Source organism: Canis aureus, chromosome 37 (genome assembly GCF_053574225.1).
Source record: "Canis aureus isolate CA01 chromosome 37, VMU_Caureus_v.1.0, whole genome shotgun sequence".
In the NCBI taxonomy this organism is placed as follows: Eukaryota; Metazoa; Chordata; class Mammalia; order Carnivora; family Canidae; genus Canis; species Canis aureus.
In genome coordinates this window covers 17,474,319-17,546,407 of record NC_135647.1, presented here as the reverse complement: position 1 = coordinate 17,546,407, position 72,089 = coordinate 17,474,319, and the positions used below count along the sequence as shown (strand labels likewise).

The 72,089-nt window shown below is 35.4% G+C and overlaps 1 long non-coding RNA gene across 8 annotated transcripts; it reads left to right on the top strand.

Moving 5' to 3' along the window:
* The first annotated feature begins 34,411 nt into the window (after positions 1 to 34,411).
* LOC144306589 (uncharacterized) lies at positions 34,412 to 70,076 on the top strand. Of its 8 annotated transcripts, XR_013373674.1 has the most exons (9): positions 34,421 to 34,496; positions 37,934 to 38,111; positions 39,255 to 39,313; positions 41,448 to 41,600; positions 42,406 to 42,560; positions 47,632 to 47,772; positions 50,148 to 50,308; positions 64,109 to 64,194; positions 64,303 to 64,580. It is a non-coding gene; the product is annotated as an uncharacterized LOC144306589 (long non-coding RNA). The 8 variants fall into 8 exon arrangements; XR_013373671.1 differs by lacking the exons at positions 39,255 to 39,313; positions 64,303 to 64,580 and adding an exon at positions 69,581 to 70,076; XR_013373672.1 differs by lacking the exons at positions 39,255 to 39,313; positions 64,303 to 64,580 and adding an exon at positions 67,303 to 67,413.
* Positions 70,077 to 72,089: the final 2,013 nt, after the last annotated feature.

Here is a 72,089-nt window from a genome sequence, read left to right as displayed (position 1 = left end):
TTTTTGATTCTTTTTTTTTCTTTCCTTTTTTTTTTTTTTTTTTTTATGATAGGCACACAGTAAGAGAGAGAGAGAGAGGCAGAGACACAGGCAGAGGGAGAAGCAGGCTCCATGCACCGGGAGCCCGACGTGGGATTCGATCCCCGGTCTCCAGGATCGCGCCTTGGGCCAAAGGCAGGGGCCAAACCGCTGCGCCACCCAGGGATCCCCAGTTTTTGATTCTATAACTTCTATTGGCACATTTGATTTCAGTCACTTATAATATCTTAATCCATATGCTTTGCCTGGAAAATATATCTACACTTACCCTATGATTTTTATCCACCATATCAAAATGTTCTACTTCTGCATTTGGCCAAGCTATATAGTTTATTCTTTTAACTGTAATAATCACAATGAATGTTTTAATGATCAATCAGTTCTACCACTATAGGCATATTCCTTATGCCTACATTTTATTATTGCATATTTCCTATTATCCAAATCTTCTCTTTAAAAATGTCTCTTGAATATATGATTCCCTCAAGTTTTCTATTGTAACATTTTTCTGTTCCGATGTAGGCATAATGAATGTTGAATTAAGGTTATAATTAAATTATTTTTAAATATCAATATGTTAATTGTATAGCTAGTAGTATATTTTTTTGTTCATTAAATAGTCTAGTATAGTATAGTAATAGTATAGTATTTAGACATTTTGTTTGAACTTCTTTGTAAGGATGAAGAACAATATTATTTGGCTAAGGACAACAACAAATTCTGCTGATTACTTAGATAACCTGAGTGATAATACATACTTAATTCTGAAATTGGGATTCAGAACTTATTTGTAACAAGGATGCTTTCTGTCAGAGAGATTTGATTGCTGTCATGAAAACAGAAAACAAGCATATTATAAAGATGTAATGTCTTTTTAAGGACCTGAGTGTTGTCGTATTTTCGACTAGAAAATCATTGGGTCACCCAACAAGTAAGAGAAATAAGAGACAGTTAAAATAAGAAAAAAAGAAAGCAAGAGCCAGGAAGTCAGGTTATAAATAGTTGAACCACAACTATTTAAAATGAGAGAATAATCTCTTTGAAAAAAAAAAATCTGAAAACTCTTTGAAAGGGGAACAGTGACCTACTCATGTTTTTATGTCAAGGACTAAGCCCAGTGTTTGGCACATAGTTGGTCCTCAATAAATAAAGGAAATTCAGAGGAGAAAGGATTTCAAAGCTTGATATAAGATACATAATATGCACTTGAGTTTATCTGTTTAATTAAGTATTTATACTTTGAGGTGTCTGTTTAGTTAGGTGCTTCCATTTGGACAGATGTCAGTTATTTTTTTTCTTCTAACTTTTTAAGAAAACACTTTTTAGCCCAAGAAACTTCATTCACCTACTGAGCTTAGCTATGCACTACCAGAAATTGTCTACCGCAAAATTTAATGCAAACACGGAGTCAAGTATATCAATGTACTAAACTGAGTCATTAAATTGTAGACATTGGATATTTTTTACTGACAAGAATGGTACTTTCAGCCTAATATGCAATTAAATGATTCTGAGGCAGGAAAATATGTAGGTGTGTAAAACTCAACTTATTTTGTCATACCTACTGCTTGTTGAGAAAGATCATGTGAAGAAATTTTCATTGGAATTCTCTTCAATGTAGAAGAGAGAGGCATAGCTTTGGAATTAATGAGACCTGGGTTTGAACACAGGAGCTACCAAACATGTGACCTCATTAAAATTCATTGATTCTCTGAAATTGAGTTTTCTCATTCATAAGTTGAGGTAATAGTATTTTCTATTATGGCATATGACATGGACTAAATGGGAATATTTATGCAAGAGTTATATCTGGTCCACTACATATTTAAACAAACGTATATGAAAATGAACCTTTTCTAAGATAAATGAATGTTTCAAACTCAGGATAGTCTCTCTACCTCATTAAATTTCCAAGTTCTCTTAAAATGAAGACAAGAAAGCAGTCAGGTACTAGGATGCACTTGAGAAAGAGGTCTAAGTCATGACACACACACACACACATAACTAGATTTAGCCTCATATTATAAATGCTAAATTATTGTGCCAGGAGAAAAGAGATGAAGAGTGATGGGAAATGATTTCTTCCCATATAATGAATTCTCTATGACTGAAAATTATCAAGAAGCAATGAAAATTGCATTTTCCAAATACTGGTAAGAGATATTCTACTGTGTTTGGATAGATTACATTTTATATCTCTCCTAAAATCTAAGGTTCTATGATTGTACAAAAACTTACAAGCTCAGTTTAGAAATTCAAGGCTTTTCAGTTTTGCAAAACTTACTTCAAAGAAAATGAGCAGATTTCTATAAAAGGCTCAGATGATTTCTTAGAAATCAAATAGCTCTTGCACAAGAAGTGTTTGATGACTTAAGTATAAATGAATCAGAAACATATGGATTAAATTTCTCATGAAATACAAAGAGGAAAGCAGTATTTGGCAAAATCTTCTTTTGGGCTTCTTGAATCAAAAATCTTTGGAAAATTGTTCAAGATGTTTAAATGACCCCAAAAAGCAGTTGGATTTACTCTGGCCTGCTATAAGCAATTTGAAGCCTTTAATTTCCTCTTTCTATTGTCTCTGGACAAAGTTCAATTCAATTTTCTACCAGCTGTTGACTGTCTCTGTTTAGTACAATGACTTTTTACGGTTGTTGTTTTGTTAAGTATGTTTGCTTATTTTACACATTTTTAGGGAAAAACATGTCTTAAGAGTTTTGACTGTTAAATATTTCAAAATATTTGTCATTACTATTTAAACCTTACCCCAAAATGTCTTCCTTTGCCAAATCATTTGACTTAAGGGTGAAATTCATAAGATCAAATTGGATTAGAGAGTTGACAAAATAGAAGGGCCTGCAAGCAAATCTCTAAGGGAAGTGCAATATTTGATGCAAATAACATTGGCTTGAGTATTTAATAGAGAAAATGGGAATTTAAAAATAAAAATGCCATTGGGAAATATCATGTTAAATCAGAAGTGATGTTTCCATTAAAATATACCACGAATAGTAGTATGAGATACTGAATTTGAAGTTCTTGTAAACTGTCAAAACTTTCATTCATATAGTAGATGGTTTACTTGATTTCACTCATTTATTTATAAGTTTTAGAAATTTAGAATTTTTCTTGTAAACTCAAACTGGCATAAACTATTAAAGACACTGTTTTCAACTTTCTATTCAAAAATTGTACTCAGCTCAAAAGCAAATTCTCAATGAAAATTTCCTATAGGCCAAAGCTTATGATTTACTTATTTTAATAACATTTGAATGTTAAATGGACATTTAAACATATTTTGGATGGCTCAACTTAATGCTAGTTTAGGTATGGTTACTTGCAGGTTTTTAAAGATGCTAATAAGTGTAACAGGATTTGACTATTTTAAACAGTAGACTAGCAAAATCATGTATTCTGTAGTTGAGGCCATGAGGGTTTGGTGTAGACAGTACAAGACAGTACAGATTATGCTGCTGGTTGAAGCAAGGCTGGGGAGAGACAGCTTGTGCTCATTTGGTTGGAGCAGATTGTGAATACCAAAAGAATTCTCTAGATTGATACAAAAAGGAGTCATTGGATTACTTACTGAATTTAAAGAGTGTGAGCAAACATATATTGTCCAAAATAAGATATTAGAGGATCTCTGTCCATGAAGATTTTCTTGCACATAGATAACAATCAGGCATTTGCTTCACTTGTTTCCTTCCATCCTTCAAGCAAACAAACATAAAACTGCTATCTCAAACTCAATAATTCTTGTAGGATCCTCTTACCCATCCCATTATAAACTATTGTAGTCTTGAAAAAAAGAATGTCTCATTCTTTAGCAAATGCATTTGTGAAATCCATCATTTTGCATTGGGGACATAATAAAAGAATATTTCAAAGTACTGTATTAACTATGCTGTCTTAGTGTAATTTAACAAGAAGTAGCTCAAATGACTCAATCAGTGGGAAAAAATGCTGCATATAGGCTTAACTTCATCAGAAAAGTGCACATACATAACCTTTTTACCAACTTGTGATCTGCTTACTGTCTAATAGATTTAAGAAAAAAAATAATGCCTATTCAATTTTTTAATTTTAATTTTATTTTTAAAAATATTTTATTTATTTATTCATGAGACACACAGAGAGAGAGAGAGAGAGAGAGAGAGGCAGAGATATAGGTAGAGGGAGAAGCAGGCTCCATGCAGGGAGCCCAACGCAGGACTCGATTCCCAGGACTCCAGGATCATGCCCTGGGCCGAAAGCAGACACTTAACCACTGAGCCACCCAGGCATCCCGATGCCTACTCAATTTTATAGCTAAATAGATTAATCTGGATAAAGATGATTTTAATATGTAGCAATGCTGGCACATGCAAAAAAAATTAGATTGAAATAAACAAATGATTCAGTTAGATTATACATTCCTCAAGCCTTCGTTAAGTTCCTAAAACAGTCTTTTATACTTAAATAAGAGTTTAATAAAGAGTCTTTGATAGAAGAAAAGGAATTCTGTCATCTTTGCAATTATTTAATTATTTAGTTAAAATTTAGTCGAATATCAGGGGATGAAGGGATGGAATGGTGGTGGAAACACTAGACTGCCAAGGCAAGTTACCAGTAAATATTTATGAAGATCTGCCGGGACCCCCACACACCATCCATCTAATCATCTACTTACTCATTAACTACTTAGCTCACAGAATTATAGGCTAGGTACTGTGGTAGGTATATAGACATTGAAACAAAGAGAATAAAACTTACTCTCTTGAGTTTATCGTTAAGTAAAAGAGGGTAGACATGTTAACTGTAGTATTGAACTGCTATGGTAGATATTTAGGAAAAGTACAATAGGGACAGAGAGGAGGAAGTAATCTAATTCTACCAGGAGTAGGGATGGGTGATCAGTTAAAGGTCTCAGAGTTTCACATCTTAAAAGAGGAGCAGTTGTCTCCCAAGAGGATGGAGAAGAAAGCATTTCAGTCAACGACAGGGCTTGGACAAAGGGACAGAAGCAAGATACAACTTAGTTTGAAAAACTCCACATATTTCAGCATAGCTGGAATCCCAGGGCAGTCATAAATTTTATCTACCTCACAATGATACTGACGGACTCCTGTGTGGGTCACGTTTTTTCTGCTTGATCTTTCTGTCTTCCTCTTCTGCTCTTTGCCTTTGGGAAGAACATTTCTGGGATCCTTTGGTATTTAGCTTCTGATCTATTTAGCCAATGGGTGCTAGTGAAGGATTGGAGAAGAGGGAAAGGAGAGAAGCCAAGCTTTCTCTCCCTTTCTTGCTTCCAGTGTGTGATATCATTCTGACCACACCAGTGTCTCCTCTGGAGCCCCAGTTGCCACAAGACCACACCTCTCTTCAAGGTCACAGATGATTCTGGAGAAGCTCTGATCTCTGACAAAACCACAACTCCATCATACCTGGGCCTAAGAGTAATTGCTTCTTGCTGCCGTTGCCAATCTCTGCGTTGCCTCACGATCCCCTCTTAGTCCCTCAGCTCTCTCATCATTATAAATCCCAACATAAAATTCCCTCTGATTTTAAGAAAAGGAATGATTTCTGATTTATTGAATGAGCTTTGATTATTTCAGTTACTAGTGGCCATCCATATCAGAAATCAAAATGTTCCCATTTCATGCTATGGTATACAAGCAACTTTCTTCTGTAGATGTTGAAGAGTAAATTAAAGTATCAACTATATTAAATCTCTCATAATAGAAAAATATGTATAAAGAAGGCACTCCCCCAAGATTCTTAGACTTTAGTCAGTCATGTCCATGAAGACTCAGTTCAGTGAAAAATAAAAGTAAACATCTGAATTTTGGGTATTTTTATTTTACACTGCCATAAGGAAAGTGAATAGAACAAGTTAAGTTGTAGACCTGGCTGACAATACTCATGATCAAAAGTGTTTGCCAATAACTCAGGCGCATAGACCAGTTTACTCTGTGTTAGCTTAGTGTCAATACTTTAACACCTATTTCATTCTGTTCAGCCAGTGCTGGTCCAAGTTGGCATCTCATCTAATATCCCATTGATATTCCCTCTCAGAGAACAAATGCCAAGGTTGGATGGATGTGATTTAAATGGTATGAAGGACATAAATTAAATAATTATATTTTACTAGAGGATGGAGGGTTTTAAAAATCTCTGAAGTCTTATGAATTGCTGTCCACTATCTTCTGGAGCTTCCTTTCTTTTCTCTTCTTTCTCTTCTCTTCTCTTCTCTTCTCTTCTCTTCTCTTCTCTTCTCTTCTCTTCTCTTCTTTCTTTTCTTTTCTTTTCTTTTTTTCTTTCCTTTTCTTCTTTTTTTCTTTTCTTTTCTTTTCTTTTCTTTTCTTTTCTTTTTTTCTTTTCTTTCTCTTTCTTTCTTTCTTTCTTTCTTTCTTTCTTTCTTTCTTTCTTTCTTTCTTTCCTTTTCTTTTTATTTCTTTCTTTTTCTTTCCATTTGAAGTTTGATTTGCTGATAATAAACTCTGTAAGGTATTATTTATATTCTCAGGAAGGAATTTTGAATTAAATTTATTTAAGCATATCTAACATTTCTCATCCAATGTAGAACCATAATGGTTGTCATTGGTTCTAGCAAATATTTATCATCTACTGTCATTAAGGTACTGAGGGGGTAGAGTTTCTGAAGGGAAAATTCCTAGCACCCCCTGACTTTGAAGGCATTATGAAGTAAAACAGAGTATGGCACATGTACTCCAAAAATAAACATTATTACTGATAAAGGTTAAGGTAGTGAACATAATTAAGTTTGAAAGCCAAATGGACCAGATATGCGAAATTCAGTATCTGATGGATATTTCCACCCAGTTACGGTAACAGTGCCCAGGGCTGGCTTCCTCTCTGTTCCCACCCCTCTGCAGGGGCAGGAGCTGCTTCCAGAAGGGCAAGGTAAAATGTTTATTCTCTGTGGCAGTCGGAACCCCACGAGGAAATTTTGGGAGTCAGTCCACATTCCCCAGGACAAACTAAGTAAAGGAAAACATAAAAGTCAGGATTTACAGCCAATTGAGTTCACTCTACTTACAAAGAGTCCTTAGAAATGGGGGAGAAACATTCACCTCGAAATGTGGCAGATAAGGATTTCCAATGTAGCTTTACATTTCAGAAAAAAAAAAAGTCAAAGCTAGATAGTATATACTACATGTTAACCACTGTTCTAGGAGACTTTTACTTACATTAACCTGATAACTCTCAAAAGCACCCTATGAGGTAAATACTCCTCTTAATCCCATTTTACAGATTTGGAAACTGAGGAACATATTAGGTGATGTTTTTAAGATAATATGTCAATGGAAGAGCTGAGATTCAAAATCAAGCAATCTGGCTTTCCAGTCTAAGAACTTTGATCCTACACATTGCATTCATTCTATAATAACTAGTTACTCCTGAAAGAATTTAGAAGAAGTAGAATTACTTCTGAGTGGGTTTTCTTCATGAAAAAGGGGAAGATCCTTCCAGGCACCAAAGAATGATTAGGGTGCTTCCAAGTGAGGTAAGATAATTTCCGTGAGGGGGAAACAACTTTCAAAAATGTCTGGCAATGGAAAAGCCTAGATTCAGAAGGCAGTGAATAAGTCAATCTGATTTAAGCTTAAATTATGAATATTAAGTTAGTGGAAAATTAAGTTTAAGAGTTTTAGTGGGGCCAGATTCTATATGAATCAGGAGTTGGGTTTATTTCTTAAGATATGTGTTTTCAAAAAGAGTTCCTAGTGGAGACATGCCAATGACCTAGGAACGTTATTCTGGTAGAAGATGAGAACACTCAGACAGGGAAGCAGAAAATGGCAGAACTGAACACAATCATCAGAATCAGCAGTCTGAAATCTTAACCCTCACATTATCAAATCGATGACCAGGAAGAAGAGATTATGGAGAACATCAGAATATTAATTTGATGGGGATAATAGGTGGAATTTTTCTGGAATTGAAGAAAGACCTCTATTCTTAGATGGTAAGAGCATTTCGAGTACTGAATAGGTCATACAAAAATAAGTGCACCACTTGCCATTTGGCATTAAAGTAATAAAATATTGGGAGACAATAGTAAAAGTTATTAAAGAGGCAAGAAAGATTATATTCAAACAGAATAATGAGACATTCGGGAGACTCCTCAAAAGAAAGAAATAGATGCCAGAAAACAATATAATAATATCTTAAGTTACTAAAGGAAAGATAAGTATCAGTCTGTAAAGATCAGTCAAGGTAACCTGAAAGGTTAAGTATAACATAAAGACATATTCAGATATAGTAAGACCAAGAGATTTAGCAGAAGAATTTCTGTAGAATGTTTGTCTTTTAATAAGAATTAAATAATAAGCATGGAGTTCTAGACAAAAAAGACCAGAACTGAGAAATTGACATTTTAACAAATTAAAAGTTAAACATTTTCATATAACCATTGATGTTAAAAAGACAATATTAAAATTTTGATTATTACTACTAATTGGATATGTGCTAAGTGGGAATTATTTTTTTTGTATACTTTTTAAATTGGCGTTCGATTTGCCAACATATAGTATAACACCCAGTGCTCATCCTGGCCAGTGCCCCCCTCAGTGCCGGTCACCCAGTCACCCCATTCCCCTGCCCACCTCTCCTTCTTCGTTTCCCAGAGTTAGGAGTCTCTCATGGTCTGTCCTCTTCACTGATATTTCCCACTCATTTCTCTCCTTTTCCCTATTATCCCTTTCACTATTTCTTATATTCCCCAAATGAATGAAACCATATGATGTTTGTCCTTCTCTGATTGACTTACTCCATTCAGCATAAGACCCTCCAGTTCCATCCACGTCGAAGCAAATGGTGGGTATTCATCGCTTCTAATGGCTGAGTAATAATCCATTGTATACATAGACCACATCTCCTTTATCCATCATCTTTCAATGGACACCGAGGCTCCTTCCACAGTTTGGCTATTGTGGACATTGCTGCTATAAACATCAGGGTGCAGGTGTCCCGGCGTTTCACTGCATCTGTATCTTTGGGGTAAATCCCCAGCAGTGCAATTGCTGGGTCATAGAGTAACTCTATTTTTAACTCTGAGGAACCTCCACACAGTTTTCCAGACTGGCTGCACCAGTTCACATTCCCACCAACAGTGCAAGAGGGTTCTCCTTTCTCTGCATCCTCTCCAACATTTGTTGTTTCCTGTCTTGTTAATTTTCCCCATTCTCACTGGTGTGAGGTGGTATCTCATTGTGGCTTTGATTTGTATTTTCCTGATGGCCAGTGATGTGGAGCAGTTTCTGATGTGCTTATTGGCTATGTCTATGTCTTCTTTGATGAAATGTCTGTTCATGTCTTTTGCCCATTTCCTGATTGGATTGCTTGTTTCTTTGGTGTTGAGTTTCATAAGTTCTTTATAGATCTTGGAAACTAGCCCTTTATCTGATATGTCATTTGCAAATATCTTCTCCCATTCTGTAGGTTGTCTTTTAGTTTAGTTGACTGTTTCTTTTGCTTGGCAGAAGCTTTTTATCTTGATTAAGTCCCAACAGTTCATTTGTCCTTTTGTTTCCCTTGCCCTCATAGATGTGTCTTGCAAGAAGTTACTGTAGCCAAGTTCAAAAAGAGTGTTGCATGTGTTCTCCTCTAGGATTTTGATGGATTCTTGTCTCACATCTAAATGGGAATTCAAACAGACTTAAGTTCCATATCACATACTATAAGACAACAGAAATGCAAAATAATTTTCAAATTTGTCTAAAACATTTTACCTACAACTGTATGTCAAACATTTAGTACTAACAATTAAATTAATAGAAAAATAGATTCCGAACCATGGAAATAAAGAAGAAATTTAACAATTTACCAATCAGAAAAAAGTCAATATAAAAGCAAATATACCGTAATCACAATAAATTAAAAAGAGCTAAATTCACTATTTAAAAGGGTTAATATTAGCTTGAATTTTATAAAGTATCTAAAATCCAATGCTGTGCCCTTAAAAGAAACACACTTAAAACAAAACTGCATAAAATATTTGAAATCAAAGAAATCGAAGAAATTATAAAGGCAGATGCTAATAAAAGGTTAGGTACTAAAGCAGTTGTTAATATCTGACCAAAGGACTTTAAGGTGAAATGAATACGGATAAAGAAATAAAATATTAAACAGGTAGAAATATTATGAATTTATACGTATCTAAAAATGTAGCATCAAAAGGAATAGAGCAAAATCTATCTGAATTAAAAGCAACAAATAGAAGAATTACAAAGTCCTTAGTAAGAATAAAAATGTAATTAGATGTAGTTTTTCAAGTGTTTGTTGAACATTATAGCCATTTGCTCAGCTATTAAAGAGCTACCTGTAGCCTGTCGTCAATGCTCACTTGGATTATATTATAGGATATTAAACTACAATTCTGATCAGCTTGCAGAGCTGGACATTGTGGTAGTTTGTCTTTTTTTTAAAGATTTTATTTATTTATTCATGAGACAGAAAGAGAGAGAGAGAGAGAGAGGCAGAGACACAGGCAGAAGGAGAAGCAGGCTCCATGCAGGGAGCCCAATGTGGGACTCAATCCCGGGTCTCCAGGATCACGCCCTGGGCCGAAGGCAGATGCTCAACCACTGAGCCATCCAGGCATCTCTGTGACAGTTTGTCTTATCCAAAATGAAGTTGCTACACTATCTTACAACCCATGAACTGTTTTTGGGAGTTTGATGTTAAAATTCCCCGTTTAGAAAAGAGGAGTCTGTGTTTCTTCCCTGTAAGGATAAAAATGTGACTGTGCTATGTGATTCCTAAGGTTAGGTCATAAACAACAATATGACTTTGGCCTGGTTCTCTTGAGATTCTTGCTCTGAGGCCCCAGTAACCATGTTTGGAAGCCCAGGTCATAGGTAGATGCCAAATGGAAGTATTCTTGCTGACAGCCCCAACTGAGGTCCCAGACTGTGAGTGAGAAGCTTTTGCTTAAATGGCCCTAGTCCCATTCATTGTCAGACTGCAAATATGTGAGAGAACCATATCGCCTTTTGAGCCTAATCGACTCCCCAAACAAAATACGTCATAAAATTATTGTTAGTGTTTCACCTACTGATTTTGGGAGTTGTTTGTTACACAGTAATAGCTAACTGGAATATTGTGGTGGCCAGTCTTGTCTTGAAATTCAGTGTTTCCTCTTTTGGCTACAATTCTGATGGGTGGCTCCTTGTTGCCTTGTATAAAAAGTGTCCGGGTGTCTCAGACACTTTGCATCAGATCTTGGCTGCAGGTTCCCATATAACAGTCAAAATTACTTTGTAATACTAATCCCCTTCATCTTACTATTCTTTATTTTAGCCCTCATGCCATTAATAATACTTTGAGATTAAGCCATTGGGTAAGTGGTTCCCTGCTGATAAAAATGTCAAGGTATGATCAAATAATTTGCTTTGTATTAAATTATAGGTGAACACATCAGAAACTTCATAAGTACTTGCAAATTTTGTTTGTTGTTTTTTACAGTTTTATTAAAATATACTTGCAATACAACACTGTATAAGCTTAAGGTGCACAGAACAATGACCTAATATACATATATTACAAAACAATCACCTCAAGTTTAGTTAACACTCATCACTCATCACAGTATTTGTAATTGACATTGAACGATTATAATAATAATCCTGAAAATCTGCATAAGGTGTTGGTAATCATAAGGTTAAAAATTGCTCCTTCCTACAAAAGTTTAACCAAGATCCAGGAATATGGCTTTGGGAAGGTTTTCACAATATGTAGACATATGATGGAAAATTGACCTAGGTTTTGTTAAGTGGAAACCAGAGAAAGGAGAAGTACTGTCCATCTTTTCAGCTTTCTCTCCCAAGTGTTAATTGTGAATAATTCATCACTGTTGGCACCAGGAGAGAATAAGGTAATTAAATCCTCAAAGGAGAGCTATGAGTCTTCTCCCCCAGTTACAAGTCAGTATCAAATGGTAAAAGTGAATATAAAATGTAATGAAATGAAGGAAAACAATACGATCTGTGGGTTTACAGTAATTTGTAGGCGACAATTTTACTCTGTTTTGTGCCCAAATGGAAAGACTGTACTCTTTCCCCTTTTTCTTTCTTTTAGGCTTTCTGCCTGTGGGTGTTACATATTTTTCCCTACTTCAACTAACCATGTCTGAGCAGGACAGCTGACCTTCAGAAGTAAATACGATTAAAGCTGAACAAATCAGGTAATTACAATAAAAACATGGCTTGACAAGCAACCTCTGGACAGAATTACAGTGCTGTATACACACTACACATTCAATTAAAGTGATTGGAAATGAGGAAACTAATGCCTTTACCTAAGATTTTTCAGGTGCCGACACACTACATTCTGCCCTGGATTAGAGAAGAGATTAGGAGAAAAGAAAATTCTCCACTGATTTTATGCAGGATCACCGTCCCTTAAATGTGGAGTGGCATTCTTCTAAGAGCCTACCTAGATGTGTCTTTTAATTTCAAAGGAACTTTTATTGTGCCTTATTCTAAATTCTTTATTCATATTTAACGCTACGTTGTAATGATCTATAATCACATAAGATTTCTTATCATGCATATATGACTTTGCCTTATTATATAGATTTTCTGTGATGTTTGTATAGATATAATCACACATTCTGCTATTTGAACAATGGCAAATATTTAGGGAACTGGTTTAACATTAGAATCAAATCTGCATGCATGCACCAGGAAAAAATCTAACTCATCTTTATTTTTATAAAAACATTGTACATAATAATAAAACAATATCTTATTTAATAAACCAATTGAAGTCAACCTTATAATTTTGCTGTGCCATGCTTAGCATTTTAGTTTTATTACTTTTTTCCCTCTTCCCCATAAAAGTTTCCAATGGAAAATATATATTTTATTGAAATTTTGTTTTGATGATTTGAGGTTGTATCAACAGAAGAAAATAAATTCACACCATTTGGAACCTCCTTGATTCCAAACCAATATTTTGTTGTTGTGTTGAAAATTTTTTTTTTCTTTGTCTGGCTGATTCTGTCTATAGCTTTGCATTATTTAAAGTCACTGTAAACTCAAATATCCATATTATGTAAAAATGCAGTCGTACAGTACAAATACAATCATAGAGACATTCCTTTCAAGAATGTGTTGATCAGAGTGACGTCATGGTGATGAACCATGAAACTTTCCATGATGGACAAATGTGATCTTTTATTATATCCCCCTACATACAAATAAGGGCATTAGTCAAATTTATAAATGAACCATCTCAAGATTCGCCATAGATGACCATTGTTCATTACTATACAATCCCACTTGTTGGAAAATTGGAGCAATACTGATTAAGCCGAAACCTTTTTTTTTTTTTTAATTTTCAGAATTGACACCAAAGTCTGAAATCCTAGGCTATGTCATTTGACAGTAGTCTCTTCTCATAATTGATTTTTCAAGATAAATTTGCCAACACTTTTTATTTATATTCAATTTGCTTCACAAAATATCTCTTCTCTCACCTATTTGACTGTTTGTGGCTCATAAGTCAAGTCCGTATGAACTTTTCTTTCAAAGTTGCCACATTCCCAGTAGGACATAGATAATCAGGCTTTGGGGCTCATATCTGCTTTTTCTCTGTATTGATTCTCTTACTCTGAGCAAGTCATAACACGTCCCTGGCTCAAGAGTCCCCATTGCTTCACATGCAGGTAACATTTCCTGCAAACTATCTTACAGTTTTATTCTATTAATTGAATGAGGCAACGTATGTGAAACCACTTTGTAAAATGCTGTAAAACAGTGTGGGGTCATGATTGTGCTGCTGTGCACATTTAATAAATGCCCCTGATTAGGAAGGAGTACTTTATGAAGAGGGTATATATGTTAATGTTTAATCTGAACTTTAAATCTACTCCTCAGGGGCTGTTAACAAAAATTCTTCCACTAACTAGTGATGTGACCTTAGATAAGTCCTTTCCCTTCTCGGTTGTATCTATAAATTGAAGCTGTAAAAAATTCAATTATACTCCATAAGTCCCCACAAAAACTAAATGATACAAATGCCTGTATACATTTTTACATATCAGTACACAATCATACAGGATATTTCAAAATTACATTTTCTAACATTTTATCATGAAAAATTTTAAACATAGAACCAAGGCCACATACATACTACCTATTTAATATTTTATTATGCTTCCTTTGTCATATACGTACCTATTCATCAACCTACCAAGACTTCATTTTAATAAAAATACAGAATTTTAGAACTGAAAGAACCTAAAATAGCTCTTAATCCAGCCCCTTCCTTTTATGGAAGCTGAAACAGAACATAGGAGAAAGTAACCTGCAAAGTATAAGCTGCTCATGGTTGAAAACTATTTTTTGGAAGTGATTTTGTTATTTTTATTAGATGTTCAAGCTTCAGCCACATGACCAAAAATCATTTTAAGTAAAAACAAGCAGGAAGGGGTTTTGTTCATATTTGTCTACACTGTGTATTGGATTTTCTATGTAGAGAGCTGTATCGGAAAGATCAAAACTCATTTCCACGTCCCACCGAGGAATTTCTAGAAGTGCTTCTACCTTCCCGTGACAATCTAGTTCTCCTCAGCCTTCCCATCACTCAGTTAAGCATTAGCATGTGAAAAATTGCATCTGTCAGAAATGTAAAAATAATTATGCCCACCTTGGTCTTTTCTATTTAATAATTTGGGCCATGGATTGGTAACCTTTGTTTTGCCTACTGTGCAGTCATAAATTACTTTTATAGATCAAGAGAATTTGAACTTTCAAAAGTGCTGTTTTAGCTTAAAATGTTATGATTTAGATATTCTATTTATATAAGAGGAAACTACTGACAACTATGGTAAGCAATTTTTTTTTATTATTATTCCTTGTTCAAATTGTTGCCTTAGCTGGGTTTCTTAGCTCAAAATAGTCATATATCTACAGAAGAGCATTTGACTACATATGTAAGCACCAGGCATTTAAATAGTCACAAAAGAAAGAATCCAGGACTTTGAAGGTAAAGTAAATGACCTACAATCTGATTAAATTACCACTTTGATCACTTAATGTACGTGCATTTCAGGAGACCCATTTGGAATCTTTAAATCACATTCAACTCATATTATGATATTTGGGAAGTTAAATGCTTAAATTGCTTTCCATTAAGTTAGAAAAGGCTAATGCATTTTTAAGTATCAATTTTAAGGTGACATGGAATAAACATTCTAGATTACTGTTGTTTTTTCCAGGTTATTGGCCCACAAAGAAATAGAAAGTCCACATAAATGTGTTTAGTTTATTTACTATTCAATAACTTTAAATATGACAGGGTTTAGATATAGTTTTTTAGCCATTGTGGGCTGTAATATTTAATAACTGGTTCAGTACTATACAGTACAGTTTCTTTATAAACTGACTTCATATGATAGACAGTCATTCTTACCCATGTGCTTTGGTGTTCCACATAAAATGTCTAAAGAATAAAGGGTTTATTTGAAAATGTGTTGCTTTTATTTTCTTATATGATAAGTGTAGTACAGTAATTTGTCAGGACATTTTTTTTTATTCTTCCAAATAACAAAAATAATCATTCTCATAAGTTCCCAAATATTCCCACAAAGTAGATAATTGCTGTGCATTATTGGGTTCATTTTGCTATTGGGGAAATCAAGGCATTAGCATAGATCACATATTACTGGACCATAGGCCAAACATTACCCATGAAATGCGTGGAAAATCATTTGAGCAAGCCGGTCTTCCAACATCTCGAGTATTGTTCTATTATGTTTCAACACATCCATCATTCATCTTTTAGAAGCACCATTCAAGAAAAGCAGCATGATCTTTGATGACAAGAGCAAATCTGGTTTTCTTCTTAGCCTATAGCATTGTGCTTATATTTAAAAAAATAAGTTAATAAAGGAAGTGATAAATGATTGCTGAATCACCAAATGTGAGACAATAAATGAGTAACAAAAAAGAAAAAAAAAACACACATAAGCACAAAAAGGCAATCTAAGTGTGTCAATATTCAAAGCACTCAGACATGGATTGGGCATGAATGCATTGTTTTGAATTTGCAACAGTTTATTTTTTCTACTCTTTCCTATTGTATTTGCAGGAATGGTGACCATACTTGAAAGAGAAAAGATAATGCTTTCTCTCTTTTATCTCATACCCTCTGGTCCTATTTATAAGAAATCCTCCACTGTGGCCATAGCAAGGACTGAAAGGAAATGGGAGTTGGAAAAAGAAATCATGGCATTCTGGCAGAGTAAGAACAGAACTCCATTTTTAGTACTGCTCCCTGAAAGCTAGAAAACCTGTGTTACCTGAGACACCACATCCTTCAACAGGGTGAATGATGAAAAATGACGTGGAGAAAGAAGTTTCTGAGAACAGTGCCTTGAGTTGATTATCTATCAGACCCCCCATCACCCCAAAATAATGCAAGGAGATTTCTGAGACTGGAGCAGCACTTCAAGAAAGAAAACTCACTAGCTTCCATTGCACATCAATTTCCCTGTTTGTTGCTACAGATTGGTTTTCTTCTAACTTTGACATGGAAGATGTCTGGGCATTGGCCAATAGCCACATCCTTGACTAAGATCTTGCAACACAATTTCCTTGGGAAATAATATTTGTTCATGTAGAACTGGCTTACTCTGCTTGGTTCAGTGCAATGGAAACAAAAACATTATTGTTAATTAATCTGTTTGCAATTCTGTTCTGATCCACAGCTCCAAGAAATACATCTCAGAAACCTTTGAATCTAGTAGCTATTAATCAGTCTTAGGCTTTCCTGTTTATCCTAATTCAAAGCACTCATTTCACAGAATATTTTATGCCTTCCTTCTACACACCACTGATCATCAGGCTTTCAGTTGTCATGCAAGTTTGTTTGCCTTTTCAATGTGTTGTGGAACATCACCTTTGGAAGTTTGACACAATGCTGTTTATTTGTCTACTGGTGGGGTGCCTTGGTCTCCTGCAGGGTTCGGTGGTATATGTGATGTCATCGACAGAGAGCATGCAGAGGTGTCCTATCAGATGGAAGAGGGGAGATCTAGGCCTGGACTGAGAAAATCTGAAAGCAAAATAGATGAGTTAACCTTCCCTCACACAGCCTTTATCTGGGGCAGTCAGCATGAAATTAAGTTATGACCTATATAGCTTGACTGTACTGTATCTCGGGATGCAAACTTTGATCAAATATTTTTCTTCTGTGTAATGAAGACTAGCTTTTGCAATGAATTTTACCTACCTTTAAGAAGGTAGGGCAGTTTTTCCTACCTTTGAAAAAATACTTCTACTAGCAATGTCACATTTATTTATGTACAACATGCAATTAGGATGTTTGAAAGGGATAAGAGAATTCTCATTTATGCCTTCTCTTCTCCCTCTTCCCTCACTAAATTCAGCTGCTAACAAACAGTTGCTTTTTTTTTTTAATTTTTTTTTTTTTTTTTTATTTATGATAGTCACAGAGAGAGAGAGAGGCAGAGACATAGTCAGAGGGAGAAGCAGGCTCCATGCACCGGGAGCCTGATGTGGGATTCGATCCCGGGTCTCCAGGATCGCGCCCTGGGCCAAAGGCAGGCGCCAAACCGCTGCGCCACCCAGGGATCCCCAAACAGTTGCTTTTTATGTGATTGGTTTTAGTCTTCATGAGGAGAAAAGAGAACACCCTGCTTTCATTAAGTGGCCATAATAATTTAGAACATTGAAAATGCTGTTTCAGTGAGATTTGCGTTGCAGGAGTAGATAGTCACGATGAAGTTAGAACTCTCCCATGAGAAAAAAAGAGGGTATCTCTTGGAGGGGTTGACTTGCTCAGTGCAGGGATGTACCCTCCCCCCCAGAACCCTGCTCTCCATAAAACTGTAGTGTATTTTTTTTCTTGTTTGCTTGCTTGCTTGTTTTATAGTTTGGGAGGGATCCCAGAGTCCAACTATTCTTCTCACATGGTACAGGTGGCTAATTGAATTCTGGAAAGCAGGATTGTTCGAGATCTCACAGGTCCTGCATGCCCCTTATTCCACCACCTCTTGATTCTTATAAAACTCTAAGTTGTACTGTGAGTGTAGGACAGATGATTTATCTGAATGTTTGACCAATATAACCCTTTTCCTAATGTATACAAGTCATCTAGTAACTAAGCACAGCCAGAGAAGGGACAGCTTCCAACCAATGGAACAAAGGCTCTTTGCCTAGGAACTCCGTAGTAATAACCTCCACTGTCTCTAATATTCTTGTGGCTAATGTGCTATATCGAATAATTCTGGTGAGACTAGTTCTAAATGTCCAAGAGATACCCTGGGCCCTGAAACAGAAAAGCAACAGGAATATGCAAGATACTGGTGGATTCGATGTTTATCTCATCAAGATCTCAGAAATTGGTGCAGTTCCCAGAAGAGTTCTCTTATGATAGGAATGACTCTCCAAACTTTAGGCCCTGACTGCTCTCTTTTAAAATACCTAGAATTTTTTTTTTTTTACCCTTTCCTGCCTTTCTAAGCATGTATCCAACAGGACAAATAGTCTTTATATTCTCACTGCTTAGGGAAACCCCAATACATACTCCAGTGTCTATCTTTTACAGGTGGCCACTTCTGCTCAGGAAGACTTTTATAAGGATTTATTTTTATGATTGATATTCAAAACTTTACATTTTGTTTTGTATTTGTCTTAAATATAGTGATTAACATGATATTTCGAAGTGCTCTTGATTCCAATTCCTGAGGCTTGCCTTGATGGTTCAGAATCTAGGAGTGTGAATTTGCATCACCTTCTACAACCCCTATTTCTTCTTGTTAACTTTTGATTTGATGGGAAAGATGAGGCAAGTTTGCAGCTTCTAAGTGATTTTTAAGTTTTAAAAATAGGCTACACTCAACTCAGGCTACTGAGCTTTTCAGAGGCTGATTGTAAAAATACCTATCTGGGCAAATAAGGTGAAAACAGAAACTTTTGTTCGGGTTAAGTCAGGTGAAAGAAGCTTGCCATAGATGCTAAGTTCCCTCCTTTTGCCTCCTTCCTGCACATTTCTCTGTCAGTCCCCAAACTGTCAATCCCACACAGTAATTTTGCTAGAATAATCCAGCCCTTTCCAAAGTGTCTTGCACCAAATACATTAATACAGTCCTGAAGAAAGAGGCTTCCTGGTCAACTAAGGAATAAGGAGGTCAGTGAAGGAATGAACAAGAACAAAGAGATAGCCTGATAAACCACTGAATGTCAACAAAAATCAGCGGGCTTATTTACTTCTGGTTTCCTCTCTGGCTTTGGCCAATTTTTCTTTACTGTGACTCTTCTTAGGGTAAGTATGGGGAGACAGATAATCCATATAAATTTTTTTCAAATTTAATTGGACATAGAACTTTTTTTTTCAAGATACATTGTACAGATGCAGTGCTGTGCTGGTTATTTTTGCGAAAACTTTAACCAACCCCTGCGTCACCCAGCATCTTATTTTGATTCCTCTACTAATACCTTACAGGTGTGTATTTGATTTCCCTTTTTTTTTCTCTTAAAGATTTTATTTATTTATTCATGAGAAACACAGAAAGAGAAGCAGAGACATCAGCAGAGGGAGAAGCAGGCACCCTGCAGGGAGCTGATGTGGGACTTGATCCTAGGACCCCGGGATCACGCCCTGAGCCAAAGACAGATGCTCAACCACTGAGCCACCCAGGTGCCCATATTTGATTTTCTTCTCTTTTTGTTCAGTAGCTTCTCTTAAGGGTAAGTGATGACTTGGCTCTCATTTTTACATACCTCTGGAATGATATATAGTGATTGCTGTCTGAGAATTCTAAATGGTATCAAAGAACAAGGTATGCCCACAGTTGACAACCTCTTAAGCCTGATTTACACAAGCACAGTATAGTGGATTACCAATATGGAGCTAAATCATTCATCCCATCCCTTTCCCTAAACCAAGATATGCAATTGATAGTGTTTCATTCTATTAAGAGACCATCACAATGTATTCACATGCATGCGCATAATTCACTTTTGTAGATCACTGGACTACTACTCATAATACCCCACTGGATAATCGTGCTAAAATCCATGATTGAAAAGCCTGGCTTATTTGTTAAGTGTTGATAAATTTAAAAAAATGCTATGCTCCTTTTAAACGAACTAGAGAAAAATTAGAGTTGACTTTCTTTTGCTTAATACTCAAGAAAATCAATCTTACTATCAAATTTGATACTATCTTATCAAATGCAAGGTCCTTTTGACCCGGTATTTCTCACTACATGGAAATCCGCTGGCCAGTGCTTACCTTGGGGGAGTAGCTGTCTCTACCATTTCTTTGCTTAAAATAAGCATGTATGTATAAGTACCTCATTTAAATGTATTTAAAGGAAACAAACTAACATGTTGCATTAATGGGAGGAGTTGGAGTTCTATCGCTAAGGAAGGGTGATAGGACCCAAGATGATAATGCTTATAAATCTTCACTTTATTGCAGGTTTAGGATACACTGGAGCTGCCAGGTTACACAAGGACGTGCATTAGAGCCAAAGACTGCCCCACAGCCAGGGGCAGGAAAAATCACCCAAACCTCCCATTGTCTTCCCCCTGTGACAGCGTTAGCAGAGGAGTGCGTTCCCTCTGGGATCACCAACCGCTGACCTGTGCATGGGATGTCTTGGAACCAAAAGGAAATTTTGGCCAGAGATTCTAATATCCTGCTCATCACACATACATCTTCTTTTTTTTTTTTTTTTTTTTTTTTGCATAATCAGGCCCAACAGCTGAACTCTCTGGGGATCTCACCGAGCCCAGCTGCAAATCATCAATCTTACTGTTATCAATAAACACTGCTGACAAGCTCACACAAACCACCCCTTGGACCCAGGCTTCCAAAGTGACACTATGAGTTAGTACTTTTCTTTCCTGAAGGGGAAGCGCCATGCCGGGACATGGGCAAAATAACTCAAGCCGAGTCTAGACCTGTTAGAATTAACCCTACAGAGAACACTTTTTGAAAACTTCTCATTTACAGAGATATTCTGGTGTGGTACCATATGATTTGATATTCCTGTTGTTGTTGTTGTTGTTGTTGTTGTTGTTGTTGTTTTTCATTTTCTTAATGAATTGGTTTTTAAAAACCACCTTATTTAGCACTTGCAGTATACCAATCACTGTTCTTAGGACTTTCCAAATATTGTCTCATTTCACATTCTCAGGTCACAAACCTAAATGATACGGCAGTGAAATGAAAGAATGAAGATTTTTTTTTCAACATTATATTATCAATATTTCAAACATACAACCAAGTTGAAAGCTAATACACTTATATGTGCCACATGGTTTCTAACCAGTAACGGTTTACTGGAGCCATTCATCATGTACATAACAGTCTATCTCCCCACTGAACCATCACATTTTGATGCATTTCAAACTAAATTGTGGAAAGCATCCTCTTCAATATTCAACATATATTAAGTAAAGTTCAATATTTGTATACCATTTTAATGTTTTGATATAAATTTCCTACAGTAAAATAAGGAAATCTTAGGTATATAGTCACTGACTTCTCACAACGTCCTGAATAAGGCTCTGTAAGCCAAATCCTATCAATGAATACACTGAATCAGCCCCTGTCCCTTCATTTCAATTCTGTCCTCATCCCCTCAGTGGCAAGTGCCGTTCTGACTTTTGACAGCCACAGATCATTTTTGTCTACTTCATAACTTTATAGGAAAGGAATATACAACATGTGCTATTTATGTAAAGCTTCTTTTGTTCAGCATGTTTTTGAGACTAATAAATGTTTTACAGATTAATAAATTGCTTCTTTTTGTTGATAAGTGATATTTCATTGTATGAATATACAGAGGTCTATATTCGTTATTCTGCTGATGGACACCTATCTCTGTTCTAGTTTTTGTCTACGAGAAGTAAAGCTGCAATGGGCATTTTTTTACAAGTTGCTTTGCAAAGAATAATAGAATTTCTCTTGAGTCAATGAAATGGCCATGTCGCACAATGGTAGATTTGTGTTTAACATTCTAACTTCCAAACACTTTAGCAACATAACTGTACCATTTTACATTCTCACCATCCCGCGTGTTAGAATCCTTTTTCCTTCAAATCCTCACCAACTCTGGATATTACTAATAATTTTAGTTTTAGCTCTGCTAGTGGCTTTGGAGAGGTATCTCATTGTGCTTTTCACTCTGATTTTCCTGATAAATAAGGAGTTCTCTCTTTTTCATATACTTAATGTTCATGTATTTGTTCAAGTATCTTGGGATTTTTTTATTGGGTCATTTGCTTTTAAAAAAATATTTTATTATTTATTTTACAGAAAGAGCATAAGCTGAGGGAGCAGCAGGCACAGGGAGAGAGAAGCAGACTGCCCAGTGAGCAGGGAGCCCAATGACTTGGGGATCCCAGGATCAAGACCTGGGCTGAAAGCAGATGCTTAACCGACTGAGCCACCCAGGTGCCTGGGTCATTTGCTTTTATTATTGAGTTGTTCAAGTTCTTCATATATCTTAGATGCCAGGCCTTTGTTAAAAATGTAATATGAAAATATTTCCTTCTGAGCCTCGGTGTCCATCGAAAGATGAGTGGATAAAGAAGATGTGGTTTATGTATACAATGGAATATTACTCAGCTATTAGAAATGACAAATACCCACCATTTGCTTCAACGTGGATGGAACTGGAGGGTATTATTCTGAGTGAAGTAAGTCAGTCGGAGAAGGACAAACATTATATGTTCTCATTCATTTGGGGAATATAAATAATAGTGTATGGGAATATAAGGGAAGGGAGAAGAAATGTGTGGGAAATATCAGAAAGGGAGACAGAACGTAAAGACTGCTAACTCTGGGAAACGAACTAGGGGTGGTAGAAGGGGAGGAGGGCGGGGGGTGGGAGTGAATGGGTGACGGGCACTGGGGGTTATTCTGTATGTTAGTAAATTGAACACCAATAAAAAATTAAAAAAAAAATAAATAAAGACTTTGTTTACAGACCCCCCCCCCCAAAAAAAAAAGAAAATATTTCCTTCTGGTTGCTGATTTATCTATTTTTCAACAATATCTTTGATGAGCAGAAGTTTTAATTTTAATATAGTCTAATTTGTTAAATATTTAATCTTATGTTTTGCTTTCTGTAATTTGTCAAAGAAACATTTGGTTATCCCTAGGTCATGAAGATATTCTTCAGTGTTTTTCTTTTAAACTTTATGATTTCAGCTTTTATGTTTAAGTTGATGATCCACCTCATTTGAATATTTATGTATTGTGTGAAGTCGGAGTTGCTAATTTTAAAATATGGATTTTAGTAATCCAGCATGGCTTTTGGAAAAAATTCTGTTTATCCATTAAATTGTTGTGATATCCTCATTGAAAATCAAATGACTGCACATTTTTTGATCTATTTCTGGGCTTCTCATTCTCATTTGTTAATTTAGTTTTTGCTACATAGGCCATTTCCACACCATCTTGTGTAGCAGTTTTATAGAAAATCTTGAAATCAGATAATATAATTCCTCTAACTTTGTTCTTCATTTTCAAGATTCTCTGGCTACTCCAGGTCTTCTGAATTTCCATATTAACTTTAAAATTAATTTATCAATTTCTAGAAAAATCTTTCTAAAAATTAAAAAAGTACATATATGTGATAAGGATTTCATTCAATCTATATAGATCAAGTAGTGTAAAATCGATATTTTAGTAATACTGATAATTTTAGTTCATGAACATAGAATGTGTCTTCATTTATTTTGGCTTTTATAATTTGTTCTCTGCAATATTTTATAGTTTTCATTAAGAATCCTTGCATGTGCCTTGTTTCAGTTATTCCTAAATATTTTATGAATTTGACTTCATTGTGAATATACTTTTTATATTTTCATTTTCTAAATATTTGCTGCTGGTATATATCAATATAGTATATATTTACTTACTGACCTTATGGTCTATGATATATTAATTCCTTGATTAACTTTTAAAGCTAATTTATAGATTCTTTAGAATTTTTCTACATAAACAATCATGTCATCAACAAATCGACTTTTATTTCTTCTGCTATCATCTTTATGCCTTTAGCTTATTATTTACAATGGCTAGGATATTTAATTAAATGTTGGATGAAAATTATTATTATACTTTCCTTATTCCCAAGTTTACAGGAAATTTGTTTAATAATTCACTAGTAGGTTAAATATCACCAGAGGTTTTTTTATATAAGTTTTTTGTCAAATTAAAGAAATTACCTTTTATTTCTATTTTATGGAGAATTTCAAACACGGATGGTCATAAGTTGACATTTGTTAAATTTTTATACTGATAATATGATGAACCGTGTTGATTACTTTTATTTATTTATTTATTTACTTTTGGGATTACTTTCAAAGGTTAATTCTACCTAACATTTCTGAAATCAACTCCATTTGATCATGATGTACTATCATAGATGGATTCTATTTGATGACATTTCATTAGGGGACAAGTTTCTGAGGGTCATTGGCTACAATTTTGTTTTCTTGTAATGTCTTTTTCAAGTTTTGGTATTAGGCTTATTCCTTTTTCACAAAAACGTTTGGGAAATAATTGATCATTTTCAGTTGTTTGAAAGGGTTTGTTTAAGACTCATACTCTTTTAATGTTTAATAGAATTCACCAGTGAGAGAATCAGGTTCTCTGCAGTGTGTGATGCATGTGGAAGTGTGTGTGTGCCTGTGTCTGTGGAGATTTCATAAAGTTTTTCAAAATATTGCTTTATAATTATTTAATATTATTTATGTCATAAATACTACTTTATTTACAATTGCTTATTTATAATTTTTTTATAAAATATAATATCTTAGGATATATAATGAGAAACTCCTCTTTTATATCTAATGTTGATCAGCTGTGCCTTCTCCTTTTTATTTCTCAAACAATTTGCTAGGTAGTTATAACTTTTGTTGATTTTTTTTTTTTAAAGCACCACTTTTGTCTTTCTTAGTTTCGTCCTTGTTTGATTTTCTATTTTATTGACTTCTACTCTTATCTATATAACTTAGAATTTACTTTGCTCTTCTTTTTCCAGCTACTTAAAATTAAATTTAGGTCACGAATTTGTAGCTTTTTTTTTCTTATCTATTATATGAATTTCAACCTATAAATCTTCTAAACATTACTTTAACCACATCCCATAAATGTTGATATGCCATATTTTCAGTGCTATTTAATTAAAAATGGTTCTGATTTATTTTTTGTCTTTAACCATGGATTATTGAGAATTTTGCCATTTAATATCCAAATATTTAGAGTTTTATAGGTGTCTTGTTATTGGCTTTTGGTATTTCACTGTTAGAAAATAAACTTTTTGTGATTTCAATTGTTTTAATTATGTCTAGGTTTGTTTTATGATCTAGCCTGTGATCTATCTCCATGAATATATTATGGGCATTTGAAAAGTCAAAGTTGTTGCTCTAGATCAGATTACTTATGTTTTATCTTTTTAGATTTTATTTTATTATATAGAAAAATAATAAAGATAATGTCTTTGTTTATTTTTCTTTAACCTGACTATTCTATCAACTGCTGAGAAAGAAGTGTTAAAAATCTTCAGCTCTGATTGTGAAATTGTTTACATCTCTTTTTAATTGAGTCTGTTTTTGCTTCAAGTATTTTGAACTCAGTGTTAGGCATTGAAGATTTGACACTTTTATTATTATATCTCATTTTATCTTTTATAACACTTTTACTTCAAGTTGCTATTAACTGATAATAATACTAATAATGACAGTAACAGTTTTCTTTTTTTACCATTTGCTTGGTCTAACATTTCCATCCATACACTTTCAACCTGTCTGTTTTTCTTTATCAGTGGAATTTTTGTAGATGGTATGTTGTTGGAACATACTTTCTACCTATTATAATAATTTCCACCTTTTAATTAAAGAATTTTTACATTAATACTTAATATATTTTGAATTTAAGGTTAGATTTTTCTGTATGTCCCCTCTGTTTTTGTTCTTCTGTTTCTCTTTTCTTCTGACTTCTTTTAGATTTTTTGAATACTCTCTCTCTCTCTCTTTTTTTTTTTTTCTTTTTTCTTTTTTTGAGATAGAGAGTGAGCATATGCTTGGGGGAAGGAGCAGAGGGAGAGACTGAATCTCAAGCAGGCTCCGTATTCAGTGCAGAGCCTATCATGGGGCTCGATCTCACGATCCTGAGATCATGACCTGAACTGAAATCAAAAGTTGAAAGCTTAATCAACTGAGTCGCCAGAAGCTCCTATTTGAATACTTTTAGAAATCCATTTTATATTATCTAATAGATATTGGGATATGACTCAGTATTATTTTTATCATGGCTAACACAGGCATTGCAATATACAACTTAACTTCTCATGCTTTTTTTAGAGTTAGCAGTGTGCTACTTCACACAGGCTGTAGTAAACCTGCAGCTGTACAGGTGCATCAAGCCACTCCTTGCCCCTTTATTTATGCTATAGTTGTCTTAAGTACTATACTTACAATCATTATGGACTCTGAGATACAATTATATCCACTATTTACATAAATTGAGAAGTAAATGTGTTTTAAATTGAACCAGATACATCATCTGACATTGGCTTTTCCTTCATGTAGATTTGAGTTTCAGGCTGGTATGATTTCTCTTCAGCATAAAGAACTTACTTTAGCATTTCTTAGGGTGCACGTTTCTTAGCATCTAATTATCTTAGTTTTTTTTATGTGCAAATGTCTTTAACTCATTGTCACTTTTGAAGGATAATTTCACTTGGTATAAAATTCTGGTTTTATTTCTCTTTTATTCCTCATGCTTTAAGATGTTGTACTACTGTCTTTTGGCCTCTATATTTTAAATTAGTAGTTGATAATATTTTGAACTACTGTTTATTTGTATGTAATGCCTTGCTATTTTCTATTTCCAAGATTTTAGTTTTAGTTTCTCAATATTTAATTTGTGATGTGCTTAGTGGTGGTTTTCAATATTTATCTTGAAATTTGCTGAGATTCTTGAATCTGTAAATCTAGGTTTTTCTTCATGTTGGGCAAATTCTCTTTCTAATTGCATTATCTGAGCATATTAGGATTTATATTCACTGATGAATCTTTCTCTTAAGAATTGGTTTTGCTTGGGGTGCCTGGGTGGCTCAGATGGTTAAGCATCTGCCTTCAGCTCAGGTCATGACCCCTGGGTCCTGGATCAAGCCCCACATCATCGGGCTTCCTGCTCAACGGAGAGTCTGCTTCTCCCTCTTTCTCAATGTATGTGTTCTCTCTCTCTCTCAAACAAATAAAATCTCTAAAAAGAGAGAGAGAGAAAAAAAAGGATTTCCTCTTCTTAGATAATTTTAAACTGTATCCTATCGTACCCTAGGCATTGTAATATACTGTATACATTTTAAATTTTTTATATTTCTCCAAAGGCTGCTTGCTTGTTTTTTATTTTTGTTTGTTTGTTTGTTTTAAACAAGCATTTTACTTATTTGGATTCAAACTGCAAAATCTCTTTTTTTTTCCCCTTTCTTTTTTGGTATGCCCTATGTTGGACTGACTGTGTCTGATAGTTCAAAGCTGTCAAAATGGAAAACTCAGCCTATGTTTCTTCCTTCTTCCATATGTTGACTCTCATCCAGAATCTGTACCCCTCCCCCACCTTTTTCACTATCCCATGCTTTTAGGTAGTTGGTTTTTCCTTTTTTCATATTTTTTCCTTGGGTTTATTATTATAATCTGTATTAAGGCCTTTTCATTAGGTGCATATTTGGATATACTGTAAAAAAAAAATTTCTGATCATAGATTTTTGACTTCAGAAGTATCTGAATTCAAATCTCATCCCTGCATTGTAGTTGAGTGCCCTGAGTAAGGAAGCTACTGAATGTTCCAGTTTTCTCATCTGCAAAATGAGAATATTCTTGTTTATTCCAATATTTGTGGTGAACATAAAATAATGTGCCTAAAGAAAGGCATGTAAACTTATGTCTGCTATATAATGGGTCCTCAACAATCAGTAGTTTTATCATCGTTACTATAGCTGATGGCTCTTTTGAAATAACTCTCCATTCTAAGTGTTGTCCTTGAAGCATTATTTCTTTTAATCAGTCCTGATCCTGTTTCAGAGTTGTATACTGTAAATACTGCAGACCTTCCACTTTCATTGCATTGGTATCTGTCTTCAACTAGAACTTCTCTCTTAGAATTTGACAAACGATAGTTTTCCACCTGGTTGGTTTTAATGAATATTCCAATGAACATAGATATATGTCTCTCCCACCCTCCATTCTCCTTTATTTTATTACTTTTGGGAGAAGAACATTAGGAGACATGAAGGAATATCTTTGAAGTGTGGAGGATAGACACAATAGAGGTTCTGGTGTCAGGACAATTGACTATCATATCTTTAAAATGTACTCTTTTGCGATAATGTTCATTTCTTCTGAAAAAGCTTCAGTCCTATGTATGTAATTTATTCCCTATTTTTCCCAATAGGAGAGTCATTATACTGAGACACATAGTGGGGCACACATTTAATTCATTTTCTAAGAGCAAAAAGTATCCATTTTTGTGCTTAAAAATAGAAGTAGTTTGTCTTTCTGCACTGTATAACATAGTATTACAGTTGAAAAGATGTTAAGAATAATGATTAACTTATTCATTTGCTCATTTAAGAAGAATGTATATCAAAATATATTTTGTAAAATTCTTTACCAAGAGATACTTTGTAATATTTATTGAACACTTAGATAGACTGTTTCAGTCACTGGGGATACAATTATTTATAATGTAGTAATAAAAAGAAAAAAAAACAAAAGCTATAATTACAGCCTTTCAATATGCATCTTGCATAATGTTTGGCTTGCTCTATCTACATATTTATATATCTATGTATCTATCTGCCCACGATTTTCTATGTCTACATACCCCATGTTTCTCATACTCAAAACCCTTGAGGTAAGTAATTTTTTATCCAAATTTTAATAATGAGAAAACTGACATAAAGAAGCTCATAAACTAGATGAAGCTCACACAACTAGAAGTGGCAGTACTGAGATTTAAACCTCAAAAATCTATAATTCTGATAAATTTGATAAATTGAAGTTTATGATTTTATGTCATAAAACTGAGATATATATTTTAAATCTTTGATGTTAATTACCCTAGAAGCCTTTTCATGTGAGTTTTTCATAGGGGTTTTCTATGTTATGCTGCTGAGAAATGAAAATTGCTTCCTAATGTGCAAAAAAAAAAAAAAAAAAAGAAGAAGAAGAAGAAAAAGAAGAAATAGACAAAGCATCCTGGAATGTTCTTAAACAAAATGGTAGAGTCTCTCATATTCTCTTTTTATGCTAACCATACTATATGGTATTTATGTGATTATATTTCAGGAAAATGAACATCATAACACATAATAGGGTTCATAATAATGAAATCTCTTATAATAGATTTTGTTCTGTGTGTGTGTGTGTGTGTGTGTGTGTGAGAGAGAGAGAGAGAGAAGTGAGGCAAGAAAGAAGGAACAAGCCTTGAAAATTCCTCTAAACATAAATAAAATTTCTAAATTTGCTTTCTGATATTCCTATGATATTATGTTATAGTAATGCATATAGGTTCTTTTGTATTTTGACCATAAGTCATATGCTGAGAATACATTAGTACCTAGCATGGATCTAGATTCCATTTTTCTAAAACTAAGAAAGTTTCTATTAAAAACAGGCACTGGGAATAAGATCTATATATTTTAAGTAGTTGATTCTTAATCTTACTTAACTATAACCAAGAAAAAGAACTGGTGTAGTGATAAATATAGGGAATGCCAGATACTTATGAAATCTCTTCTCCTACACAATATATCTGATTTTACTTTAACTAAAGGAAGATATCTAAATCTTTAAAAAAATTTTCCCCACTTGACATTTCCTTTTCAATCTGAAACAGGAACATGATTGAAGCAATATTATAATTTGGAACGGATTTCTGTAACACTTTGTTCCTATGCAAAGAACATAAAACTGGCTCAATGTTTTCCAAGGTAAATACGTTTTAAATCTAGCAAAGCTCATGGGAACACAAATTATAATTGAAATTTGTCTAGGTCTAGTTGATTTTTCCAACTATATTAAATAAAGTGATTTTAAAAACCAGTTTCCTCTCTGCTCTTTAAAATAATAATTCAAAAACAAAATGAGAACTGATCTTAGAAACTTTAAGGGAAAGTGAGTTTCCAGTTTTCCACAATTAATAAAAGTTAACGAAGAGTAGCCATTTAGAGTTTCTAGAATCTGTTCCTGATCTTATAAGCCTAAAAATAGGGTAGGACTTGAGTAATATGAACCAAAATCACCTTCAGTTCTAAAATGCAATTATAATAGAAAATCGTAAACTTTTCTGACATTTTAAATTCCCTTCTCCATGAATTTATGTATCCTGTATGAAACATGTCCATGGGTGGAGGAGGTCATACTAAGTATTTCAAAGAATTTCCACAGGTATTGATGACAAGATATTGGTAGATATTGAGAGGTAGCTAAGACCTTTCACTCTGAAAGAATTCCTGAGATGGATCTAGGAAAGTGGAATATTTAATAATATGATGAATATATCTATAAGCATTATATTTTCCCTAACCATCATTACACTTTTCCACAGGAGAAACCTGTGCTTTGGAAGATAGTTGGGAGCACTCAATGGGTATCTGAGCTTTGGGGTACACATTCCTTGCAATTTAGGCAATAAAGTTTGCACGTTCTTAGAGGAGCTATCAAGTTAGGTGTCTCACTTTTCCAAAAAGGCAATTTTAACTACTGGTGAAGATTTTCTCCATTGATTTTTAAATAGCTATATAACAACTCCATAATAATAATTTTTTGTGGTTTGCTCCAGTTATTATATTACTTTACTGTGTGTCTCATCTGTAAGTTCACCCTTCAGTACTGGCTCTATGTTAGTATATTAGACTATAGCATCCTACGTAAAACTTGGTCAGAAGAGGGCACAGTAGGGACATAGGAGGAAGAGGATTTCTCCCCCACCCCGGGGAAAAGTGAGCTTTGTTCTAGTGAGCTTTGTTCTGCTGCTACAGGACATGTGGGTGTGACATCAAGTAGTGCACTGCCCCGTCTATACACCCAGAGGGGCAGTCACTCAGGGATTTCATAACCTTGGCCTGGGCTTGGAAATGGCCTTGCTTTTAATCCCTCACCCCCCCAGTACAGACACCTGGTGTTCCTGGTGCTCTGCTTGAGCGGTAGGCTGACTCCCATGAGAAACCTCCCACAAACCTTGACTTGCCACACCCCTGAGAGTTGTAGCAGCTTGTGCTCAGCTGCAATCCACAAATTGGTGTTTTATATCTCCTAGAATGGATGTCGAGTACTCTTGGTATCACATTCTCAACAGCACCCCAACTATGTTGGCATGCCTTCCCACAAGCTCAGCTTGCTTACATCCTATTTTCTTCCAGCTTTTAAATGACTGTGGATCAGCTCTGGCCTGGGAATACCAGTAAACTTCTCTACCAGCCATTGGACAGAAATCACACTTTCCCCAGTAAGACCTAAACCTCAGCCTAGGGAGGCAGCTCCACTTTCAACTTTGCCATCCGTGGGTACTCTTTCTCATCCCTAGAAGCCCTTTAGAGTTCTCTTCATATCTTTGTCGTAACTCTTCTTAATTCAATAATTCTTCATTTAACTTCCTCATTTCAAATTACTGAGTGATCTCTCTATCTCTTGATTAGGCCCTGACTAATAATGTTCTAAAAAAGATCTCTAGCTCCTATTCCTTAGAGGGGCACCATATTGTAGTGGAAATATCTCCTACATTGCCATTCACAACTCATACATTGGATCTATCACTTACCAGGAGAACCACCACTCATGGCCTCTCATGAACCTCTAGTACCCTCATTCTTACAATCTACAAAGGAGAGAAGACTGAACAATTTCATGCATGTACATGTCAGTGCAGTAATTATTATATGGTATGTGCTAAATGAATGATAGATAATATATTAGCTAAAGTTGAAAGAAATAAAATTCTAATGAGGTCTTTATACCATAAAGTTTGCTGTTGAGTCATATCTATAAGCATTATATTTTCCCTAACCATCATAGCTACTATGGATATGGGATTTCTTTTAAATTACAAACTCACTACAATTTATTAAGGCATTTTACAGATGCCAACAGAGACTAAATTGAAAAGCAAATGAGGGTAGCCCCAGTGGTGCAGCGGTTTAGTGCCACCTGCAGCCCAGGGCATGATCCTGGAGACCCTGGATTGAGTCCCACATCAGGCTCCCTGCATGGAGCTTGCTTCTCTCCCTCTGCCTGTGTCTCTGCCTCTCTCTCACTCTCTCTCTGCATCTCTATGAATAAATAAATAAAATCTTAAAAAAAAAAGCAAATGATTCTTAAATTTTCTTTTAACCATGGTAAGGATACTTATAGTAAAAACAGAATAATATCAACAGATAGTATCATTTAAAAAATAGATGATTCTGGGAATTTTATGCTTTCCTTTGAATGAAGCCTGAAAATAATTTTTGGGCAATATTGAATGAAAATGACTATTACAGGGATCCCTGGGTGGTTCAGCAGTTGAGTGTCTGCCTTTGGCCCAGGGTGTGATCCTAGAGTCCTGGGATCAAGTCCCACATCGGGCTCCCTGCGTGGAGCCTGCTTCTCCCTCTGCTTATGTCTCTACCTCTCTCTTGCTCTGTCATGAATAAATAAATAAAATCTTTAAATAAAAGAAAAAAATGATGATTGCAAACAAAAATATCCTACAAACATAACTGACCAAACCTTGAAGAAGTCTCACAACTATTTATTGAAATATCTGAAATAAGACTGTTGCTTTTCTGAATCCAATTCAATTTGTTTTTAGACAGACTTGACATAGAGTGGTTATGAAATAGTGTTCCCTATTAAGGATAATTATAATGGGGCAGCCTGGGTGGCTCAGCGGTTTAGCGCTGCCTTCAGCCCAAGGTGTGATCCCGGAGTCCCGGGATTGAGTCCCACGTCGGGCTCCCTGCATGGAGCCTGTTTCTCCCTCTGCCTGTGTCTCTGTCTCTCTGTGTCTCTCATGAATAAATAAATAAAATACTTTAAAAAAATGATTATAATGTAAACTTCCACTTGGATCCTCCCATTTTTAAGAAGATTTTATGTATTTATTTGAGTGAGAGAGAGAAAGCATGAGCGAGGTTAGGGACAGAGGGACAAGCCAACTCCAGACTGAGCTTGGAGCCCAATGTGGGGCTTGATTACAGGACCCTGAGATCATTACCTGAGCCAAAGTCAAACACTTAACCAACTGAGCCACCCAGGATCCCTTTAGATCCTCTTTTTGAATAAATGACATTATTGTTTTAAACAATAAGTTATAGCTGAATTCATATCTAGATAAAGATACTAAAATATCAAGGTCCAAGAAAATGAAGATTCTACTTTAAAAAAAAAAAAAACGTTTTATTGGGTATAACTAAAAGTGACTTCATATAATTCAGAAATGTGGATTATGAAACATATGACCAAATTAAATTTGGATAATTAGCCAGCTACCTAGTTGAAATATACTTGTTTATTCTACTGCCAACATTTCTGGCTCTAGGATCTATTGATTCTGAATATAGTGGTGGTTTTGTTCAATATTATTCTATATTTTCTGATTTTCTTACTCTATCTCCCAACTATGCTGCCCTGAATGACTATACTAAATATAAAAAGAGGTATTATAGAACTTAAAATTTTAGTGTAATAATTTTTCTATGCAAAGAAGCAGAGAAATGAAATGGTAAAAATAAAAACTACTGACTAGTTAAAAAACTTCCAATTCATTAATACATGTTTAATGTGAGAACATTTTATCCAATGAAAGATTTTAAATAAGACTGAGAAAAATACCAGGAAAAAATTAAAGAAGTAAACCTGCATGGACAAGAAGACAGACTGGGTGATTCTCCTTTGATTGATATCCCTGAAAGTAAAATTATGTAAATAAAGGAAAAGAACTTTGGGATGAAGGCCAACTACTCTTCATAGTCATTAAATCAACATAGTGAGTACTATGTGAGTGGCAGTTTGAAATAGTAAAAAGAACAGAGACTTTACAATAAGAAATGTCTGGGTTCATCCTCTTACTTGCTGAATCTTGTTGTTTTCCATCTGTGCAATGGGGGTAATACAAGCAATGTAAGTTTTCTGAAGGTTAAATGAAATAACATGTTCAAATTCTCTACTACTTCTTCTGCCCATGGCTCATATGCAAGACATTGTAACTACTAAATAAAAAAGAATAGTCAACAGTGTCCATCGAAAGATGAATGGATAAAGAAGATGTGGTTTATGTATATTACTCATAATGGAATATGAGTATTCCATTCCATATATTACTCCATAATGGAATATTACTCAGCCATTAGAAACGACAAATACCCACCATTTGCTTCAACATGGATGGAACTGGAGGGTATTATGCTGAGTGAAGTAAGTCAATTCGAGGACAAACATTATATGTTCTCATTCATTTGGGAAATATAAATAATAGTGAAAGGGAAAATAAGGGAAGGGAAAAGAAATGTGTGGGAAATATCAGAAAGGGAGACAGAACATAAAGACTCCTAACTCTGGGAAATGAACTAGGGGTGGTGGAAGGGGAGGAGGGTGGGGGGTGGGGGTGAGTGGGTGACGGGCACTGAGGGGGGCACTTGACGGGATGAGCACTAGGTGTTATTCTGTATGTTGGTAAATTGAACACCAATAAAAAATAAATTTATTAAAAAAAGAATAGTCAATAAATATAGAGTAGAATACCAAATCTAATACATTTTACGGGTTTCCAGATCAGAAGAAAAAAATAAAAGGCAGAATTACTATGATTAGAAACATTTGTCTCTACAACAAACATATCTGAATTTACTTTTTAAGTTGTCAAGTGCTAGAAAATGTTAGCTCTCATTATGAAGATATTTTATTGTCTTGTAGAATGTCCCCGTCAGAAGTCACCTGAAAATCCAAGTAAAATGGTGAAATACCCATTACTTTCATCTATCTGTGGCTTTAAAAAATAATGGAACTGCATGAGTATGACATGAGTCACAGTTCTCTCACAGAGAGGACTAGATTTGTTTAGAAATAAGTAAATAAATATGTCATGACTATCATTTCTTTTCTTTGAGTAGTTTTGGAATCATTTGAATTTTGACAGGTACATAATATGGTAGAGACAGAAGAAATCAAATGATGTTAATAACTCCTCTTCCCCAAATCCTAAAGCTCTTTCCAGCATTTGCTTGATAAGACTCCAAAATTATGCCTCAAATAGGGAATCTATGGCTTACAAAAAAAAAACCTAGATTCATTCATTCATTCATTCATTCATTCATTTCAATAAACATTTATTAACTCTCCACCTTGTACTATAGATTGGAGATACATCGCTGGTAAAAGTCAAGCCCTTACCAAATAGAGCTTGCATTCCGGAGCTGGGGGTAAGGGGAGAAGATGGAGAGTGGGACAGAAAGTCCAGGATAAAACTCTCTCAAGCTTATGAACACTAATAGGAGAAGATATTGAGCAGCATTTTTCACTTGATCAGAAGCAACTGAATGAAATAAAATCTCTTTAAACCTCTAAGAACAGAGAAAACACTGGTGCATCTTCATTCCATCGCTTACCCTTATTAAGTCCAAGGCATGTATTTAGAGTTGAAAACCTCTTTACTATACAGTCTTTCTAACCTTTCAGCCCAGCTCAGTCAGGCTTTTTCTTTTTCTTTCTAAGATTTTATTTATTTATTCATGAGACATAGGCAGAAGGAGAAAAAGGCTCCCAGCTGTGAACCTGATGTAGGACTCGATCCCAGGACCCTGGGATCATGACCTGAGCCAAAGTCAGATGCTCAACCACTGAGCCACCCGGATGCCACAGATGGACTTCTTTTTAATAAATATATTACAGGATTGCTAGCACATGTATTCTCTTATTGTCTTCCAATAATGTGGTAAAATAAGAAAGAAATGCCTTATAATAATATGTATTGTTCAACAGGGGTGATATGGGATTGGCACCAAGGAGTTCTTTTGTTAATCATTAAATGCCTCTTCCTACACTACAACATCTGGAAAAGGGTAGAAACTCTGAAGCAGCTTCATGGAAGGATACATCTCAATGAATGTGCTCCAGGAATACTTGCATATTTTTCACTGTTAAGAAGATAAGATCCCTGCTAGCAGAAAATTTCAATGTGTTAATACTACAAAATTCATATAGGTGTATCTTTCATATTCCAAGGATTTGAAATATTTAAAAATATTAGTCAGTAAAAATATATTGTTATATGAAATATTGGGAAGAGTGGTATTCTCAAAAGATTTGGTTGATCACAAAACCAGGGTATTTACTACCTTTTCTTGATTTTTCTATCCTGAAATAAAATCTTTACTGGGATATTTATCTGAAACTGAAGTCATTTGATGAAAATTTCCTTTTATGGTCAAAATAGCACAAAAGATGATTATGCAGAGTTGTATGGATGTAAGAGAGAGAATCTGAGGGCGACAGCTATATGTAAGCTAAAGATATTCTAGTCTATGAATATTAATTAACAAGGCTCATCATTTTTTAGAGTGATGGGAGTTTAGTTTGGAGAGACAAAAAAATGTAAAAAATTCAGGATGTAAAGTGTATCATAAATATGAATATCTACATAAAATCATATGCACATGAGTGTAAAAGGGATCTTTAAACGAAATAATAGATTTTTTATATTTTTGTAGATATTATAGAGCCTTGACTATTAAAAACCAAAATTTTCATTTTTATGACAAAATTATTGTAGCTGTCCCAACTAGACTGCCCTCTAAATAATAAAGACTCAAATAAAACACAGAAAAGTAATTTTGTAGATAAAACACTAACATTTTTAGCCTTTATACCTTGAAATATTATCAAATGATGTGTTATTTTGAGAGCAACTTTGTCTATCTTTGGGTTAAAGCTAACACTATTCCTAGATCATCAAAGTTTACATGAAGCCATTGTCACAATGAATGGGATCATTTTTACTGTATTCACTATTCAAACGGTGACATATCATTCACAAGATTAGATAACCCTAGCCACATTGTATTCAGTTTCATGATTAAGTAGAATATTATAATTTGGCATCACTTGCAAATTACATGTTTAGATTCATTCAAAATAGTGAAGCATATAATTAAAGCTGCATGTTCTTTTTTGTAAGATTTTCCTCACTTATATGATGCAAACTTCGCTCGAGATGTGTTAGTACCAGTTAGATGGATTGTGCAATGACACATGGACATGTCTCTACCTGAGGCATTTTAGTCACAAGCCACATTCTTCTATATTCATAATCTCTAGGACATTTTTTGAAATAAGATATTCTTCCTCTGCCTTACATTATACATATATCTCAAGATTCTACTAGTGTTCCTGGTAACTAGATTGGTGTTTCAAATATTTTTGATTTGGAAAAAAACAGACCAGTGTGTGTTGAAGTCATAAAATAAATGTAATTCTAGCAAATCTTATGTTTTTCCTGACTCACAAAAAACTGAAAATATGTCCTTTTAGGAAAATAAAATACCAAGGTGCAGCCTAACAAGATAAAAGTTAAGACAATTCCGTATTAATATTTGTTTTGTAGTTATTGGTGAAAGTTAGTGACAAATGTATATAGTTATTATTTTTCTTAATGTAAGAAAGTCTAAGACTGCAGTCACAAATGAACCCTGTGGTCTCAGTAGAACAGAACAGCGAGCATTGATATCTTGTTCTTATTGTAATAGATGTAGGTCCAACAATCAGCAACCATCTCCCCCTTAATCAGTGAGTCAGGTTTGTCACCCCTTCCACCATGTGACTCAGCCATCACTAGTTCTTTTTCTTCTGACTTTCAGAATTGCAGACAAGACTATAGGGAGATCATATTCCATACATGACAGTTATCTTCAGAAGTGGTTTATATCATTTATAACCACGTTCCATTGGCCTGAACTAGTGCCGTGGTCCCATTCTCAATACAAGGTCAGCTGAGAAACAAGTTTCCTATGGCCTCAGGAAGAAGAAATGGGATTGGTGAGCATCTGATTTGTCCCTGCCAAAGTGCATATCTATTTTAAAATTCAAAAAGTTGTAATCTATTGCACCCATTTAGTCTATCACAGAGTTGAGTTCGGGTTATTAATGCTTCAAGAAAAATTCAATACAAATAGGAAAATCTACATACAAATGTGTGTGTGTTTCTTTTTCTTTCTTTCTTTTTTTTTTGTGTGTGTGTGTGTTTCTTTTTCTTTTTCTTTCTTTCTTTCTTTTTTTTTTTTGTGTGTGTGTGTGTGTGTGTTTCTAATGGCATTGGACTACAGGTAGACCTAGTCTATTCTTTTAAAATAACCACAAATGATTACCTGTATCAGTCTATCATTTCTTCTATCTTTTCAAATTACAAACACTAATTAGAAACATTCTTGAACATATTTTTTCATGCAGATTTTCAAAACTATTTTTAGGTTTATCATCTTGGTCTAATGATATGCACATATTAAAATTTTGAAGATATTGCTTATTTTCTTTACAAGTAAGTTACATCAATTAACATCCTCCCAACAAGTTACATTGATTAACGCCCACCAACATCCTCAAAATAGTCTAGATAACACTTTGTTTTATCAAATGGCTTCCTTAATAGATACAATTATGTATTTATATTTTACATTTGGATTGGCATTATAAAATTATGACCAATTTTAGCATTTCTCATGTGTACATTAACTATTGATCTCTTCTTAAAAATTATTCCTACGTGGTTTGCTTATTTTTGAATATTTATTATTTTGTCTACTGAGTACATGTGTATTCTCTTTCATCCTATACACATGCACATATGCATGTATTTATAACTGAATAATTTTATTCAATAGTTGATTTATTAATTTGTAAATAACCTTTATTAAAGATTATTGTTAGCCATCTTTTTGTCCTATGTGTAATAATTTCTCTTATTTTATTATTTTAAGTATGATTTTGTTTATGGCTTCTTGACCTACAATAATGTTTAATTTTCTGAGAATTTATCAGTGTTTTCACTATATATAATTAGAATATTGTTACCTGATTAAAAAAAACAAACAACGTCCTTGCCCCAAGGTTTTTCTTTCAGTAACATGTAGCCTTGAAGTATTTTCATGATTTAATGTATTTTTTTTTAAATTGACTATGGAGACATCAACACTGTATTATAGGATAAGGGAATTCTGGAGGCATCTTCTCACAATTTTAAGGTAACTTTTATTTTATTAAAAATATACCCACCTGCGTCTGTCTTGACTTTCTATTCTCCCTGCGGAGCTGTTCATTTACCATCACTAAACTGTTTTGGTTTTTATAAGTCTGCCATACATTTAATACCTGGTAAATGAGTCTCTGCTCACTAATATTACTGTTTGGGGTCTTGTTCACTGTTCTTTAAAATTTGTTATGAAAGAAAAACACTAAGGACAATTTTACTTACAATATCAATGTGTATATTAAACTGGGAATATCATATTTGGAATCAAAAACTGTTAAATTACATATTTTGTGTTGAATTGTTAGATGTAATTTTAAAAAAGACCATATTTTATGCAATCTGAATGTAAACTTTATAAAAGTATGTATGCAAATTTTATTGTATATTCTGCTTCAATATCTTACAAATATTTCCATCCAAAAATAAATTTATTTTTAAAGTCCAACTTCTAGGAGTGCCTTGGGTTGCTCAGTCAGTTAAGTGTCCAACTCTTGGTTTCAGCTTGTATAGTGATTGCAGGGTTGTGGGATGCAGCCCTGTGGCAGGCTCTGTACTCAGTACAGAATCTTCTTGAGATTCTTTCATCATCCTCCCTCCTCCTCTGCTCCTCCCCCTGCTTGTGGGCACTGTCTTTCTCTCTCCCTCTAAAATAAATAAATAAATAAATAAATTAATTAATTAATTAAATTAAAAAAAATAAAAAATAAAGTCCAACTTCTATTTCTTCAAAGTGATCACATCTTTTATGATCTTTCTAATAACTACTTGGGTTTTTATTATTTTTCCTAGCAAATATATTACAAGTGATTTCGTCCATTTTCTTTCTTTTGGGATAACATATAAAATCCTTTTTCCTTAAGAAAGATCATTGTTTTCCTTTTCAGGATATGTTTGTACTGTTCTATGTTATAGCTTTAGCTTAGTATTTCATGAACAAACTCATCATTTATTGGCTTTTATTAAAGATTTGTCAGCAAGCCATGTTTCTTCTGGCTAGCTCTCTTTGATAAAGGTACTATTGAATACAAAGACAACTTATTCCTATTCATCAGGAAGCTTCCTTATTTCCTTTAGATCTCCAGGTCCTCTTTATAGAAAGTCTCCTTCCTATTTCCATCTGCTTTCCCTTCTCTACCTCTTTTATTCATTTTCATTCTAGCAAGGGAATTATGGGCTCAGTATTTAATGCTACAAAGTTATTTCTTCACTTTCATTAGGATATTTTTCTCCAAAAATAAGGAAAAGAAAGAATGTCATAGATTATTTTTCTCCTTCCTTTCCATAGAGGAAAGGTGGAGAGAAAAAAACATAATAATTGTTATAATAAATATGGAAATACTCTCAAATGTAAATGTAAGGATACAAAAATAGGAAGTCTTTATGACAATAAGATTTAGCTTCATGAGAATTCTTTACTGTGGTTAGGGTTATAATCCTTGGTATCTCAGGTTCTGAACGTTAAGACAAAGAGTACATGACAACTTTTCAATGAGAAGCTGAGTGGAATTGAAATTGCTGAGATTAATATTGCTAGGAACATAAAAACCAAGTTTTTGTAGTTGTATCTCTACTGAAGATGCTGTATATATGTCTTGCTCCAGCTACTGTGAAGGTTGACAGATAATAACTCACAGCTATTCCATTCTCTAGAGAATCTCCCTGGACTGTTACACTGGGAGTCTGTGTTACCCTACAATTCTTTTGAAGGCGATGAGCTGATCCTGGTTGGGAACTGACAAGCTTGGCTATTATAAGAGTCCCATAACACTCTTGCCTGAAATTTGAACTAATACTGTGATATTTAGTTTCAGAGCTTCCCATGGGATAAACCTCAAACTTGTCTCCAGCTAGGGCTATATTCTTGCTAGACTGCTTTCCCTGCCTAGTCTTGATACCTTGAATCTACTTTTCCTGAGATCCATCTCTGATTAAACACAAGGGAATCTATGAAAGACAGTTACTTTTAAGGCCTTCGATGGACCCATACCTTCATTAGTTATGTCTTCCTACGTTTACTTTAAGTTTGGCCTATTGTCTAGCTTTGGCTGATATAAACCATAATGCAAAGAGAAGTTTGAAAAGCCTTCATGCAATGGAATGTGTCTTCTTTGAATGCTTCTTTTTAGAACCCAGTTGCCCTCTGCAAGAAGCCCAAACCACATGGAGAAGTCAAGCGGAAGAGAAATGAGTCATCTTCAAAAGCTTCCCAGAGCTTGCGGTAGCCAGCTAGTACCAACTGCCACCAGGTGCAGGAGCCACCTTGGATTTCAAGTTATCAGGTGACATCACAGGAACAAAAAATCCACCCATCTAATCACAGAAACCCCAGAGGAAGATGAAAAATATTAAAATAGTCACTGTTCTGTGTATGGTATAAGAAAGTGGTCCAGTTTCATTCCTCTGCATGTGACTGTCCAATTTTCCCAACACCATTTGTTGAAAACACTGTCTTTTTCCAGTGGATATTCTTTATTTCTTTTCCTAATATTAGTTGACCATAGAGTTGAGGGTCCATTTCTGGGTTCTCTGTTCTGTTCCATTGATCTATTTGTCTGTTTTTATGCCAGTCCCATATTGTCTCTGATGATTACCGCTTTGTAATACAGTTTAAAGTCCAACATTGTGATGTTTATAGCTTTGGCTTTCTTTTTCAACATTATTTTTACTATTTCAGGTCTTTTCTGGTCCCATACACATTTAAGATTGTTTGTTCCAGCTCTATGAAAAATGCTAATGGGGGATCCCTGGGTGGCGCAGCGGTTTGGCGCCTGCCTTTGGCCCAGGGCACGATCCTGGAGACCCAGGATCGAGTCCCACGTCGGGCTCCCGGTTCATGGAGCCTACTTCTCCCTCTGCCTGTGTCTCTGCCTCTCTCTCTCTCTCTGTGACTATCATAAATAAATAAAATAAAATAAAAAAAAAAGAAAAATGCTAATGGTATTTTGATAGGGATTGCATTGAATGTGTAGATTGATTTGGGTAGCATAGATATTTTGACAATATTTGTTCTTCCAACCCATGAGCATGGAATGTGTTTTTTTGTGTCATCCTCAACTTCTTTCATAAGTGTTCTATATTTTTCAGAGTACAGATCAATAAAGATCTAGTCAGTAAATGGGCAGAAGACATGAACAGACATTTTTCCAATGAAGACATACAAATGGCCAACAGACACATGAAAAAATGCTCATCATCACTTGGTACCAGGAAAATACAAGTCAAAACCACAATGATATAAGGTACCACCTCACACTAGTGGAGGTAGTATGGTAAAAATGGTGAAAATTAACAACTTAGGAAGCAACAGATGTTGATGAGGATGCAGAGAAACAGGAAACCTCTTATACTGTAGGTGGGAATGCATACTGGTGCAGCCACTCTGGAAAACAGTATGGAGGTTCCTCATAAAGTTAAAAATAGAGCTACCCTATGACCCAGCAATTGCACCAGTAGGCATTTATCCAAAGGATATAAACACAGTGATTCAAAGTGGCCTATGCACCCCCATGTTTATAGTAGCTGTTGTCCACAATAGCCAAAATATATGGAGAATGTCCAGATGTCCACTGACATGAAGACATGCCATAATTATGAATACATGCTATTATGAATGAAGACATGCTATGTATTATTTATATATATATGTGGAATATATATATATATATAAAGCATATATATTATATATGTGGGATATTACTCAACCATCAAAAAAAGAATGAAATCTTGCAATTTGTAATGACGTGGATGGAACTAGAGGATATTATGCTAAGCAAAATAAATCAGTCAGAGAAAGACAAATACCATGATTTTACTCATGTGGAATTTGAGAAACAAAACAGATGAACATGGGGAAGGGAAAGAAAAATAAAATAGGAAAACAGAGAGGGATACAAATCATAAGTGACTCCCAACTAAAGAAACAAACTGAAGGTTGCTGGAGAGGAGTGGGTGGGGGATTGGGTAACTGGTAGATGGCCATTAAGGAAGGCACTTGAAATAATGAGCACTCTGTGTTGTATGTAACCAATGAATCACTAAATTCTACCTCTGAGACTAATAATGCAGTATATGTTAATAAAATTGAATTCAAATAACAATCTAAAAAACAAAGAAATAAAATAAAATATCAACTGTTATGAGCCACTAAGCTTAAGAGTAACTTGTTACATAGTAATAAGCAACTGAAAAAGGAACCAACTTAAAAAAATCACCAAATTTGAACAAATGGGTTCATAGTGTAATATTTTCATTATGCTGTAGTAGAACCTGTTCAATTACTCCCACTTTATCCTGTAATAAATCCTCCTACTCACCAAAATCCATGTATATTCATTTCTCTTCTACACAGGGCTGGCTAGATGTCCTGATTTCTTTTTATCACTATTGCTTGCCAGTCATTTCAGTGAGTCATCGCAGGTTATGACACTTTTCACATTTAATTTCTAAAACTTGCAATTACTTTATTTATACTACAAAGCATCTTGGCCTGACTCTTAAAAGTGAGCACTAAGGTATATACTCATTTCAATGTAAAGTGGTTATCTAATGCCAATGTCTCACGGAGGGTGAGTACTAATGATTGTAGTTAGGGCGTGGTCAGCTTCACTTCTAAAATGGCACTTACTGGTCACATCTTTGTGTTTGGTTAAACAACAAAAACTTGGCACTTGGAACAATCTATATTTTTATTAGACTCTTACATTTCTTTTCTGGATTATAGAGTCATTATTATTCCTAAACATTTTTAAGATAGTAAGTCAGTCATACGTATATGTTCTTTTTCTTAATGAACTATTCAATACTAAAAAAAAAAAAAAAATCATCCCTGTTACATTAAGAATTCTAATAGATTTATGAACATTTTAATATACAAATACATGCATCACTCTATAGCTATTTATATTTCATAAACACACATGTGTGTATGTATGTGCATATAGAATGGTATACAATTAAATACATAAATATTAAGAGATGGATAAACATTTTTTGCTACTTCATACAACTATTTCTTTCCCACTATATCCAAATATATCTAATATGTTACCTGGTATTCGGGGAGTGAATATAGCTTGTAGAGCTCCAATAACATTAATAATCTACACATCTAAACACTGAACAACAAAGTGCTTAGGAACAGAGACTCACTATGAAATCCTTTCTTAACCAGAAGTTGACTAGTAAACAAGTCTTTAGACATGTTTCTTTCCCTCTGACAAAGCTTCTGTTACATTATCTTGTCAACTTGTATGAAGTTCAGATGGATCAATACTCCATAGGTCACTTCTAAGGAACACCTGGCCCTCCAGGAGGTGACATGTTAATTAACATAGATAGCATTCTTTTTCTTAATGTACAAATGCTTAAATTTTAGTGTCTTTTGGATTCTTTAGTCTCTGTTTTAATACTTTTGTGAACCTGAGGTTCAAACCAGCCAAGAAACCTAGGAAAATGTAATAATTTTGGAAATGTTGATATGACATTTTGGCTAAAGAAAAAATGCAAATTTTCCCTTTGATCTCACTTGACCTTTTTCCATTCCTAGCTCACCATATAAGTATGGTGTGTGTTTCTGAGTGTTAAAGTAGATATTCTGTAACTTGGTTCGGTTTTAGAAAATACAGCAAAAGGCCTTATCCAGTAGTAGACTTGCACCTTGATGATTTCTTAAGCCAGAATGTCAGGATTTGGCCAGTTTACAGATCTTCAGGGCTGAAGCAGTCCAGAATCAGTAAGCACAACTCATTGTGACAAAAAGTGCCTTTAGTGTAACCAGAAAGCGTTTGCCTCCCCGATTAGCAGCACCAGACAGAAAAAGGTCCTGACCTTCAATAAATTATTGCTTAAAATATTTTACTGCAGGTATGATTGATAGAGATTTTGTAAATAATGCACACATCGGGGGGTCCTCGTCCACTTACTTTCACATGCATTTGCAATCATTTTTTTTTTGTAAGTCAGAGCTAATTTTATTCCAAAAAAAATTGTGAACACTATTTCCAAGAGGGAAACACTTAATGCTAAGCATTTAAGTGAACACTTATTTACTTTTACAGACGTAATTTACTTTTGATTTGGAAGTTTTCACATTCCTCTCCCAACATAAGCAACAAATGTTAGAGATATAGAAATTAGAAAAAAAAATGTTAGCCATCCATTTTTTCTTCAGCATAAAGGATATTGGTCCTTTGTGTTAATTTGTTCCTGTACTTATACTTTGTTACTTTGGGAAAGTTATCTAGATGTTATGATTACATGTTGGGTCCTTGTCCTATTTTTTTAAGATTCTTTTTAGAAGTCCAAAGCTAATCTTATTCCAAATAAAATGTGCAATTTATTGTTTTTAAAGAGGAAAGTAACTTTCATACACATACATAGTTACGTGTAATATGTCCATTGCTTACATAGCAAAGAGAAAACTTGTGAATAAGTATATATATAATAGGGAATTATAAGCCTTTTATCTATATATGTGTAAGTGTATTTTTGACTATTTTCCATTTTTATGCATAGTTATATACATGTAGAAATATATCTCAATCTGTAATCTAAACACAGTGATATATACACAGATATACATCTTTACAATATCAAAAGATGCAATGGTAGATGTTAAACAAAATATAATTTTTATTCTCTTCACAAATATGTAATCACAAGGAAATATTTTAAATATATTAAATTTTAATTAAAAAGCTATTTTTCTTCTTAAGATAGGAATGCTTGACTCCATATTAAAGTTCAACATCATTTTTGCCACTTTGAAACTTTAAAAAAGCTCTTCTCTACACTTAAAAATGGCAATTTCATTCACTTTTATTATGGCTTATGAAGATCAAAATTCATGTGATATAAGTAGGAATTCTGTGATGTGACATCTTATATTTTAGGAAGTCAACCTAGAAACAAAATACTTGGTTTTTTGGATTGAGATAAAACAGTGTTTAAGTTCCTTGACTTTCTCAATTAATTTAGAGCCATTGTGGCTCAACCGAATTTAAACCTATTTGGTTTTGCCCCATCACTTTTTTGTAAGATTTATATTTTTAGCAAACATCTTTCTCTATTTTTTTAACTCATTAAATTAATTAATTACAATATTCCACACTTAATTTCAGCACATAATTTCTAAGAAGGTTGTCCTTTAAGAAAGCAATGCCCTCACTTAACCCCACACTCCTTCTTTTTCCCTTGGAAATAAAAGTAATTAAATAAACCATTACTTATTTAAAAATCATATAATCCAAGGAAAATAGAATGTGAAGTTAAAACTGATGTTTAATGATGTTGATGCTATTAGCAAATTAAAAATCCTGAAAACCTTACTTAAACTTTCTGAGATTCAGTTTCCTCAGTTACAGTAATAACAGAATCCCCAAATGGTGATAATAATGTACAGTATTGTTTTAAAAATGTTACATTTCTTTATCCTTCAAAATTACCATCACTCTTCTGTTTCATAGGATTATAAAAGACTTTCTTTTGCCTTTTTTAAATTGGCAAATTTTTATTCTAATCCCTGAAACTCAAAGAAGTAATAGCATAGAGGATGCCGCTTTTCCTTTCTATCTATGCTGCTAAAGCAGGAAGTTGTAAGTTTTATTCATGATTAATATCACTAATAATTGATGATATGTGAACTAAAGGAATGCAGCTATATTAACAATGCATTAAAGAGCAATAGTGCTCCAGGTTAGAATGAGATATATACTCGTGAAATACTGGCAAAAGCTTTTATTTGAACAACACTTCTAAAAAATATTTTATCAATAAGTGTCATGGACCTTCAAAGAGTCTGTATCCTTTATCTTCCCCACTGTATCCATCATGATTCTACTTCAAGGAACATATCCTAATAAAATAATGATTAAAGATACAAAAGGTTCTGTAAAATGATATTTATGAGAATATTGCTCAGTATGCCCAAAACTTGGAAACAGAAGCTATCTAGCATAACTGGATTATTAAAATAAATGATGGTCCATCTATATGCCAGAAATTTACTTAGTCATTTAAAATGTTTTCCCTCCCAAAAAAGTAGAAGGGATAAATGCTCATGGTATTAGGGTAAAGTCTTTTTATTTTTTTAAAGATGTATTTATTCATTTGAGAGAGATATATAAAGAACTAACATACATTTGTTTCACCTTACAAAGAAGGAAGATGACCAAAACCACTATAGGCATTGACATTTTTTCTCTATTAATACGTGCTAATTCTAATGGCGTTTGACATAAAAATTAATTTCTCCTAAGCTCAATATGCTACCAAGAATACATAATCCTCTATGTTTTGTTTTGTTCTGTTTAGTTTTTCACTGTGAATCATTTCCAGCCAATTCTAGACATAACTCCATGAAGGTCTTCCAACTTCGTCAGAGAAGCACAAATGAGCTTAATACTTTTCCAAAAGTCAATTAATAGCTACTTATCCTCGCTTTCCTCATATAAGGTAATAGAGGAATTTGAGATTTCAAGAGTGGCACAGTTTAGGGGATTTTTTTGAAAGATTTTTTTGTTGTTGTTTTTAATTTGAGAGAGAGAAAACAACAGACAGAGCAGGAGTGGGGGGGGGGGGAGAGGCAGAGGGAGAGGCAGATCTCCCACCGAGCAGGAAGTCTGATGTGGGGCTCCATCCCAGGACCCCAGGATCATGACTTGAGCTGAAGGCAGATGCTTAACCAACTGAGTCTCCAGGTGCCCCTTGCACAGTTTCGATGAGCAGAGTTCTGGTCTAAGCGAAGCTGGGAAACATGGATCTCACCTCTTGAAATCTTGGTCAGCCTTTTTTTGTAAAGCATAGGAGCTGAGACTTCCTTCTCAGATGTAGACTTTCCTTTATTCATACTTTCCTTAGAATAGTGTTTGCCAGAATGTTGGATATTGGAATCACCTGAGGGTCTTGTTACACCTTCAGTGCCTGGCTTCCACTCCCAAATATTCTGATATCATTGCCCTGGGGTGCCACCTGGGCATCAGGAGTTTTTAAAGTTCCCCAAAAGATGCTAATGCACAGCAGAGTTTGAAGTTAGAAAGAGGAGCAATTAGGTGTGGACTCCCAACCATCCCAGTGTGATGTGGAAGGCAGAAGAAAGACAGTATTTCAACAAAAAAGTAATTATTTAAAGCAACGGAATTCCTTTAAAATGTTCTATTCAACTCTGCAAAGTAAAACTAACTATTCCTTTTACAGATAATAAATGTCTATCTGAGAGGATACATGGGAAACTGTACTTAAATTAAAATAGAAAAAGGTGATATTTTCCCATTTGCTACTTTAAAATGGTCATTAGTGGAGTGCCTGGGTGGTTCAGTCAGTTAAGCATCTGCCTTCAGCTCAGGTCATAATCCTTAGGTCCTGGGATCGAGCCCCACATCGGGCTCCCTGCTCAGTGGGGAGCCTGCTTCTCCCTCTCCTCTTTGCTTATGCTCTTTCTCGCTGCCTTTGCTTCTGTCTCTCAAATAAATAAATGTTAAAAATATTTTTAAAAATTAAAAAAAAATAAACTAGAATACATTAACCAGGATATATGGGCAGGCGCTGTTACTGACATAGAAGATCTAAAAAAATGATGGATACAGATGGAAAATGTTGATGCTTTAATGAATGCAAAACTAAAAAAAAAAATTCAAACTTCAATTCTTTCTGGGATGACATGTAAAGATGATTAAGGCATGACTCTCCTTGGGAAAGAAAGAAGAAGAAATAGATGAACATAAAGATAAAAATAGTAATAAAATTAACAATAGGAAGAACAAACAGGCCTGTGCTAAGTACTCTACGTGCATTATCTCCTTTCATCTTGATGATAATCCTGTGAGTTAGGAATGATGAAATTAAGGTTCAGAGAGTTTGAATTGATCTGCTAAAGGTTACAAGGCTAAGTGTCAAAAAGGGGGTTTAAATACAGGTCTTTCTTAGTATAGAAACTGCAATGTAATGACCTAAGCTATAGGTAAGTCCATGTATGTCTTTACTGAGCACATATCATATGAAAAGCTCTCTGCCACGCTTGGCAGACACAGCGAGAGACAAGCCTATAGCATATAATCTAAGACAAGATTGTTAGTAATGAAGTGGAAGAAAGATTTTCCTAAATATCCTTCACAGATTATAGAAAGTTCATTTTCGAGTGGTAGAGAAAAGGTGCTTTTTCTGGGAGACAGAAAGAAAGAGAGATTGAGATTATTTATTCATATTCTGGACCCAGTTTATTTCTGGAAATATTTCAGTGTGTGGCTGAACAGAGTTCACCTTTCTTTTTTTTTTTTTTTCAAATTTGTTCTGATGAGCCAACAATAGTAGCAGAGGTCAAATCCTATTCCTAATTGGCACTTCCTGACAAAATGCTTCTCTTAAAAAAGTATAAATTCAGAACACTGATTAGGAAGTGAGGGATTGTGGTTTCCCTTCTCCTGGCTGTCACAAAGCTGCTGTGTGGCTTGTGGCTTGGAAAGAGTTACCAACTTAGAGGGTCTTTATTCCACTATCTTTAAAAATAGAAAAGCACGTGGCTGATCTATTCCATTGCATGATGACTCCGCTCATTTGTTAAGATAGCTTTCACAGAAAATGATCCAAGATTATAATAATATTGTAAAATATGACGTGGGTGCCAAAAATATATATATAATTTACTTTTTGATACAAGGTTAATCTCAAAACTGGCCTTAGCAATCAAACCCACTCCATCTCCTCATTTTCACAATGAGAAATCAAGTCCACAGAAATGAAGGGACCAGCCCACACTCACAAGCTAGTTGATGTCACAGTGCACGGGCCTTCTGATAGTCTAATAGTTTTTTTTTTTTTTTTTTTTTTTTCAGCATACTCCTCTCCTGCTATGAAATCTTAAACTTCTCCATAGAAGCTCAAGGAATGAGCACTGGGTGATGAAAATAGCAGACAGGATTCTGAGATCCACGTTGGACCATGCTTGAAAAAAAATGCTTTGTCTTTAACTAGAACTCAGAATGAGTCTCTGAAGGCAAGTGAGATGCAACAAAGAAGGAAATCTGTCCAAAAGGGCACATTTACAACCCTAAACTCCCACTCAGATCACTACCAGACCCTTTAGGGTGCTTTTGCTTGCATATAACAGAAAACACGTTTAGTTTACTCAAAAAAGTAATATTAGAGAAAGTCGGGGCAGGTATAGAAAATGTAGTCTTATTTGAGAAGTAAGAGTAGAAATTGCATCTTTTTAAAAAGTAGAATTATGATACTAAATGTCTTCTTAGACACTATATATTTTTATTTCCATTTTCCACCCAAAAGAAAATCTGAATCAGTTTGGGCTGTGAAGTATTTTGAGACTTTATTTATTCTTTATGCAATAAGCTTTCATTCCTGTTGTTTTCTTTTCCACATCTGCTCCACGTTTTTAAAAGAAAAAATTCTTTCCAGTAGCTGCACACAGTTAGGTAGTGGTCAACTAGCACAAGGTTCTAGCTAGGCACGTTATATCTTTTTTCCTTCCTCTGCATTGATTTCAACAACTCAGGTTTTATTTTAAGAATGCAAAAAGAAATCAATCATTAAGTCGTTTTAATTTCTGCGGTTGAATTCACAAAATTTGATGTTTAAAAAACTGAGGATGCATTTTGATGTTTCCTCATGTAAATGCATATATCATGTAAACACATTTGAATACAGTATATGGACTGTTGTTTCCTTTTTAATTATTAAAAGTCTAATAATAGTTATATTTTGGGCTTCCATGTGCCAAAGTGCTTTCATGTGCAATATCCTGTAATTTTGAATCTTCTTCTTCTTCTTCTTTTTTTTTTTTCTTAATTTCGAATCTCTGTCAGCATTTCTGAGTCATTTTTCTCAGTCTCCAATCTGTCTTTCAACTACTCTGGTCTTTGTCTAACATCTGACTCATCTGCTTTCTGAATTCTTTCATGAGCTTTCACTGTAAGTTAAGAAATAGTGTGGTATATGTGTTATGCCCTATTTACCAACATTTTTATGCAAGTGGATTAATTTAAATGCTGGGCTATTGTGAAAAGGATGACATGAATTTTTCCTTTTCTTAAGGTTTTCAATATTTTTAAAAAATGGGAATTGTTGTAAGATAAAAAAAGAAGAAACTTAATCCTTGATGTTGCTTTTCGTAGGACTGGAAAAAGTTTCTCTGGCAAAAATCTGGTAATATTTTGTTTGAAATACAATTCAGCCCTTATGCAAATATGGGTCCCTAAATGTATATTTCCTCATTAACACCAAGTCATGGAACTCCTCATGAAAATATGCTTTTTTTTTTTTAATTTTGAAATTTTATTAATCGTTGCTCCCTGTGTCTCCCACTGCTCCCATAATCACCTTCCTTTGAAAAGTGAGGATGGACAGTTGACACACATTTTAGAAAACCCTGTGTTTTCTTAGGTCTGCTTGGGGCCTGTGGTCTTTGAAGTGATTTTCAGTGGTCTCTTACTAGTGTAAAAGTTTGGTCTCCTGTTAAATTGCCACCTGTGCTAAGGAGACTAATCCATTAGGGTCGACAGCTCTAAGAAGGTGCCATGGTGCCTGGGGCAATCTCTTGAGTTTCAGTTATAGCAGCTGCTGGGAGATGAGTTTGGGATGGTCCTTGTTACAGAAATTAGACGGATCAGGAAGTAAACAGAGGCGCCTTTCATCTGACCCAGCTCTGGGACCAGAGGGCGGGGTGTGGGGGGAATTCCTCTTCTAATTACTTTACGGGTCAGTTCCCTGAGTCTGATGTCAATGTCTGATACTCCTAATCTTAGGGGAAATTCTTGAAAAAGAGAAAGGAAAAAAAAAAAATTATAAGCCATTGAATCTGTCAAATTTTCTCCTGAAAATGTCTCACCTTCTTGGGTTTGCAGCATTGCTACCCTTCCTGTGGCTTCTTTCTTGTCCTTCCAATGAGGGGCAGTTGTAAAAGAAACAGTGCAAATACAGGCCTCCGACCTACAAACTCTCCCCTGAATTTCAAGAGTGCCCCCCCTTCTATATCAGTTTACTTATTTTAGAAATTTATACTTAATTTCCTTGCACTCGATGACTTGGGACAGGGGCAAGGTCTAGCTGCTATGTTCCAACTTGGTAACATCTTCTTGATTTGATCTCTTGAAATTTCAGCCATGTTGAGCGGCTGCCTGAACCCTCAGTGAGCAAAATGGGAACTGTATATGCAATCACATGTCTATCGCCAGTCTGTGACTACCAGGTTCAAGAAAACTAGAGAAAAGGCAAAAAGTTTGGGCCTTCTTTGAGATAAAAGCATAATTCAAGGATCAGGTCAGGCAGAGAATCCTCAACTTCCAATTTCCTACTTGGTCTAATATCAATTATATGTTCACTGTTACACAATAGATTATCTTCTTTTTTAGTTATTTTTAGGACAGAGATTTACCAACCTTTTTAACCACACCAACAGTAAACTTTTTGTTCCATTTGAAAATCAAAACTTTCTGTTTCTACATAGGATATAGTTGGATATAGTTTCCTTAGAGAAAATGTAAAAAGTTCAGAGAGCAGTGAAAAAGGACACATTCTAATGTACTCAAATACAGTTTTATAATCATTTCTTTCGAAACAGATGAACATACATGTTTCCAAAATGGAATCATAAGTACATGCTATATTAAAACCACATTTTTCTTAGCAATAACAAGAACATTTAAATGATCAGTGATATTCCATTGTGTGGATGCCGGTGCCATAATATTGCACACACTGTTTACTGTGCAAGTTCCTCAAAGGGCAGGACAAGCTAGCTGCTATGCTTTTTGCTTTGACATAACTCAAAAAATAGAGAAAAGATGATGGTGATGATTAAAAGTTCTTTCTTTTGGTAGTCCACTTTCTAAAATGTATGTTTAATTCAATATCTTCTTTTTTTCCTGTGCCTTCTTCAGAAATGAAACTTTTTTGATATTTGATATTAATGACATTGATTAGGAAGGGAAAAAAACTCTGAACTAAGATAAATATCTACTTCCAATAGCAAAATGATCTCAAAGATGATTTTTCTGAATCAATATAATAGGGCTCTTATTAGAAGCAATAGGATTGGTTACAAATTTTGTGCCTCTGTGAAAAAGTATGAACTTTAAAAGTTTAATTTTTTTTTATTTTTTAAGGAATTTATTTATTTATTTATGACAGACAGAGAGAGAGAGAGAGAGAAAGAGAGAGAGAGAGAGGCAGAGACATAGGCAGAGGAAGAAGCAGGCTCCCTGCAGGGAACCTGATGTGGGACTCGATCCCAGGACCCCGGGATCACAATCTGAGCCAAACATGGATGTTCAACCACTGAGCCACCCAGGTGTCCCAAAATAGAAATTTTTAAATGCTGCAAGATAGTTTTTTCAAAAGACAAGTGGATAATTTCAGAAATTGTAGAATATTTTAGTTCAAAATCCCTTGAAAAGTTAAAGCCCCTTTAAGAAATTGACCCTACATAGTCTTTAAAGATCTATTTCTTACCAAATTCCTCGTAAGTAACTTGCCAAATGAACGAAACTATTTTGTCCAGTTTGAAGTCAATATTCAGTCAACTCAAGGACTTTCACACTGAGCCCCCATCTCAGATGCCAGTTGCAAGCCCCATACTACTTGTGCTCCTGACTTACCAGCTAAGGACTGGAGATTCCAATGACCTTTTCCTCAGGTTCTTTTAATTTGCTAGAGAGGCTCAAAGGACTTAGGGAAATACTTATCACTTACCAATTTATTAAAGGATATGATAAAGGATCTGAACCAAAAGCCTGATGAAGAGATGCATAGGGCAAAGTATGGGAAAAAGGTGTGTAGCTTCCACGCTCTTAGAACCCATCACCTTCTCATCTCCATATTTACCAACCCGGAAGCTCTTTGAATCTAGTTTTTTTTTTTTTTAATTGTTGTGGGTTTGTTTGTTTGTTTATGAAGACTTCATTGCATGGTCATAATTGCTGATCAATCTCCAGCCCCTCCCTGGAAGTCAGGGTATGAGGCTGAAAGTTCCAAACCTCTAAGCACATGGTCCGCCTTTCTGATAACTAGCCCCTTGCCCTTGGGTAGAGTCCAAAAGTCACCTTCATTAACATAACAGAAGACATATTTATCACTCTCAACACTTAGGAAATTCGAAGGGTTTTGGGGAGCTGTGAGCCAGGAACTGTGGACAAAGACCAAATATATATATAAGAAATATATATATGAAATTGACCAAATATGTTTCTTATAAATCACAATATTGTACTGAGTTACATAAATGCCCAGCTATAGGACACACACACACACACACACACACACGCAGAAATATACACAGATATATGCATAGATTCATACAGACACAATACCCAGACACATGCAAAAATACACATATGCATAGTCACAGAGAAAAGGACTGAAGAACAAAACTGAGATTTTTGCCGTGGTTATCTGTTGATAATGGGAAATGTTAAAATTCTTCTGTTTGTTCTTTTCTTTTGCTCACTCATATTTGATATTTCTTTGAAAGTTTGATTTCGGGGTGTGGTAAAAAGTACTTCATCTTAAGTACATTACTAATGAACATTTTTAAGCAGCTAATGGGGTAATATCACCTTTTTCTATTTTAATTTCCATCAGTGTAATAGAAATAATCAATAGGATCAGCTAGAGAATATAGGCAATTACTTAATGTAGTAAATTGTTTTTCTTTATATTTGCGTAAGGCGGGGCTAAGATGGTATAGGGGATAATAAAGCAAACATGGCAATATTCATGAAAACTGATCATTCAGGAAAAGTTCACTTGTTTTAAGATGCTGTTAACTTCTTCCACATGTAAGTCGTGGCGTGTCTCTGGTGTTTTCTCCATCTGTTTTTAGAAGGTACCCAATCTACCTCTATAAAAAATGAGCCTTCATTGTATCATAAATAAATTCCAAAAATATTCCCCAGGGGAGACAGGCAGAGTAGTAGATCTTAAGGGAAAAATATCTAGATATGGGTATACAGTTTAACAACACCCAATCCAAACAGGATTCTTCTATATTGTTAATTTCCTTCACTGGTTGAAATGAGATTTGGTGTCAGCATTCTCAGAATTTAATAATGAATGAATATTGTTATTTTATTCCTGGAAAGATTATGCATTCACTTTAACAGAGAAACATTTATTCTCTTTGATTATGACGGTCCTCATCAATTTTTCATTTCTCTCATAAGTGCTCATGATAAGGATAATGAAGTTGAGATGGGCAATTCATCAGTTTCTGATAAAGATTTGTTGAGGACTTCTATTATTCTAGAGACTCACCCTCATTTATCCAGTGCAACACTAATATTAATCCCTTTCCTTGCCTTAAATTTTTCTTCTCCTTTTAGAGGTTGATAAATGTGATAATGTACATAAAAGTGTTTCATAAACTCTGAAGTGCTACACAAATGTAAGGTATTATTACTTAAAATTATGATGTATGCTTGGCATAGAGAATGGTGCTTTTTGTTTAATAATGATGTGTACTTCTCAATTGCTTGGAGGATCAGCTGAAATGGCTCATTGATTGGTAAATTAATGCCACAGTCTCCTTTTTGTATAGGTTTCTGAAACAATCATTATTCCTGTCTTGAGGATTTCATGCGATACAGAAAAGATAGACACGTGGCTTTTTAACATTTCATGAAACTGCTTTGCCAGATGAAAGGGCACTACTTTTAGACGTGCCTCTGTACCCCTGTATACTACTCCTCTTTTAATCTTTTTGACATTGATGGTCCTTGAAATCCCCTACACATTCCTGTCCCTGAAGGAAACATTATTTTATGGAGCCCTGATCCCTAAGAGTATCTTGCTGTTCTCTTTCTTTCTCTCTCTCTTTTAAAATCAAAGTATATTTTAGTATGAAAAGTAAATAAAGTCTCCTGGACTTGACTTTTTTTTTTTTCCCCATGCTCTAAAATGTCTTTCTCTTCGCGGCCCTTAGATATTATACGTTCATTTGCATCCTAAAAATCTTCAGTAGTATTCCATGGAATCACTTCTAAAACAGATCATTTCTACTGTGATTTTTGAAGTTTGGGTTATCCATTCTAATTTCTCTGCAAAAGTCATCCTCAGAATTAAATAAAATAAAAAAATAAAATAAAATAGAATAAAATAAAAAATAAAATAAAATAATAAAATAAAATAAAATAAAATAATAAAATAAAATAAAATAATAAAATAAAATAAAATAAATAAAATTAAATAAAATAAAAAAAAATAAAAATAAAAAAGTCATCCTCAGCCAGGCTTTTATAATATACAAGTGAGTTTCTGAGCCCTTTACAGTTGTGTCAATAACTTGAAAACAAGATTGGGGAAGGAAACTTACTGTGTTAGGACAATGTTTGTCGGACACAACACCTTCTAGAACAAATCCTATGAAGTGATTAACAGCAGCATTCAGCTTAGTTTTAGTCTAAAGAAAAGCCAGTTGCAAAATAAGAGCCTGGGGTCTAATGGCAAATGTTGAAATGTTCCTTGTGAGTTTAACAGAGCAAGTTCAAGGCAGAAATTCTATGTAAGACCATCACAGTTCTGAAAAAGCACATAATGAAATAACTATAGACCTTTTAAAGACACTCCATAACAGAGGACGATGGTACTCTAGTGTTTGCTTATTCAGTGTTTTGAGATTTTACAGTACTTTGAACTAACTAGTATTTCAGCATTTGAATGTATGCCACAAATTCTAAAATGTTAGGAACAATGACTCCACAGGACTAGCAAACTTTCATCCCAGCCCGCAAGAAGAGAGTTTAGTAAAGGCAGTCCTATTTCATAGACTGAGTAAGGCCTTCTAATAACATGTCACTTGTAACCGGCTTTAGTTGCTGTCCTATGACATACATTTTTTTTTTTTTACCAGTAATTTATTTCAAAAGTTTAAAGTCAAAGCCTACACTACCCACCAGCTCTTAAGGAGTTTATTTTCCTGATGCGCTTAAACAATTGTCAAAGAACATTTGATTCACTCTGAGCCTCTATAAAATTGGGCACGTTTTATATTTTCTTGGCACATGTATTTCTGAGAGGAGGAAGGGAGAATTTTATTTTTGTGAAAAAGAGCAAGTTTATCTTTGAGTGATGGAGTTGTGGGCGCATGTATAATTTGCAATGTGAAGACGGAAGAAATGGTGTGGGACCATGGTTGAAAGGTCCCACTGAAGCTAAAGAAAACTGTGGGCAACCTGGCTCAGGATCACAGAACCGTATTGTGAATTTCAGTGGACTTGCAGACCACAGATCTCAATGCACGCGTATATGCATGGATTATATGAGACATGTGGTATACGTTGCTGAAGGAATCTACCTCAATATCTCAGTGGCCTAACACAATAAACGTATATCCTGCTCATGTTGATTGCAGTGTGGTTGTTCGGTGACCTTTTTCATATTCCTTTAGCCACTCAAGCTCTTTCCATTTTGTGGCTTTGTCATCCTTGGAGCCTCAGAGTTCTTTGCTGGATACTCTGTGGCCAGCTGACAAGTGGAGAAAGAGGATTAGCTCAGAGAAACACAGAAGGTATTCTTTGTGGTCCTTTCTAGAAGTGAGAACCCTGAGTTCATTCCATTGGACAACATCAGTGACACAGCTCCATATAGAAGGTACTGGAAAAATGTACCACTTGGCCAGGAAGCTGCTTCACAGCAGCAAATTAACACTGAAAAGGCAGTGTTTCTCTTTTGAGGATGGGCAGCCACCTCTGCCCCAGCAAAGCTCTACGGGTTTTCCCCAGCATCACTAAATGTCCCAAGTATAAAAGTAGAAAAGATGTCTAGTTGACTTCATTTGTATGTAGGATTTTTTTCCAAGAGAGTACGTCAGAAGAGCAATGACAACAACAAACGGGTTCAACTAATAATAGCCAAGTCCCAAGGCATTGAGGAAAGAAATGAATCCATGAAAAGCCAACATAATCCTTGGAGAGAAACACAATCACGTTGAGGTTGGAAAAGTGTAGTCATGGAAGGATAAAGCTGGAACAGATGAAATGATTTATTCACTAAGTGGGTTCTTGGAGTTTAGATTGAGAGTTGGAATTAAACAAACAAAAAAACCTGAGGGTGAGGCTACAGGAGTTAGTAGTAAAAGGGGAATGGAAAGATACAGTAGTTGAGGGAAAAAAGGGACTGTGAGTCTAGGGTGCTAGGTAATGCATGTGAATTTTATTCCAAAGATAGGAAGATGTGATAGATTAATAATTAAAGTGTTCTTGAGTCTTCATACCTCCAATCCTGTACTTTGCTCTTCCCTTTTGAGTGTGGCATTCTACCCATGACTCGATTCTGAGCTGGGCCACACTATTAATTTTGTAAGAAAACATGACACAAAGCAAAAGCTGAAAAAGAACTTGCGGTCTACACTTTCTCCTTCCTCTTCCAATGCCTTTGTCCTGAAAATACGCTTAGGCCAGCTTGCTGGTCCGATGAGACATTCTGAGCAGGGCTGAGTTGTCCCACTGAGGTCATTAGACACCAGCCAATAGCATTAAGAACTCGGTCAAGATCAACAGGGCAGTGTAGCCTACTCTGCTGTCTCCAGGTGAGTGAAGAAGAAACGCTTGTTTTTATATAGCATTGAAGTGTTGCAGCTGTGCAGCATTATGGTGACAGTAAATAACTTATACAGGCAACTGCTAAAAAGGAGCTCCACAGGGAACGTGAGACCGTGATTTGGAAACACAAGTAGATGGTGACGCCTTTTCGAATGCTCACTACAAACAGGATCCACTTCATGTATTGACCAGATTAATTGAAACTCATCTCTTTGGCTGCCACCTGCTCAGTTCTAGGCTTACTTCACATTCTGGCATCTATACTTGTTAATTTCAGTGATTTTTATTATTGCAGTTGTGTACTTTAAACATCTTGTAAAAATAAATAAATAAATAAATAATAATTAATAATAAATAAATAAATATCTTGGAAATACAAGACACAGGAAATGCATAACAGCTAGTCACCCATTCTGAATGCTCAGAATGCCGTTGCCATCTTGTATTTTTCTCTTAGAAGAATGGGGCTTTGTAATTTTGGGTATCTTAGTCAAAGACTTTGTTTTCAATTCAAAGACCTTGGGATGCCTGGGTGGCTCAGTGGTTAAGCATCCGGCTTTGGCTCAGGTCGTGATCCTGGAGTCCTGGGATCGAGTCCCACATCAGGCTCCCTTCATGGAGCCTGCTTCTCCCTCTGCCTATGTCTCTGCCTCTCTCTCTCTGTGTCTCTCATGAATAAATAAAATAAAATTAAAAAAAAAAACAAAAATAAACAAAGACCTATGGCGGTTATTTCTGAGAGATAAATACACATCCCCAAGTTATTCCACAGAGTGTTTTCCAGATTTTGACCATATTTTAAACATATTTTTCAATACATTTATTATTTTTTATTTAACAGCTGTATTGAGGTATAATTTACCCACCAAAAAATGGGCCCATTGCAAGTGCTCAACTGAATTATTCCTAACAAATTATTCCTAACAAATTTAGAAAGTCATACAAGCATTAGCATATCTAGTTTTAGAATATTTCTGTCACCCTACAAAGTTCCCTTATGCCTTTTCAATCTCTGCACCACCTCCCCATCCCACCCCACCCCAAGCACCTGGCTGCTCCTGATCTGCTTTGTGTCACTATAACTTTGAATTTTCTGAAATTTCATACAAATGGAACCATGCAGTAGATATTCTTTTGTGTCTGGCTTCTTTAACTTAGCATAATGTCTTTGAGGTTCATTCTTGTTTGTTCGTTTTTTTAAGATTTATGTATTTATGTATTTATTTATTTATGAGAGAGAGAGAGAGAGAGAGAGAGAGAGGCAGAGGGAGGAGGGAGAAGCAGGCTCCATGCCAGGAGCCCGACGTGGGACTCGATCCCAGGACTCCATCCCGGGACTCCAGGATCGTGCCCTGGACCAAAGGCAGGCGCTAAACCGCTGAGCCACCCAGGGATCCCCTCATTCTTGTTTTAACATGTAATATAACTGTGATATATTGAGTTTTCATTTTCATTCAGTTTAAATACATTCTAATTTTTCTGTTTGTTTCTTCTTGGATGTAGCGATTATTTAGAAGCATAGTGTCTAATTTTTAAAATATGTAAGGATTTCCCAAACGTCTTTCTGTTGTTCATTTCTAATTTTGTTTTATTGTGATTAGGGAACATACTTTGAATAATTTTAATTCATTTTAAATTTGTTGAGAGTTGCTTTATAACCTAGCATTTGGTCTCATGTAGAGATTATTCTGTGTCTGTTTTTTTTTTTTAAGTATATTCTGCTGTTACTGGGTATAATGTTCTATAAATATGAGTTAGTTCACAGTGGTTTGACAGTGATGTTTAATTGTGCCATTTTATGTTTAGATCTAGCAGATAGTAAGGGTAGGATATTGAACTGATTCCAATGGTTAAATTATTGATTTCACCTTTCTTTCCTGTAAGTTTTGGATGCTCTTCATTTAGATGTATATGCATTTATGTATATTTGCACAATATATTCCTAACATGATACAGTAATAATACATAAGACAATATCTTTTGTTTTAGAGTCTATTGTTTTTCTGGTATTGATGTAGTTACTCCAGTGCTCTTGTGGCTACCATTTGGATGCTATACATTTTTTTTTCTGTATTTTTATAGTTAACCTATTTGTCCCTGATTCTAATGTGTTTCTCTTGTAGAGTGTTGGATCTAGATTTTTTTGATCCAGTCTTACAATGTGCACTTTTTGCTTAGAGTGTTTTGTTGACAGGTAGTGTGATAATTGATATAGTTAGTATTGTTGGCTAATTTGCATCTCTTTTCTACATGTCCAAATTTTGTTCCTCTTGTACTGCCTTCTTTTATGTTAAAAATGGATTTTTTTGTGTACAATTTTAGTTCCCTATTGATTTTTTTGAGTTATTTTTATAGTAGTTGCTATAGAGATTACAATAAGCCTTTTACTTTTTTTAATACTCTACTTTAGGTTAATATGACCTAATTCCAGTAAAATAAAGTAACTTTGCTCCAGTATAACTCTTTCCCTTCCCATTTCTTACAGCTCTGATGGCCATATATAATACATGTGTATATGCTATAAAGCCATAAGTGTAGTGCCATAATTCTTGTTTATGATTTTAAAAGAAATTTTTAAGTAATAGGTTTTGATATGTAATGTAAATGATAGTAATAGGTTTTCTTATATCTACTGGTGTATTTTCCATCACCAATACTTTTTACATCTTTCCCTTGATTTGGGTTACCATTTGGTGTGATTCTCTCAGTTTGTAGAACTTGCTTCAGTTTTTCTTCTACAACAGTTCTGCTATGAATCAATTTTCTCAGCCATGGTTTATTTAGGAACGCCTTTATTTTTCCTTCACTTTTGAAAGACAGTCTTATTGGACAAAGATTTTTTGGTTGACAAACTGGTTTGGTTTGGTTTTGTCTTATGTTCAAGACTTCAAATTTGCCATTCTGCTACCTTCAGGCCTCCACTGTTTATGATAAAAGGTCAACTTTTATTTATAGTGTTCTGCAAACAAGTCAGTTTTCTCTTGATGCTTTTTTAAAAATTTTTATTTATTTATGATAGTCACACAGAGAGAGAGAGGCAGAGACACAGGCAGAGGGAGAAGCAGGCTCCATGCACTGGGAGCCAGATGTGGGATTCGATCCCGGGTCTCCAGGATCACACCCTGGGCCAAAGGCAAGTGCTAAACCGCTGTGCCACCCAGGGATCCCTCTCTTGATACTTTTAAGATTTTTACCTTTCTCTTGGTCTTTCAACAGTTTAACCACGATGAGGTAGATGTAGGTCTCTGAATTTGTCCTGTTTGGTTTATTTTGAATTTGGTTTATTTGAATTTATATAGTAATTTTTTCATCCAATGTTGGAAATTATAAGCATTTATTTTTTCAGTACTTTTTCCTTCTCCTTTCTTTCTTTCCTTGGTAGACTGATAGTCGTCCTAAAAGTCTCTGATTCTCAGTTCATTTTTCTGCAGTCCTTTTCCTCTCTGGTTTTCTTGTGGATGATATCTGCTATTCTATCTTTTGGCTTACTTGTTCTTGCTTCTGTTATGCCAAACCTGCCATTGAGCTCATGTAAATTTTTCCGTTCAATTATTGTACTTTCAACTCCAGAACTTCCCCATGGTTCTTTTCAGAGTTTCCATTTGTTATTGTAATCCCTACTTTTTGATTCATTATCATCATGTTTTTCTTTAATTTTTTGAACATGTTTACATGTCACAGCTCTTTTGAAGACTTTTCTACTAAAACCAGCAATTTTATCCACTCTTAGAGAGTTTTGTTACTTGTTTTTCCTGTGTGTGGTTCACACTTTCCTGTTGGTTGGCTGCTCTTTTGGCTGAAAACACTGAAATATTAGGTTATTTATTTATTTATTTTTAAAATATTTTATTTATTTACTCATGAGAGATACAGAAAGAGAGGCAGAGACATAGGCAGAGAGAGAAGCAGGCTCCCTGTGGGAAGACTGATATGGTACTTGATTCCAGGATCCCTGGATCATGACCTGAGCCCAAAGGCAGACACTCAACCACTGAGCCACCCACATGCCCCAATATTAGGTAATTTATTATAGTGACTTTGGATTCTGATTATTTTCCCAGGTTGGCTGTTATTATCTCTGTATTTATTTATTTATTTATTTATTTATTTATTTATTTATTTTTAATAACTTGCCTGGACTCTATCTGTGTGCTCGGTCTACTCTTACAGTGTGTGGCCACTGTGTCTCTGTTCAGTGTCTTGTTTTTTTTTTTTTTTTTTTAATTATCATTTTTATGTTTTAGTCTTATATCCTAAGGATCACACCTGTGCCTGCATAGTTTGGTGGTTTGGAAATCATTTAGGCAGATCTTGTCCTCAAACACAACACACCAACAAAGGCTTGCATCCTTTCCTGAAAGATTTGTGTGCGATACAGGGAGTGCATTTAAATGTCATGCAGCCTCCTAGTCAGGCATACACATGTGCAGAGCTTACTTAGTCTCTCTATGGCTCTCTGACGTGCAAGATGTCCTTGTTAAATGCCTGGCTAGTAGCATTCTGCTGCTCATCCCAGCATAACTCCACCTTCTCGTTTACCCTTCTTGTTTCCTACTGAGTTTGCTGCTTTTATTGACAATGTCCCGGGGTGTTGGATTTCTGCCCTGTGCCAAATCAGATTAGCCTCCTCTAGCAACAGAGCTGCTCATTTTTACAACCAGTCCCGCCTTCATAGCACTACAAACTTAACTGAACTGGGGAAAGAGGAAAATGGAACACCCCCCAGCAAGGATCCCCTGGTAACAATAGACTTTACTCTTTGTATCTGGAGCTCAAGGGCCTCTATTTTTGTTTGCTACTGGCCATTTTCTAGAGCTGTGAAGCAGTTGTTTTTGATAATGTTGTCCAATTCCAGATTTGTTTAAGGTAGAGGGGAATTGTCAACATTTCTTCACACTAGCAGTCCTTGGGTTTGTCCACATTTTAAGACATACTAACCTGGAACCTTCTACATATAGAACATTACATACTTGCTGTGATAACATTCAGTGTGAAACCAATCTGACATCTGACTTTAAACCCTCCTTCTGCTTGCTATCAAATAATAGGATAATTATGTTATATATTTGAAATGATCAATGGCCAAGTGATAATTTGAGTGAGAGCCTTCTAGTGCTACAAAGGCTATAAAACAGATTCCCTAGCCACCTTGATAGGGCCACACAAAATCCAGGACAAAACCTCTTAGCCCTGTGGGCATTAAAATAGGTTCACTTTTGCTTTTTGTTTTGTTTTTGTTTTTAAAGGCTGTGAATGGAGAAAAAAGATCGACTGAATGTTGTGAAAAAATTGATTTGTGGAGTCTCATGAGAGAAGAGGTTGCTGCACAGAGGTGAGGAGACATTATCTTTTGACCTTATGGTATTGAAAGGTGGAGCTTGTGAGAACCAGGAGCCTCTTGTTAAATGGACTGACTGTAAGTTTTCTGAATTCCTTTAAGACAGAGGAGGAGGACTTTTATATGAAGAACAGAAGGATAGAGGTGCTTGCTGACAGATGGTGGCTCTAGAGGACATTGTCAGACATGATAGAGCAAGGGAGTTTGGCAGAAAAACCCGAGGAGAAGTGAGAATTCTCCAAACAATAATATAACCTGAGGGCCTGACATTTGGGAATGAGGGCAAAACAACAAAAAATTTCTCCTATCCAAAACCAGGGACACATAATTAAAGAAAAAAAAAAAATAAAGCCAGTGTTTACTTAAAAGCTGAGCATACCTTTAAGAGAATCAGAAGATAACTATAAATTAGTAACTAACCTTGTCATCATTATCATCATATTCTTACTATATTAAATGAATCATTGTTTGAGAGTATTAAAAAAAAAAAACCCAGCATGACTAACAAAGTTTGCTCTCACGTTTCAATGTATATTGTTAATGTGGAAACACAAATGTATACCTGGAGAGGCTTCCTTCTAAGGTGATACCTCTCTACCACCTGTCTGACAATTCATTGTAGCCCTGGGGCATTTTTTGGAGTTAGCTATTTGTAGTAAAAGGGAACTAATGAATAGTGCAAATGCCACTAAAAAAAAATTAGAGTGCCTTTATCAGAAGGCACAGATGTTAACTTATCAGATGCAAGGAAAAGAAACTCTTGCTAATTGGATCCTATTCTCCCTCTGTCAGTTTCATTTAAGGAGACATTTAAATGGACACAGCTGGAATTTGGAAGTTCTCCTTAAACAAGACTACATAAAGCCAAGCTGGTTTAGAGTACTTCTGTGTCTACTTCCTATTTCTTTTTTTTCCCCCCTAGTTTGGCTCATCTGTTGGCTTGAAGATGTTAGTAAAACTGGAGTAAGGTATTAAGCAAACAGAAAAAGGTTTCCCAAAGTTAGGAAGGTAGAGGGAATTGACAGCAAGAATGTAAGTTGTTGAATTTCCAATCTTGAACTGATTCAAATGAGGCAAGACATATTTCCAACCCAATCTCAATTTGCAACTGATTTTGAAAGATCCATAAGACTTCAGAGTGAAAAGTGACTTTAGATACTAGTTAGTCCAGGGGCACCTGGGTGGCGGAGCGTTTGAGGGTCTTGGCTTTGGCTCAGGTCATGATCCCAGGGTCCTGGGATCAAGTTCTGCATCGGGCTCCTTGCAGGGAGTCTGCTTCTCCCTCTGCCTATGTCTCTGCCTCTCTCTCTGGGTCTCTCATGAATAAATAAATAAAATCTTCAAAAAATAAATACTATTAGTCTACTATTTTTTCAAAAACCAGAAAGTCGAAACTCAGAGAGTCAAAATGGCCAGATGAAAACTGTGAAGTCCTATCTACCATAGATCCTCACTAGGATCAAGCTTCCCTGAATCTCAAGTTAGTGCTACTTTCAACATATCACCTTTTCTTCCAAATCACATGAGATTAAGACATTATTGATTCTGATACAAATTCTAGAGTGTGTGTGTGTGGGAGGGGGAGTGTCTCACTCCGGCAAGCAACTCTTCAACACCAGTGAGTGTCCTAGAACTCAATTCGGATGCCGTCTACCTGGAGCTAGCATCAGATCCCACAGGTTAAGGACTCCATACGGCAAAGCTTAAGCAAAACACAAAGCTTAATATTGGCTGGCCTTTAAACAGAAACATTTTAAAATTCTACATGCAGTGCATATGTCCGCTGTATACTTCTCTATCTCTATACTGATATGAGAGATGAGAAAAAGCAAATTGAATGAGACATGTTTTCCAGGTGAAAACAAAGAAATTGTAGGAATACTCCATTGAGTCACAGAGAGATGACCCTAAGTGACTTTGCTGTTCTGTTTCCCTAAATCAAATAACTTATGGTTACCCCAGCCTGTTCATCTTATTGCATACTCAATATGCTGTTTTTTTTTTAAAGGTTTTTTTTTTATTTATCCACTCATGAGAGAGACACAGAGGGAGAGAGAGGCAGAGACACAGGCAGAGGGAGAAGCAGGCTCCATGCAGGGAGCCCGATGTGGGACTCGATCCAGGGTCTCCAGGATCATGCCCCAGGCTGCAGGCGGCACTAAACCGCTGTGCCACCGGGGCTGCCCTCAATATGCTGTATATCATACTGGACTCTTCAGGGACACAGGTAAGTATGGCAGGAGGTTTTCAAAGTGTTTGTGGCCCATCTGCAATTTATTTCATGTTTTCCTTGGCAAACTCTGATTTCCCCGCTCTGGGCACACACATAGAATATAAACTTCATGAGAGGAGTTCAACCTAGCAGACTGCCTAGCAAGGTATCTGACACATGGAAGTTGCTGCCTCCTTCCTTGGATTCATGTTCTCCAGTTTTTGTGTTCATTTTGTGATTTAAAAATACTGTATTCACCATATGTGATAGGCACCTGTTCATTTTTTTTGGACAATAATCCCCATCCCTTTATTCTTGTTTAATTATTTTTTATTTTATTTTTTTAAATTATTTTGGTGTCAAACCAGGATCTCGTCGAAAAAAAATATAGTAGGAAGAATTTTGAAATTAAAAGCTAACACTCCTGGTGTAAAAAGAAAAAAAGTTTACTCCAACAATAAAAAACTTTTGAGCATTCTACTCCCATCACTTTCAAGAGCTCGTGATTCAATAAATACTAAGTAGCTAGAACTTGGACAGAATCCTCAGAAGTAACGGTCTTCTTTAATAACCTCGGTGATGATGCACAGATGACTAATGGAAACAGCTACTTCCACATCTCCAGAGATCTAAATGTGAACCTGGCTGAGTAGTTGGACAAATAAATCTGGAATAGCAAAAAAAAAAAACAGACTCTGGGGTTTTGTTATGGTTCTGAGAACAGTGGCCACTGAGGGTGATGGCTTCTGTGTCAAATGTGGAGAAATGTGCTTTCTAGGCCAACTTAAAGTAGTTTTGTGTAGCAGTCGGTAAATTTCCACGATGACACAAAAGCTGGAAAGTGTGCATTAACTAGTATTCTCCTGAACTGCATTGTTTATGGCTTTTAGCAGTTTCAAATGAGGGTTTGGATATGGAATTCACTGCTTCCCTGGATGGACTGTACAACCCAAAGAATGCACCTCAGCTTCCCTCCGCCAGCTTTTTAATGAGGTATTATTGACACATATGAAAATATAAATTGTACGATATGATGATTAGACATGTATATATTATAAAATGAAAATCACCATAAGACTAATATCTCCATCTCTTTACATAATTATGATTTCCATGTGTGCGTGCATGTGTGTGTGTGTGTGTGTGTGTGTGAGAAGACATTTAAGATTACTCTCTTAACAACTCCTAAGTACAGGCATGTTTTGTTGATACTGCATGCTTGGTTCTAGACCACTGCAATAAAGCGATTGTTAAAATAAAGCAAGTCAAATAATCTTTTGGTTTTCTGGTGCATACAGAAGGTGTGTTCACACTGCACTGTAATTGAGTAAGTGTGCAATAGCATTATGTCTAAAAAATACATAGACTTTAATTAATAAATACATTATTGCTACAAAATGCTAACCGTCATCTAAGCCTTCATCGAATCCTATCACTGATCACAGATCACTATGGCAAATACAATAATAATGAAAAAGGAGGTGGGGAGAGGGGTGACTTTGTGTTCACCTGCAGAGGTAGTGTCCAGTCTACAGTTCAACCCAAGTCTTCTGACACTTTGCCTGCCAGGAAAGCTACAGTGAATGTGGAAATGTGAGTCAGAGTTCTCACCAAATTTTCTGGTAGCAGAGAGCCACACATTGAAAAATATCTATGGGATAAATGAAACACTTAGAATTGAAATAGTATTATTTGATCATATAATTTAGAAAATATCATTTGGAGGTCTTCGGGAAAATGTCCACCAGACACTCCGTCCATATTGCAATAAGGTTGTTCAGGTGTTGTTCTCTTGAGTTGCTGGAGTCCTTTATGTGTGTTTGTATATTAAGCCCCTTTCAGGTAGATGATCTGCAAGTATCTTCTCCCATTCTACTGTTGCCCTTTTATTTTGCTTCATGTTTCTTTTGCTGTGCAGAAGCTTTTTTATTTGATGTGGTCACACTTGTTTATTTTCGCTTGTGTTCCTTGCACTTTTTGTTTCTTGATTCATTAGAGCCTATTAGGGGACTGGTGTCACAGGATCCACCTGGGTCATTGGAGCTGGCAGGTGCCAGGATGAGGGAGGGGCCTGGGTTATGGGGAGTCCCGAGGGTTCTGAGAGTTGGCTTGGTGCTGGTTCTGGGGTCACAGGGAAGTCTGACACTCACTGTCTCCTCTTTCTCTCACGGAGCAGGTGTCTCTCCCGGCCAGGTTGCCCAGGTGTGGGGAAGGGCTATGGGAGTTGTGTGACTCTAACTTTCCTACCTTCCTCCATGAGTCCTTCTGTGCTTCATTCAAGTGCTGTAACCCAGCACCTGCAATCCGTGGCTTTTGTGAAGACATTTTTATGCATAGACACTTGTTCAAATTGATGTTTCCAAGGAGAACAAGCAGTAGAACAAGCTACCATTTTGCGACATCAGTCAGGATTTTTTAATGCTATTAGACTGAGTTACTAATATTTCTGGAGTGCTACTTCTAAATAATAACATTTCTGATAATAACATGTTCTAAATAATATCTAAATTGTATCATTTCAATAATAATATTTTCTAAATGGTATTATCTAAATTATAAGATCAAATAATACTATTTCAATTCTAAGTGTTTCATTTATCCCATAGATATTTTTCAATGTGTGGCTCTCTGCTACCAGAAAATTTGGTGAGAACTCTGACTCACATTTCCACATCTACTGTAGCTTTCCTGGCAGGCAAAGTGTCAGAAGACTCAGGTTGAACTGTAGACCGCATAATATCTCTGTAGATGAACACAAAGTCACCCCTCCACCCCTCCTTCAGTGTTTGGAACAATGAAATCAACATTCCAGAGCTGGTTTCCTTTAAGACACATTTAAAACTAGTAAGCATACATCTTGAGTAAATATTATGGTTTTACATACAATGGAAAAATAAATAAATGAAGCTGAGCACCAAGGAAAGCATTTCTATTGAATGGTAGTCATTAGAACTCCCAAGCTGTCCATTCAGGGGTTCCATGTTGGGGAAGGACAGGGAGACTGGAAGAGGTGGATTTGGGACAGCTTTGTATTTCTCAGATGAAGTCTCTGCATGGGAGACTTGAGGGAGACCAGAGATGGGGTCACTGAAGCGAATGATCTATCTTATAAATTAGACTTCAACTAGTGTAAAAGCTGCTGAAATGAGGGACCAATTGTTTTGGTAGCCTGTCGGAAATCATTTCCACCCTGACAAGATGCCAGCAGTGTGGTGTGATCTCCCAGCCTTCAGCTCTCATGCTGGGAGAGAAGCAGAGCGGCACAGGAGAAAATCCTCATCATGGAGAAGCACTGCAGCCAGATCTTAAGGCCCAGCATTGCCATTCGCTCCACTCACCACCTCCCTCCCTCCCCTACCCTCCCTTTCCCCCTCCCTTCTCCACCCTCCCTCGGTGGGTATAGAATTCAGTCTTTATGGAATCAGAATGAGTTGATATAAGCAATAGGAACAAAAAAACAACATCAAAAGAAATTACACCGCCATCAAACTATCTCATAATATCATTAGTGACCTAAATTAAAGCAAGATAATTGCCCCAGCAGACAACAAGCAGCCATGAAGAATACTAATAACAAGGAAAGCACATTCCCACACTCTGCCAGGAGCCAAGCTCGACAGCAGTCCTGCAATTTTTGTGCCGATTGACTGACAAATATCTTTTCTCAAGCTTAGAAAAATAAAACCCATGAAACTCACCTGCCTGGTTTTTTTTTTTTTGTTGTTGTTGTTGTTGTTTTGTTTTGTTTTCTGTTTCTTGTTTTTAGCATCCTTCTTGTTAAAGTGGCAGATGCAGAAATGGGACCCTTGAAAGCTCTGCTGGGTTTTGTGCAAGTCAGTGTCGTATAAAGTCCGAGAAATGCTAAATAAGCCATGGCTTTGGTAAGAGAACAAAAACAACGTGATTCCTGACATATAGGTCAATGGCGTATTGGCTGTGTTTCACTTCATTTTCTGTAATAAATTGGGTAAGTCGTTCCGCCTCAATTTTGTTAACCCTCTAATAATACAATTTTCACAATTGTGTTTCACACCAGCAACTTGTAGACATCCTAAGGTTAAAAATAGATAACAATTGGGGTGTCTGGGTGGCTCCATTGGTTAAACATCTGACTTGGCTCAGGTCATGATCTTAGGGTACAGGGATGGAGCCCCTAGTGGGGCTCCCTGTTCATCGGGGAATCTACTTCTCCTTTGCCCTCTGACCCTCCCTCCTGCTCATGCTCCTTCTCAAATAAATAAATAAAATATTCTTTAAAAAATAGACAAACACTGAAATAACCCTACTCTTCTTCCCTCATACCTTTCCAGAGTCAAAAATGACATGAATAAGTTTGAATAAAATGTTTAGCTGCAACTGTACAGATTGGGATAAACTGGTTCCCTCAGTAGGATATGAGAAGTCCTCATGAGTTACACTTGGTGGGGTTCCCTCTTAACAAACCCAGCAAGATCCTTGAGCCACTATTTGAGTGATATGCAGATAAATAGCATCCACTTCAGTTCTGCCTGTGAAGGAAATGAAGATAAGGTGCAAATTAAGGTCTATTAACAACTTGAAAACTTTAATTTCTTAGGCTTTTCATTTAAAAGAGGATGAAGAAAAATAAAATAAAATAAGATAAATGAATAAATAAAAGAGGATGAAGAATGCAAATATTTTCCATTTGCTTCCTTAGGAGTGCAAAAGAAAGAGGTCCTGTCCAGCAGGCCTCTGCCTACCTTGTTCTCACTGACACTTAAAAGATAACCAGATGAGATCTTCTTCTTCCGGGGGTTGTGTGTGGGCAGACCACTGCACTTCTTCAGGACAGTCAAGATCTAGAAACTTCTACATCCTCGAGTACTCACATAGTGCTTGACAAATCAAAATGTTCTATAAATGCTTTGTGGAGTGAAAACTAGCAACATGCCCTGTACCCACACCTGTGCTATGTTGTCTTCATTTTGGTGAATTCTGTTGAAAGCAAGACTTCATATTATTTCCAGATTCCTGGTGCTGACTTTTCTTCTCCTCTTGTACCTTTTTATGGTCATTATTCCACATCCTCCCAGGAAACAGCTTTGGTGCAACTGAAGACAGATGTGATAGAGCACAAAGGGCTCTGGTTCTGGTCAGGAAGCCTGGACACTACTATGTGGCTTTGGGGAACTACACAGCAGGACTGGGTCTCCCTATATGTATTTTGAAAGTGTAAATACCATCTTCCATATGGAGTTGACAGGAAGTTTAAAGAGCTAATGCATATGCTTAGAAAGGTTATTAACTATTCACTAAGTATCAATTATACTTGGATATGACTGATATATGTTATTAATGCCAATATAAAAAGTAGAGTTCATGGGGGCACCTGGGTGGCTCTGTTGGTTAAGGGTCTGACTCTTGATTTTAACTCAGGTCATGATCTCAGGGTCCCAGAATCCAGCCCCATGTCAGGCTTCACACTCAGAGGGCAATCTGTTTTTCCCTCTACCCCTCCCCCTGCAGGTTCTCATGCTCTCCTTCTCCCTCTTTATCTATCTCAAATACATAAATAAAATAGATAAAATCGTTTTGAAAACTAGAGTTCATTCTAGACATCATATAGCTCACCAGCCTCAGTTAAGCTTTAGAAAATAGCCCCAAACGATCCAATAAATTTCCTGTCTGTACAACAAATTAGTAAGAGACATAAGAC